The following is a 72,089-nucleotide window of genomic DNA, read 5'->3' on the forward strand; positions in this document are numbered from 1 at the left end:
TGGGTTCTGATCCCCCCCTCCCCCCACACCGCTCTCTTCCTGTCCGTTAAAGTTACGCCTAACATTATTCGTTCCATCGCTCTTTGCGCGGCCCTTAACTTGTTCTCCAACTTCTTTGTCAGTCTCCAAGTTTCTGCCCAATATATTAGCACCAGCAGAATGCTCAGGTTGCACACCTTTTTTTTTTATGATAGTGCTAAGCTTCCAGTAAGGATCTGACAATGTCTGCCGTGTGCAGTCCAACCCATTTATATTCTGTAAATTTTTTTCTCATGCCTAGGGTCCCATGTAAGTAATTGACCGAGATAAATGTACTCCTGTAGAGACGCTAGAGGTTGACAGGCTATCTTGACTTATGATTCCCTTACCAGGTTATTGAATTCCGCCTAATAACTATAAGTAAAACACTCGTTGGCACAACTATATTCATTAATATTGCTAGAACCGCACAGCATGTGATTTTCTCAGTCTTACTTGGTTATTAGAAAATGATTTAGTATAACAGCGTCGTCTCTTATAACAAACCTACCGTGTTTTCATTAACTCTCAGTGTCTTTGAGGATTTTGCCATAAAAGTATCTGGCGTCCAAAAGTGCACGACCCTTCGTATGACGTATAATCGGCCCCAGCTAACTTTTGCCAAACTATTCAGCGAAAACGAAAAGATGAAAAGACAGGATGGAAGGTACTATTTTGAGACGAGCCATACCTGAAACGACTGAAGACCGTAGGCCTCATAATTGTACAGCGAAGCTGTTAGCGGCAACCGAGGATCGTGTGCTAACACGAAACTATCGTCAGTAGGATTGGCTCCCGTGCCATCGTCTTCTTCCACAGCTGGCGCTCCTCGGCGCCACCGCCCGAACGTGCTCGTGCCATTGCTCCCGCGTTCGTCGCCAATAAATAATTAAGAAACACAAAGACGTAACCGATTTTTCAGCGACGCTGTCAAGGGCCAGTTCCACCAGGATCGGGTCCGTGTATAGACACAAAACTGCTCAGACCCAGTGGGCCCATCCCGAAGATAGGGCAATACCGGGCCGACCCGCGGCGGCGATGAAGCAGGCGTTAAGCGATGCAATACGTGCGCCGACCCCGAATATAGTGTAATACCGGGCCGACTCGAGGCGGAGGTGAAGCAGGCGTTAAGGGGCCCACATACCCAGCTTCCCTTGTCATCCTTCTTCACAGAGTGGACAGGCACTCATTTTATCTTTAACGTTGTTATTCAAACCTTTTTGTTTTCGTTGGACAGCTTGGCTAACGTTCGCTGGGAAACACGGTAGATATTGTTATACGTTTTGTCTAATGTATCATGATATAGATACAAGATGGCTTCAGAGTATCTTAAGACAGTGACAAGAGTACTTGTTTATCTTTGTCCGGTGACCGCTTTTCTTCGGCTAACGAGTGTTAAACGTTTCCGCTCGAGAACGAAGACACACCTTTCTGTAGCTGAAGTTTAATATTTAATGTTATCGCTGGTTCTATCTGCTGCCTTTGTTGTCACCGAACCTTGTGTAATGAGATTATGTGCGTGTCGCAAATCGTCGTGTTCATTCTAGGACTTATGCGAGCAGCAGTGATTACGCTTGCAGGTTTACTGAGCCGTGCATGAATCGCCGACGCCTCTAATCCACAGATCAGATTTCGACGATCGCCGACTGTACTCGCCGCTATAGTGCTTTAGGGTTAGTTGTTATGCGCGCACATGTTCGCCATATAAAGCGTTAGTTTCGTAACTCACAGTGGTGCCACCGTTTTATTCTACAACGTAACTACAACGTGACAATAGTATCTAAAATGCATATATGTTCGATAAAGCCCAGCTCTGATTAGCGTAACGCAGTGTTTTGACTGGAGATATTCTGTGACTTAAGCACGCGCTCATGCTAGAGAGCCTTGGATTAAGATGTTTTTGATTCCTCCGTGGTGGCGTTTTTAACCATCTCTCGTGTGTTTCAGTGGGCACTTTATTCAAGCAATGGCGTAGCCGTACAGCTGCCGGGTGATGAAGATAGGCAAATCCAGGTAAACCTCCTTTAGGTGCACACGGGAAAATCCCGCGTTCTTGATGACTTCGGCGGAGTCTCGGTTGGGATTGCAACCACAGAAAATGAGCCGCCAAAGTGGAGCTACAAGATTCTGCAGGAAGCGGCCTATGGTCCCCTTCGGCAACGCCACATGCTCCATGAAGAGTAGCCGGCCTCCCTGGTCAGTTAAGAAAATAAAAAAAGACAATTGTTTTGTTACGCCCAGCTATTTGCACTGCAAACATCACTATGTCTTATGGGGGGAGCGTAGATTTCGTTGTAGAATAGAGAGCAGGAACCATTGATGGTCTTTTCAGAAAAATATAGCGGTTGATTCGACTTCTGCCTCTTCATAAATTGTTGGAGAAAAATCACATACCACACACAAAGCATACACACACAAAAGAAAGTTAGTGCAAACTATAGGCTGTTTTTCTGAACATTGCATCCACAACGACACCCTGTAGGGCCTATCCACGCGTTGTCTGTCCCTAATAGTACAATACATTTTTTGCTCAGACCTGTAGAAGGTGTACTGACACATGTGCGATCACGAGTAACCGTTACAGCGTAAACTATGATCACTAACCTTTTTATATTGTTGCTGTCAGACAGTCGCTTGCAGTTGCACATAGTAAAGTGTGCACAGAGCGCAGCCTTTCATGCATACACCGCCCTGTTCGATCAACTAAGCGATAGAGAATGATAGCCAAGTATTGTAGACCAATCTATTCGACAATTCGACACTCCTAGGAGAGCGTGCTTTCGCCCTTGACCGAACTTTGAAAAGTAAGAGGGGCACTGAGGGGCCCGATTTTTTCAAGACGCAACCATATCAAGTCAAGTAAGGCATACGGAAAACTATTTATTGTTTTAATTGAAATGTTGAAATGAACAGATCAAGGGAAGGAAAGTGGACGAAAAAACAAAGCCGTCGCCGGTGGGAACTGTAGTATCTTTCGCATTACGTTTTCTTTCTCTTCTCACCACTGCCTATTTCCCGCACATTCGCCTTTCGCGACCCGCAGACCCACTTCTGACCACCTAATAACCCCGAGTAGGCTAGAATGGGCCACACGATGATCATTCAACTATCTTGGCTCCAACCGCCCTTGCGGGGATTCATTGCACTGGCGATGAACTAAACGCAAACAGAAGCCCAGACTGGGATCGCATTGTTAACAGCTTCGCAATCTCCCTGGGGTCGACTTGCTTGGGCTGTGGGGCTGACGTGCTTGCAACCCCTAGAATGGCACAACGTCCCGTTTTCACAACTGATCCGCAGGAAACGTTCGACAGAGTGTCCCATGAAGCTGTGCGCTGCGATCTGGCTCGCACGAAGTGCGGCGCCCGCGTCCGCGATTTAGTCGGTGGTTTTCTGCGGCCACAAGTTTTGCATAACAGACACCCCTTAGTCACTCATGTTTGCACATACGCAGCATTGTTGTTCTGTTCTATGTCTCCGTCGTTTTTATTTTAGCCAGATTTGTCATTTATTGGGCTCTTTCTTCCGTTTCAGATAACCAGTGCACTACACATGCCAACGAAATAACTATGCGAATGTTCATTTGATTCGAGAAACCTTACGACAGTCACGCAACCACACGTCCTCTGCTGCTAACACAATTAGCCTTATACAGTGGACTGTCTTTATACGGAACCCCAAGGGACCAGGGAAATGGGTTTCCCCTTATCAGTAGTTTCATTTACTGATTAGCTGCAGGGTGGAGAAGTGTTTTTTATAGAGAGGCAACTACTTTATTGCATAGAAGAAATAAACAGCGTAGCACAGAGACAACGCACAGTAAAAATGAAAGGGGAAGTTCGTTATCCACTGACTTCGCAGCGAGTGCTGTTTTCGCGATGCCACCACTCTCGGATTAATTTATGGCTTTCAGCTTTGTGTGTATGTAGATCGCGATGCAGTTGAAATGGCCTTTTTATTTTTTGATGCCTATGGCGATGCGGCTGAACTGGTCTATTTAGTTTCGCTTCCGTCGATGTTCACAGTTCCGCTTATCCGGAGGTCGCATAAACAATGGCACCGCTTAACGAATGTCTTTTTAGCAAGACATGAGTATACAACCAATTAACCATGATGATAGTGTTCAGTTTAAGCGGTAGTTTAAGCCGCAGCCATTTATGTTTATCGAGATTACACTATATTTGTTCACTCGAGAAATGCCGAAGGTCTTCTCACCCCAGCCACAATGTGTCAGCGTTCTTGGCCACTCCACTTGGAGCGATGGGGGTCCCAATGCAACGGGGCAGTATGTTCCCCGTCAAGACGAGCAAGTACTGCAGATCATCCGTCGATTCTCCCAATGCTCCCGCAGCTTCAATCATTCTGACATCCTTGATGGATGGCCTTCTCGATGGCCTTCTTGATGGCCTTTAAATTTCTAAATTTTGCCATCAGCTCTTCATACAAGAACTGACACTTGTCTCACATAACCACATCTTAAAGGCGTTTTTTTACGTAAGGCCACGAAGCTTGCATAATGTTTCTATGTTAGGATTAAAACTTCTGTTGTGCTCCACAAGGGCGTTCACAACACAACTCAGGAGATTCTCTCTGTTCGCAAGCCAAATCCAATTAAGATAGCGTTGCCATGGCCTCATACAATAGGGTTTCGGTATCATTTAATGCTGAGGCGATGTTTGCCCTACGTTCTGTGTTCACATTATTTCCGTACTCCCTGTTGCTACGGAACCCCCTCAAACAGTAAACACCCTTCAGGGCTACATGCACCGCTGTTCACCAGTTATTACCACCATTGCCCCCACAATCATGCCTCACTCCCGTCTTTTTTTTTAAATACTGACGGCAGGACATCTGCGCACGCGGTTCCGCTATCGTCGTTTTTTAGTCCAAAGTTTATAGAGAACTGCTTCATATGTTCTGAAGAAAAATTTCCTTGACATACAGCTCGTACTTGACAGCTTTTTGTTTATTTGTCTGTAGCCTTCCTGCACGTAGCAGCAAGACATAAGAACGACTATGTGCCTGTCGCCGCTTTTGTTCCCTCGTCTGATTTCTGCGCTGTAGTCGCTTTCGTGCATGCAGCAATCATTTCGAGGTGACAGTACTTAGGCTTTATTTACACGTAGTTGGTAAGTGCTCTTAGCAAACAACAATTTTTTTTAGGTTTACTAGTACTAAAGCAACATAGGTGCTATCAGACTATTTCCGATGGAATATATTAGTTTAATTTTAAGCACACGGGGTATTTTAACGTATTTGTAGATTTAGAGCTCGGTAAGCGTTACTGTTTCCACTTCGCCTTCCTGGGAATTGCATCGCCGTGGTTGAAAGATTAAGCAACGATATTGTGCGTGTCAGAAGAGCGCCATAGAATGCCATCGACGGTAAAAGAGAACCAGTTGTAACGATCACGTGAAAACAACTCTTCCTTAAGAAATGATAAAGAACGGATGCGGATGTATTTCTCACTCATTTAGAATGTAACAAACCTCGATGACGTCCACCCTGCCCCTTCACTATACACTTATTGTAAAGCTGTACAGTGCCATCCTAATCAGAACTTTCTCACAGCAATTTTGACGGTTGGCCACATCGAGGGCTATGAACTATTCGGTTACGCGTCGTCATTTTCATCTTGTCATTCTTTTTCTCTCGAGGGCTGCTTTCCATAGTCGACTTGGTCGGCAGGACATTGTCGTTTGTGGTGTCACAGAGAGTGCAAGTATTGTTTGTGTTGTCGGCATCCTGTTGCGCGTTAGCGCACAATTTGTAAATTGGCTTTTAGTGGCATACATTCGTGAGAGCATATTTATTAGTGCCAGCGAACAATGATAAAATGGAGACGACCCCCCCCCCCCCCCCCCCCAATGCGCAAGTTTCAGCAACTTCATTTTCAGGAAACCACCTATTTAACCCATGCACAGTGGGGACACATAATCCAAATTTTTAACCATTCAAAAAATCCCTCTCCTTATCTAACAAGTCGACCGAAGATAGCCTGAGCCTCAATAATCTTTCGTACATCTTTATCTTAGGCTTCGCAAGAACACGGCAGGACCCATACACCGGCTCGCAGACGCATTCCTGACAGTGAGTTGACAGATGACCGTAATGCTTATTTCTCACGTTTTGACTACGTTCGCGTAACTGGTCATTGAGACACCTTCCTGTCTGTCCGATGTACTTTTTCTCACAACACAGCGGAAGCTCGTAAACAAGGGCTTCTACGCAACCCACTGGCGCTTTACGATGATGGGTAGAGTATCCGACTGCTGGCTTACGCTACGGGTCCGTTGACCGACATATTTTCGCAAGTTTTTCTGGCGCTGAAAAGACCAGTTTCGTGTCCACACAGGTAGCCATTTTTTTAATCCAATGTGCCGTTCTACGCAGATAGAACGGCAGATCGCAGATCGTCCGTTGATATGCCACGTCCCGAGTTGTGCTGCCTGACACGCATCCTTTTAGCAGCCCTTCTATGACCGAAACCTGCACTGACTCCGGGAACCGTGCTGCTGAAAACGTTCCCGACTGAGATAAAGATGTGCGAGAGATTGTTGAGGCTGAGGCTATTTCTCGGAATAGTGATAGGTGTGTTGGCGCCCCTTCGGTCGACTTGTTAGATAAGGAGATGGCTTTTTTGAATGGTTAAAAATTTGGATGATGGGGCGCCACTGTGCATGGGTTAAATAGGTATTGTTTGCCGAAAATAAAGTTGTTGAAGTTAGCTCATTGTGGTGTCGTTTCCCTTCTGTCCTTGTTCGCTGACGCTAAATATGCTTTAAATTTCACTTTGCCAACGCGCCCAACAAATGGCAATACATTCTTGCTTTTTTAAATATCTGTGCAAGGTATTCTGGTTACTACATTTCTCTTTCTCTGTCAATAAGAAGCGCATCAAGCTGCTATGGAGACTATGGAGTGGATTTATACAAATGAATCTTTTTAGATAAAGTTTAACTTTATTTCGCGACTTATTGAGGACCTCAACTGCTTTGATTTTTAAACAAACACACAGTAACTATCTTAGGAAGAAACCAATAGCAAGTAAACTATAAAGAAAAACATGCTTGTTCACGCGTGCCAGCCCTCACCTTGACCAAGACCCGCCGGCACTCCTGCAGGACCTTCTCAGAGCACTGGACAGAGCAGAACACGTGCGTAGTGAGCACTACGTCGAAGTGATTGTCGGGAACCTCTTTCATGTTTTCACCGTAGCCAACTACGCATCGCTCCATCTCAACCTGCAAATAAAGAAGAGACGTGAGCAACTGTAAACCCAATACAATGGACAATCATCTTCGGTATCTTATAAGTTGCCATTGCACTGTTTGCATAAAACAGCCTCCACGCGTAAGCATAATTTCATCCTCACACTATGTCACGTGGGAACCAAGGCGAGTAAAAAAATAACTAAATACAGGAGGGCCAGGGAACTCTGGCCCTGCAGACTGAGATCGTGCTGTGTTTATGGTGTTATTGTTGGTAATATTGTATTTGAGCGTTATTTTCACGCCTATGACATCCTTAACTGATGCTCAAAAAGTAACTAAAGTCAGGACTGGCTAAGAGCATGAACAGGTGTTATCATGACTTATTGTGGTTACTCTGGTTACTCATAATTGCCGAAACCAGGCTGTTGAACCTGAACCGAACCAGAAACCGGAACCGAACCCGAATTTTTGCCGCAACAGGAACCGAACCAAACCCGTATTTTTTCAGCCATTTTGGAAGTGAATCCGAACCGGAATGAGTCGAAGAAACCGTTGCAAACTGGTTCCGGGAACGAAGATTTCGAGCAGAACAGCTTGGTCCTGGAGAAGCCGTCGTGTAACAAATACTCGCAAGGGTCTGGAAGTGAGCGGGTTCTCCGACTACGGAAGGGCAAGGAACTAAAGCCGATCCAACTCCCGCACGCATTGCAGGTGAGCGCGGGTGTGAGCGTAAACATAACCGGTGAATCCATAATGAATATTTGCGCGAATCGGTCACTACGAACGGTCGACCCTTTCGCATGATGGATGACTCCAGGTTACGAAAAATCATTGACCCTATATCAAAGGGCCTTAAGAAAGGAATGACCGTGACAGCCGAGTTTGTTCGATTTCGAGTGGCTCAAGAAGCAAAACAAAAAAAGCAAGAAAATTGATTGCATAGTGACTTCATAATCGTTTCGATTCGCTAAAAAATGGACAGCGCTACATGCCTTGATCGAGCGATCCTTGGCATCAAAGTAGAATTTATTGAAAATGGCAGGGTCCGCCTGCAGACATTGGCTACGAAATAACTTTTTGAGCGGCAAACTGCGGTAAACCTAAAGCGTGAAGTTTGCGGTGGGCTCTGAATAATGCAGTATCTCTGGACCAAGTGCAGAGTGTAATGGCGGACAATGGAGCGAATATATATAGTCGCGTGTAGTTCAGATATACAAACTACAATAGGGATACAAAAAAGTACACGAGTGGTACAAAAATCATCAGCAGCAATAGCTTATAGCGGAAAAAAATGACACAATCAGGAATGGCTCATACCCCGTAAGCCAGCTAAGATGCAATAGCTGAATATGAATGAGAAGAGAAGTGGTTTCTGTGAGCAATAGCTTATAGCGGAAAAAAAATGACACAATCAGGAATGGCTCATACCCCGTAAGCCAGCTAAGATGCAATTGCTGAATATGAATGAAGAAAAAAAAGAAGGAAACGGCGCAGGAAAGAAAGAAGGATCAAAAGAACGAAAGCGATAACTAAGAAAGAAGAAATAAAGAAAGAAACAAAGAACTAACGAAAGGTGAAATGAAAGAAACAAAGAAAAAAAGACGGAAAGAAATAAAAAACCGAAAGAAAGAAGGAAAAATAAATTCTTTAGGTAGTGCGTTATGTGTGCGCTTGTGTCGTTGAGGAATTCGACCTACAGCGCAATACGTTCACTTCACAACGGGGCAATGTCTTGCAAAAAGTCTTACCTCTCCGATCAAATAACTTAATGAATTACCCCCTGCGCTGCAGGCTTTCGCCTTCACGTATTACTGGAGTGCACCATGTTGCCGGTATTTTTTATTTACCAGTAATCGGAAGAATGCTCAGCTCTTCAATTTTAGATGTGTCGGTGGCCTAATGCAGTCTTCGGGCCCATTCAACCAGGTCTGAGGTAATATTTAAGGCGACTGTACTACATCTCTTTTAACATTTTTCCGGTGACCTTTCTTGAGCGTCTTACTGTCATAATGTTATGGTTTGGCGCAAGACGGGCCTGCATGTATAGGAAATTTCCTAAATGTTGTCGCATATTGTATAGCGAAAGAGTGTTATCTACTCAGAATGCGCGCGTGGAGCGAATACTTGCGTACATTCCCGATCAAACGCGAGCGCCAGCGATTGCGCATGAGTTTACGATGATTTATGTCTGATTAATTGAAGATCAGACATTGATTTGAAGATCAGATTCCGACGATGGGTTATCGGAATCGTTGTGGTTTGAGCTTTGTTCTTTTTCAGGGCACAAGTGCGCGATATATGGAGTTAGATTCGAGGCTCACTATTGTAGAATTTTGTTTGCTCTTCACCAGCACTTCCAAGTGACAGTAAAGATGTGCTACATATTCATTGAGTGAATACGGGTAAATTGACCACAGACTTTTGTACTGCTTGCGTTTACTTTTCTAACGCAATATTTTGTACTAGAACAACCGAATTTTTCCTCTAACAGATTGCAATATGGTGGAATTTGGATATTAACAGGATGACTTGAAGAAAAATAAAATTTTATTGCTAATTATTCAGCTTTCACCGGACGTCAGAAAACAAAAATTCAACAAAAATATCCTGAGCATATTGAAAAGTCTGTCCACTTGAAAGTCATTCATTTAAGTTTCTCCTTTGCACGATGATACCGAATAATAAAAAAAGGCAAAGATGAGTGAAAAAAAAAAAGTTAAGACGAATAGTGAAGGGACAGCCAGAGTGGAAACACTCTAAGAGAAATGAGCGGTAACCGTTGCAAAGCGTTTATATACAGTCTGCAGCCGTTTTCGAGAAGCACAGTTGGTCGTTGTGGCCTTGAGCATCTATCAGTACTCAGGACTCGTTCCCAGGTCATTTTCCTCCGAGCGCAGTCTGCCATCCAAGCGGCAAATGCTGAGCTACCGGAGCCGAGCGTCCGGTATTGAGATTCCGGCCTGCATAGGTCTAACAAGACGCGTCGGCCTAGAAATGACGGGATGGTTGCTAATGCACTTTATAGGCTTGGCTACGTTCGTCACGAGACCCAAGACAGCACCCTGCCATTTAAAGCCTTGTTATGTTGGCTAGGGTGCCTCGATGCGCGCCCGCGCTCGGGGAACCCTAGAGCGGGCGCACATCGAGGCACCCTAATGTTGGCGTTCTTGTACAGTAAGCTCAGTCCTGAAGGGACGCGCACCGTAACATGCTGCCGAGTTGCTAGCGCTTAACGCATGTAAGGCGAGAAACGCTATTCCAAACTGTCTGTCTATAATAGGGTTTCGGCGAAGCCATCTTTTTTGTATTCCCACAATGGCAAGAGTCAAAAGTAACACTTGTTCTCAAAATTGTAAGTTGTCACGACAGCGTAGTTGTAATTCACAGTGAGGGCCGCTAACAAATGCGGAACGAGGTATGGCTGAAGACGAAGTAATTGCGAAGAATGGTATTCAGGAAGTGTTTACTACCATGAACTGCGGGTGCCTATACCACTGAAAAGGACGGATGCTAGGCGGTGACCCCAATGGTTTGCTCCAACATCACACATCTACTCTGGAATTCAAGTGGTTTCACTAGCGCCTGCTTGTATTCTCTTGACCCTTAATTGCGACTTCGCCTGCCACCAATACTCTTTCTTTTTCTATTGACGTCTCCTGCCCCTTTCGCAATATGCCGGCCGAGACGTGCTTCTCTCGATGTTCGCTACTCCATTTTCTTTATAATTTCATTCATTATTTGATTCATTATTGTGGAAAATAGCGCTTCTTCATCTCCATGATCACCCTCTCTCTCCCCCGGACTCTCCACACGTTGTAGCTGTGTTGCATATGGCTGAGCGTCGCATTTACGATTTCTCAGGAACGGCCAACAGTGCGGCGTTCATTTGCATGACGAGATGGTAGAGCACTGTCTGTGCCACTTCTACACTCAGTGCTGTACTCACTGAACTATTATTAGCCGCTTCGACCGTAGACCGCTCTCGAAGGAAAATATCCTGGAAATTTCGCCTAAGTCGTAGTGTATGCGCAAGGCCACGAAAGACCAACTGTGCTTCCTGAAAGCGACTGTACTGTATGTGCGAACACTTGCGACGCGCCGCGCGCGCGCGCACTCACACACACACACACACACATGTATGTGTATATATATATATATATATATATATATATATATAGTCATATCATGAGAAGCCAACCAACACTGACACCAATGACAACATAGGGGGAATTACTTGTGCTTAATAAATGGAATGAAGAAACGATAAATTAATGGAAAATAAAGTTGATGAAAAAACAACGTGCCGCAGGTGGGAACCGAACCCACAACCTTCGGTTCGGTTCCCACCTGCGGCAAGTTGCTTGTGAGCAGTTCATCTAAGCGTTGCAGATGGTCAGTGAAAGTCGAAGAAAACACGACGATGTCGTCGAGGTAACATAGACAAGTTTTCCACTTGAGGCCGCGAAGAACAGTGTCGATCATTCTTTCAAATGTGGCAGGAGCATTGCATAGACCGAAAGGCATTACATTAAACTCGTAAAGGCCATCCGGAGTAGAAAAGGCGGTCTTTTCTTTGTCCGCTTCGTGCATTCGTACTTGCCAATATCCGGAGCGAAGATCAAGGCTGGAAAAGTATTGTGCGCCTTGCAAAGAATCAAGGGCGTCATCGATACGGGGCATCGGATATACATCCTTGCGGATGATCTTGTTTAGCGCACGGTAGTCAACAGAAAATCGTACCGATCCATCCTTCTGCACTTAAACGACCGGCGATTACCAAGAACTGGCGGAGGGACGTATGACGTTTCTTTTCAGCATATCGGCGAAGTTCTCCTCGATGATTTTGCGTTCGGCCAAAGAGACTCGGTAGGGACGACGGCGTACAATAGCCTGGCCATCGGTGTCGATACGATGGAAGGCAACGGAAGTCTGTCCGAGTGACGAAGTATCCATATCAAAGGAGGCCTGGTGCTTCGTGAGCAATTTCAGCAACGCTTCACTTTGAGCAGCAGTAAGGTCAGCACTTATCACGGAAGCAAGGGCAGATGAAGCAGATTTGTCCTGTTGAGGAAGAGCTTGCGAGGCGGCAAGAGGAAGCAGGGAGACTGGTTGGGTATCCACATAGCAGGTCACTGTGGAGCCTTGAGCTAGGAGGATTGTCTCAGTGGTCGCGTGTAAAGCGATGATTAACGCAGAGCTTTCTTTGAACCGCACCAGGCAGGAAGCGAAGACAATCCCACGGGCAGGAGAGCGACCGTAAGGTGTGATGAACACGTCGCCATTGGTGATATCCGTAGAAGAGAGACTTTCAAATGGTGGAGGCGCTTTAAGATCCCTTCGACCTCAATCCACTTCAAGATCTCTCCTGGAGCTACGTTCTGGACGCCGCTTACGCCAAGAGGCCGGCATGTCGCAAGACCAGACCGCAGCGTCCACCATCTCGGTTCAAGTGCCAGCTACCCCGCACCTCCACCACTTTAAATACCACGGTCGAGACGACGCTTTATGCCAAGAAGGAAAAATGGCGTCGATGCAAAAACGAACACGAGCCGATGATTGATGATGACTTTGTACAGATGAAGATGAAGACCGCATATAGGCTTACAATATATATATATATATATATATATATATATATATATATATATATATTTATATATATATATATATATATAAATATATATTTGTATGCCGAATGAGCTCCCGAACAACACATTGAAATATGGTGAATGTGGTTTGCATCATGGATCCGCGACCTCAACGGGGTGTGACGAAAGGCCTACGGCATTTCTATCGCGTTTACCGCTAAACTGCCATTAAATTTGTTCCTCCCCAACTGTAACGTAGCCAACCGGGCACGTCCATGGTTAACCTCCCTGCCTTTTCCTCTTCTATTGTATGTCCTTTTCTCAGTGATCTTGTACTTTCTTTTGTCGGTAGCCTGCCTCACCTCTCCCTGGGCGAATTACGAAGTGAAATAAACCTAGCTGGGCCGCTCGCGGATTTTTGGATTCCTGATGCGTCGATTGAAAACTCACATTTAGTACCTAACTCTCCATGACAGCGATACAGGCGGGGTGAGCTGCGCTAGCTCCTGCTTTTGGACTAACGACACTCTTCGCACAGCACTTTGGTCTTTTGCGTGGTTGTGAACCGGAGTGACACGCAGGAGGGTAATACGCCTTCCCGAAATATCGAACATTCGGAATAACCCTTTGTTGGACGGTCGGACATACGTGAAAGGCCAACAATACGAACCACGGTCAAGTCGGTATCAGCTTGCATTGGGGGAACTCAGATGAAACGTTTTCGAGGTATATGTATATATATAAGTAGAGAGAGAGAGAGAGAGAGAGAGAGAGAGAGAGAGAGAGAGAGAGTTAAATAAAACGGTGGAAAGCCACGGGTTAACCACAGGCATCTCCGGTTTTCTAGCACGGGAGAAAGAGGCACGGTGATGAAAAGAGAGAGAGGATATATATATATATATATATATATATATATTGTAAGCACTATTAACGTACTTCGTCGTTTTCATTTGTGCATAGCCATTATCATTTTCCTTGTTCTTCGACTTTTTCGCGCATGAGCTGGGGCGTTGCCTTTTTTCGAATAAACAGCGCTGGACAACTTGATCGGTCTTTGTATTATAAAGTGGTGGAGGTACGTCAAAACCCCGACGTCCTCTCGCGTTCCCGTCCTCCCTGGAGCTCCGTTTCGGTCGCGTCGCCTGCGCCCAGCTACCACTACAACAATGCACACTTCCAACCCCGGCCCTTCCGGCCGCTCTAACCTTGCCACACAGACTATCCCGCCTCCAGCCCCCTCTTGGACTGTGACGAGCCCTCAGCGTGATCCCGAACAACAAGGTGTTCTCTACTCCGCGGTGATGACGCCGACGATTGTTTCGACCACTACGGCCGCGTGAGTTCTTGCAATAAGTGGAACGACACCCAGAAATTGAGGCACGTCGCGTTCTACTTGACAGGTGTTGACAGGTGTTGACAGGTGTATTTCAACCACGAATCCGACATTGCAGATTGATCTACGTTTACCTGCAAGCTGCGGCAAATCTTCGCTTCCTCGTCTGGCCGTGCAGAAGTCGCCAAACAGAAGCTGGGAACGCGCCTCCAACTTCCACAAGAGTCTTACACCTCATACATAGAAGATGTCTTGGCTTTGTGCCGCCGTGCGAATCCTAGCATGGTGGAAGCCGAATGCGTTCGCCACATCTTAAAAGGCATCGGATCTGTCGCGTTCAACACCTTAATCGTGCAAAATCCGGCTTCCGTCTAAGACATCACTTCAACGTGTCAACGCCTAGACGAGCTGCAGTTTATTCGTCTTCCACATGACAGCAGCGATCCTCAGGTTCCCCATTCTCCAGATCTACGTGATCTTATCCGCACCATCATCCGCGAAGAGCTTCAACTACAAGACCTAAGGCGTTCACCTGCTGCCTGCGCCCCAACCCCCACCTTCGACTTGCGCGACGTCGTAAAGCAAGAATTGACAGCGATGACTACACCCACGACGCATCTTGCTCCGGTAGCGCACCCCACACCTACCTAGGCGGATCTTGCTTCGCTAGCCACCCCTACCGTGACCTCCGTGCCTACTGGGGTTTCCTATGACCATTTGGCTTCGATGGGAACCAAAGCACTTGCTGTGCCATCCTACCCTCAGTGGCGTCCATCTCGTCCGGTTTGTTTTTACTGTGGTATGCGTGGCCATATATCTCGCTTCTGCCGCCGTTGCTAGCAGGATGAAAGACGAGGCTATGCTGAGCACGAGAGAGACCGCACTCGCCGACCAGACGCCTACTATCCCGGATCGCACACTTTCACTGAACAGCGTTCTCCGTCTCCTCCAGCTGCTCCCAATCTGCCTCATAGTTCCCGTTCGGCCAGACCTCGTTCTCCATCGCCTTACCGGCGCTCTACATCACCACTTCGACCCACTCCCCATCTTGTCGACCAGCACTCGGAAAACTAACTTTTGCAGTTTTTGGAGGAGAAACTGCTTCTTTTCGGTCTTCAAAAATTCCTCCTGTTCGTCGGGCCAACATGCTTTCTGTGACTGTCGAAGGTGTTCCCGCGTCAGCTGTCATCGATACCGGTGCCACCGTTTCTGTTCTTCGAAGTGATCTGTGTTCCCGGCTCGGGAAAGTAAAAACGCCTTACCTTGGACCTATTTTACGTGGTGCTAATGCATTCATTCACCCCGACGGACAGTGTACCGCTCGTGTTCTCATCGACGGCATACGCCACCACATTGAGTTTATCATGCTTCCAATGTGTATCCATGAACTTATACTGGGTTGGGACTTCCTACATTCTGCTTCAGCCGTCATTTCATGTAGAGAGGAAGTTGTCCACGTCACGGATGCAGAGCTTGCACCTGTTACGGACTCTTCTCTTTCATGCGTGAACTTGGCCATCGCTGCAGACTACGTCCTGAGTCCTGGTCACGAACACGTTGTAACCGTATCATCCAGTCAGATCGCCGACGGAGGCGCCCTAGTCGCCCCTTCTTCCCGCTGTACTTCTCGCGGAATTCTCATGGCCACCTGTCTCGTCCGGTTTTCACGTGGCCGCGCCCTTCTGTCTGCTTGCAACACGACCCCAGATCCTGTGATGCTGCCCAAAGGGATGACTGTGGCAACCCTCGCCGACACTCAACCTGTCTCTATAGTCACGCTTTGCCCTTCTTCATCGCCTGCACCAACCTCAGGTTTGGATAATTCTTTCCCTCCTCCAGCCGTTCTTGGTTCTGACCTAACAGCCGCGCAGTCCGAAGCCTTAATGGTGGTCTTGGCAAAGCACAAAGCCTATTTCGATAGCTGTTCCCCTGTGTTGAGCCAAACTCCTGCGGCTACACACCGCATCGAAACCGATGGCTCCGCTATAATACGACGACGCTCCTATTGTGTATCACCTTCCGAACGAAAGGTCATTGAACAACAAGTTGCTGACATGCTTATGCGAAAGATAATACGACCTTCATCTAGCCCATGGGCTTCTCCCGTGGTCCTGGTAAAGAAAAAGGATGGCTCCGTTCGCTTTTGCGTCGATTATCAAGCGCTCAATAAGATCACACGAAAGGACGTACATCCAATACCTCGAATTGACGACGCTTTGGACACACTACAAGGGGCGGAGTATTTCTCCAGCCTTGATCTTCGATCAGGATATTAGGAAATTCCGATGAACGAGACTGACAAAGAAAAGACCGCATTCGCTACATATGAATTTAACGTGATCCCTTTGGCCTTTTGTAACTCTTCTGCCACATTTGAGCGCATGATAAACAACGTACTTCGTGGTCTAAAATGGAAGACCTGCCTCTGTTATCTGGACTACATTGTCATCTTTTCGTCTGACTTCAGCCAACATCTTCATCGATTAGACGAAGTTCTCAAGTGCCTTGCAAATGCTGGTCTCCAGATCAGTACAAGAAATGCAAATTTGCAAGCAAGACTATAAAGGTATTGGGTCACGTCGTCTCAAAAGATGGCATCGAGCCAGACCCCGAAAAGATTAGTGCTGTTCTCCAGTTTTCTCGGCCCCAGCAACAGAAAGATCTACGTAGTTTCCTCGGCGTGGCGTCATATTTTCGTCGATTTATACGCAACTTCGCAGCAATAGCAGCTCTACACAAGCTACTGGTTACCGGTGCCTCTTTCACATGGACTAGCGACTGCGAGTCGGATTTTCAAGCTCTTCAGCGACATCTTACTTCCGTACCAGTGCTTCGCCACTTCGGTAATCTAGCCCCCATCATAAACCGTACTGACGCAAGCGCACAAGGTATTGGCGCAGTACTTCTGCAACGTAATGCAGCCTCTAAACAGCAAGTCATAGCATATGCCAGCCGAACACTTTCTCCAGCTGAGCGGAACTACACCATTACAGAGCAAGAGTGCCTGGCTATCATTTGGTCGATTCAGAAATTTCGCCCATACCTTTACGGCCGCCACTTCACCATCGTCACCGACCATCACGCTCTGTGTTGGCTATCATCAATGAAAAACATGCCAGGAGGCTTAGGACGCTGGATACTCCGCTTGCAGGAATATGACTTTACTATTACGTACAAGTCTGGAAAAAGTCATCATGATGCAGACGCATTGTCTCGCTCCCCACTCTCACTCTCTCCCGGTAACGCGCCGTCGTCTTCCCCACCAAGTCGTTCCGATGCTACGGCTGCCTCACCAGCTCTCGATAACGCCCCTGGACCAAGTTACGCTTTCATCACGCTCTGATTTTGTCTCGCTTCAGCGGGCCGACTCCTACTGTCAAGCTCTCATGAATCGCCTTAGTGGGTTCGCCGAACCACCCAACAGCCGCTTGCGACGCCAACTTCGACAATTCCGCCGTCAAGGTGGCGTGCTACACCGCTACGTTTACCACCCAACAGGTCACCGGTGAGTCCCAGTTCTACCTCGCTGCCTTCGCTTGCGAGCATTAAAGGCACTTCACGACGCCATATCGGCTGGCCACTTAGGCTTCCACAATACTTACGACCGCATAAATACCCGCTGCTTCTGGCCTGGCCTATCCACAACGGTGGGCGAATACATTGCCTCTTGTGCGTCATGTCAGCACCGCAAACGCTCGACACCCCCTCCTGCCGGGTTACTACAACCTCTCCCTTGCCCGGACGCACCTTATAAATTTGTTGGCATTGATTTATATGGTCCCTTGCCGTTGACACCCTCCGGTCACCGTTGGATTGTCTTTTCGGTCGACCATTTAACAAGATATGCCGAGACTGCCCCCTCTGCGATCCGGTACCGCTTCTGAGCTCGCCAACTTTTTCTTGCGCTCCATCGTCTTGCGCCATGGGGCTCCTCGCGCTCTTCTCAGCGACCGTGGCAAGGCATTCATTTCACAAGTTCTCGAGAAAGATCTTCGGGCCGCTAATACCGTCCACAAATCTACTTCTACCTATTATCCGCAAACCAATGGCCTTACTGAGCGCTTCCACCGTACGCAGTCTGACATGATTTCCATGTACATCCGTTCTGACCACACTGACTGGGATAAAATTCTTCCTTTTGTGACATTCGCATATTGTCGCAGCCTAGTAGGAGACGGGAAAGCCGGCGTAGAGGACGTATGAAAGCACTTTATCAGAGCAGTCAATGCGACGTCGTTGTCGTCTCTGTTTTTCCACTCGCGCGCTACTTCAGCGTCGTTCTCATCGCCTGGCACATACCCGCGGCGACCATACAGGATGTGGCATTTGCCCCCCTTTGAAAAAAAAAAGGCATCGTCCCGATGCACCAACCGCCGAAGGCTGTGCACAGACGGTGCAAAGTTGAGGTCATGAGGGAATGTATGGCTTCATACGAAGCACGTGCGCAACCTCGGGCAGATGCCGCCGGCGTTTGGAGCAGTTATGGCTGTTGGGGACAACTTCATAATTCACATCGCTGATGCGGTGCAGAACTGTGTACGGGCCGAAGTACCTTCGCAGGAGCTTCTCAGACAGCCCTCGCCGACGAGTCGGAGTCCAGACCCACACCTGGTCCCCGAAGTTGTATGTGATGGGTCTGTGCCTAAGATTGTAGTGTCGGGCATCGTATTCCTGTTGTTCTTGGATTCGCAAACGCGCAAGCTGCCTGGCTTCCTCTGCGCGTTGCGTAAACTCCTCGGCACCAGTCTCGTCGTCACCGCACTCGTGTGGCAGCATTGCGTCCAACATTGTTGTCACTTTGCGTCCGTAAACGAGGTTGAAAGGCGTCACGCGTGTTGTCTCTTGGCGAGCCGTGTTATACGCAAATGTAACATAATGTAAAATCTCGTCCCAGTTCTTGTGGTCGACGTCGATGTACATAGTCATCATGTCTGTCTGAGTCTTATTCATACGTTCTGTCAGCCCATGGATTTGGGGATGATAAGCCGTGGTCTTTCGGTGAGTGGTACCACTTAGTCTCAACACGGTATCGGGAAGCGCAGCCGTTAACGCAGATCCTCTGTCTGTTATAACCACTGCGGGAGCGCCATGCCTTAGGACGACGGCTTCGAGGAAAAATCGCACTGCTTCGGCTGCTGTTCCACGTTGGATAGCACCTGTTTCGGCGTATCGAGTAAGATAATCCGTGACGACGATTATCCATCTATTTCCGGCAGTAGACAGTGCAGACGGACCTAAAAGGTCCATTCCAATTTGTTGGAACGGCGCTTGCGGTATCTGAACAGGATGCAGCAGTCCAGCTGGCTTGCCGGGTAGGGCTTTGCGGCGCTGGCAATCCAGGCATGTCTGTGTGTAACGTTTCACGATCGACGCAGGTCTTGGCCAATAGTACTCTAGCGTAATTCTTGCTAATGTGCGGGTGTATCCTAAATGACCAGCGGTGGGCTCGTTGTGACAGGCATGTAGGACTTCGTCGCGAAGAGATGCGGGAATGACGAGTAGGTAGCTGCTGCCATTAGGTGAAAAGTTCTTTTTATAGAGAACGTTGTGGCGTAAGCAAAACGAAGGCAGCCCTCTCGCGAATAACCTCGGCACGGTGCTTGTTTTTCCCTCTAAGTAATCGAAAAAAGGAACCAGTTCTGCGTCTTCGCGTTGGTGGCGTGAAATGTCGACAGTATCTAGCACGCCTAGAAAACCCGCGTCATCATCGTCGTGGACTGCAGTCTCAACAGAAGACCGATAGGGGCAGTCGGCGTCGGTGTGTTGTTTCCCCGATTTGTACACAACCGTGAAGTCGAACTCTTGGAGCCGAAGATTCCAGCGCGCAAGCCGACTAGCTGGATCTTTTAAGTTAGTCAGCCAGCAAAGTGCATGATGATCACTGACAACGGTGAAACTCCGACCATACAAATATGGCCGAAATTTCAGGACGGCCCACACCAGTGCGAGACATTCTTTTTCTGTAGTGGAGTAGTTAGCCTCCGTCCTTGATAGCGTCCTGCTGGCGTAAGTAATCACTCTTTCGGCGCCGTCCTGCCGCTGTACAAGCACTGCCCCAAGGCCGACATTACTAGCGTCTGTATGAAGAATCGTAGGAGCGTCTTCATCAAAGCGTGCGAGGACGGGAGGCGCCTGCAGCCGTTGCCGTAGGTCGTGAAATGCCCGTTGCTGGTCTTCACCCCACACGAAGGGGACATCTTCACTGGTGAGATGTGTTAATGGCCATGCGATGCGCGAAAATTCCGCAATAAACCGTCGGTAGTAGGCGCAAAGGCCCAGAAAACGTCGCACGGCCTTTTTATCTGATGGCGTTGGGAAATTAGCAACGGCAGAGATTTTATCAGGGTCAGGTCGGACATCTTCACGACTAACAACGTGACCGAGGAATTGAAGTTCTTCAAAGCCAAAATGGCACATTTCAGGTTTTAAAGTTAGACCAGCTGAGCGTATTGCTTCAAAGACCGTCTTTAGTCTCCGTAAGTGATCCTCGAACGTGATGGAGAAAACAATCATGTCTTCGAGGTAGACCAGACAGGTTTGCCATTTGAGGCCTGAGAGTACCGTGTCCATTAGTCGTTGAAACGTTGCCGGCGCAGAACACAAACCGAAGGGGAGCACCGGAAATTCATAAAGTCTGTCGGGCGTCACAAAAGCGGTCTTTTCACGGTCTCTCTCATCAACTTCTATTTGCCAGTAGCCGCTGTTCAAGTCCATCAACGAAAGGTAGTGTGCGTTTCGTAGCCTGTCCAGTGAATCGTCGATATGCGGTAGCGGGTAAACGTCTTTCTTTGTGATCAGGTTGAGTTTTCGGTATTCGACGCAGGAGCGCAGGCTACCATCCTTCTTTTTCACCAATACGACAGGCGATGCCCAAGGACTCTTAGATGGCCGAATAACGCCGTCGTCAAGCATCGTCTTCACTTGTGTTTGTATTGCCTCGCGCTCTTTCGGTGCTACACGATAAGGATTCTGCCGAATTGGTCTGGCGTCGGCTTCGGTGACAATACGGTGCTTAGTGAGCGGCGTCTGGCTAACTCGTGACGTGGATGAGAAGCAGCTCTTAAACTCATCGATGAGCTCAATAATGCTGCTGCGTTCGACGGGCGATAAGGTGGGACTGATATCAACCACAGGGGCAGGCATGGCCACGGTAAACGTGGCGTGCTCCACTGAGAGGCAGTCCTGTATTGAGGTAAATTCGTCGAAGTAAGTAACCGCCGTGCCTTTAACAATGTGTCGACGTTCCCTGGTAAACTTCGTCAGCAGGAGTTCAGCACATCCATCGGGTACGTTAATTACGGCCCTGGTGATGTAAACGCCTAGACTCAGTACCAGTGCGTCGATGTGTTCAGCGACGCCAGTCCCTGTGTTCAAGTTGTCACAGATTACAGGCACGAGGGAACAGCTTCGCGGCGGAAGCGTGACGTCGTCGTCGGCGATACGTAAGCGGGGTCGCTGTTGTTCCGCGGGGTCGACGTCGTCTGAACTCGTAGAAAATGTGACGACGAGGTCACGGACATTAATCACTGCACCATACTCTCTCAAAAAATACATCCCCAATATAAGTTCTTTACAACACTGAAAGAGAATGACGAAGGTGGCGACGAAGGTTGCACCGGCGATCACTATTCTGGCTGCGCATTTTCCAATCGGCGTCATCAACTGGCCGCCGGCAGTTCTGATGTTGGGCCCGCTCTACGGCATCTTTACTTTTCGCAGCCTTTCAGCCAGCTTTTGACTGATTATCGAAAAATGGGAACCAGTGTCGATGAGAGCGGCCACTTGGTGACCGTCAATGCAAACGACAAGGTCGGCGCTGACGTCGTCGGTTACAGGGGGTGTGGTTGGAGTCGTCGGTCGTCGATGATGGGGGCTTTCGGAAAGCTAGACGGTTTGCAACCTCACTCCCGAAGGTCGCTGCCTCTAGTTTCCCCGGCGCGGGCTAGGGGACCTGCCCCTAGAGGCGTCAGAAAAATCGCGATGGGTCGGCGGGGTTTAACGAACCGGAGAAGGGGAACGCGATCGAGGCGTCGCTGAACCTTCCGGCCGGAAGTTTGCAGAATTTTCATCGCAGGTACGTGTAGCATCAAACACACGGTAATTGCAGTTGGGAAACCTTAGATACCCAGCTGCGCGGTAGTGGCAGCACGGTAAACATATCCTGCTTCGCCGCAATGAAAGCGTAGCGGCCGGCAGTCAGCGGTGCGCCACAAACCGGTCTTTCGAAGCGGGTAACCGGCAGGAAATTCGCCGTAAGATCGAGGCGCAGTGACCGTCTGGCGGCGATACGGCGTAGCTGGCGGCGGCTGTGACTGTCGAAAATAGGGCGTCGGGGGTGGCGGTGATGGCTGCGTCGTACTGGTTGATGGTGTCAGCAGCATCGAAGTGGCGGGAGGTGGACGACAGACCGCTTCCGAGTCGGTCAATCGTCGCGGCACCGCCTGCCATTCGGGTGGCGAAAAGGCCTGTCGAACTTCCTCCCGAACGATATCAGTGACAGAAGCCACCGCTGGTGCCATAGGAGAAATCCCGAGCTGCCGGATCTCCTCTCGCACAATCTCTCGGATGACTTCACGCAGAGACGTGCCGCCGCTCTCAGGTAGAATTTAAGCATTCGCCGGCGAGCTCGTGCGATCATATTGGTGGTATCATTGCTGTAGTGCTCGTTCTATAGCGGTAGCCTCCTTGGTGAATTCGGCAACTGTCGTCGGTGGGTTCCTCACGAGTCCGGCAAACAGTTCCTCATTCATTCCGCGCAAGAGATAGCGTAACTTCTTTTCTTCGGCCATCTGAGGGTCTGCTCTGCGGAAAAGGCGGGCCATGTCTTCTGCAAACATGGCAACGCTCTCGTTTGGTTTTTGAATACGGGATTCGAGTAGGCGCTGCGCGTTGTCTCTTCTGTCGGTACTAGTGAACGTGTTTAGCAACTGGGTGCGGAAGGCATCCCATGTGGTCAAACTTCTCTCCCGGTTCACAAACCACGTCCGCGCACTGTCTTGAAGGGAAAAATAGACATTACACAGCTTTTGCTGGGCTCCCCAGTCATTATAACGGGCGACACGCTCAAGTTGGTCCAGCCAATCTTGGACATCTTCAAAAGCGTCGCCATGGAAATTTTCTGGTTTCTTAGGATTCTGCAGCCTCACCTGCGATGGAGTTGCCGTAGCCATGGTGGAAGTAGGTAGACGCGTTCCAGCAGGGTCCTGCAAAGGGTTGAACTCGGGCGTCAGGCCTAGCAGGCGGTGACTGTACCGGTGAACAGGAGTTTCGACGAACGAAGGTGATTCCGCTTTCGAGGTATGGCTCCGTGAAGGGGTGCCGAGCATGAGGCAATCCTATCCAGCACCTCCACCAGTGTCGCAGCCTAGTAGGCGACGGGAAAGCCGGCGTAGAGAACGCATGAAAGCACTTCATCAGAGCAGTCAATGCGACGTCGTTATGGTATGGTATGGTATTCCTTATGCGATGGCGCACACCCACTGTGGGGGATTGGCCAAGATTTGGGTGAAATTAGGCTATCGTTATTAAAAGACTGAAATTGGTAAAGTTAACTGGAGAAAATGAACAAAAATAAGATGTTTAAGAATTCAAGACAATCTCTTTGTAGAACTTATAAAATCCTCCACGGTTGAGCAAATATCCCTGTGGCACTTTCCAAGAGAGGAGGCTCCTAGGGAAAGGATATTTATAATTGAAAAGCTCAAACCAAGCTGTGTAAATCTTGATTCTAGATTTTTTCTTAAAGAAGTGAAACGGCGGCAGAATATGAAAAAATGATCTATTGTTTCACCTTCTCCACAGACTGGGCACAGAGGGGAGGGCACCAGACCAGCCCTGTGACGATAGAAGTTTAATTTTGGTATTCGACAACGTAATCGGGTAAAGATGACTTCAGTTTTTCTGGTGTGAAAGGAATTTTTGGGCCAAGGGAATAGGAGGTGTCGATATTCTGAAAAATTAGCTACAGCTGGGTTCAAAAAGTCTTGAGTAATTGTGTATCTCCTGAATCTTGTAGTCGTCAGGTAAGCTATTGTAGGAAGTAATGGTAATACAGGGCCACTGAGGGCCTCTCTCGCGAGACTGTCAGCCATTTCGTTCATGACTAATCCTTTATGTCCAGGCACCCAAAGCAATCTAATTAAATTTATGTGGGCAGGCACTAGAAAATGAAATGTACGTAAAAGGTTAGTGACACCATTTGCTGTGAGCGAGGAACATAAGGATAAAGAATCTGTTATTATTACTACTGCCGATATTGAAAAATTTAGTTTGCGTAAGGCTAGGATTACAGCTAGAAATTCAGCCAAAAATACGGAATAGAAGTCCGGAATCCTGATTGCAAATGACCAGTCTAGAGCGGGAGAGAAAATGCCAATTCCAGATTTTTCTTCACACTGTGAGGCGTCTGTCGCAATGACCGTACTTATAGATAAACTCAATAAATGGTCCTGTAATAAGCCGTTTAATATATTATAAGGGAGATGTTTTGCATTGTTTGGGTAGATGTCATCATATATAATCTGTAGGTTCTCTCGCACATCACAAATAGGCGGTACCTCCCAGAGACGTACATTTAAGGGATTTATCAATGTTTGTGCGAAGACCACCTGTGGTGTATGAAAACGATGCCAACGTACTCCGAAGAAAAGTGCAGGCTGGGAAATGAATATGCATTTCAATCTTGTAATAGGGGATTCATACAATTTTAATACTGTTTGCACCGTCAGTAACCGAAATCTACACAATATTGAGGGCAACCTGACTTCTTGGTGTAATATGTTATTGGCAACATATTTCGGTAACCCGCAACACAGTCGTAGGGCTTCCCGCTCAAGTAGAACAAGGGGACGTAATTTATAAGCTGGAGCACCAGAAAATAAAACACATCCAAATTCTAAAATGGGCCGTACATACATTTTGTATATCATTAAAAGTGGATCTCTCCGCATTCCGGACCGACTGTTGCACAGCTTACGTAGCATACCAACTGCTCGCACTCCTTTTTTAACTATATGGTCAATATGGCTGAGCCAGCTGAGGGAACCGTCATATACTACACCTAAGTATTTCACCGACTCCACTTGAGGTATAGTCTCGAGGCGATAGGATATCGATATATTAACGGGATTGTTAAGAGGGAAAACCAATATCGAGCATTTTCTAGCGTTAAGTGAAAGGCGAATTTTGTTTAACCAGGTTTCTATGGCGTTGAGGTAGTTTTGTAGTCGATAATATAGAGAGTGAATATCACTGTCTGATGCAAAGAAAGCAATGTCATCCGCGTATACGTATGTTTGTACTTCTTGATGTAGAGGAATGGAACACATCAGAATATTAAATAGTAACGGTGAAGTGACAGCTCCTTGTGTTATCGTCTCTGTTTTTCCACTCGCGCGCTACTTCAGCGTCGTTCTCATCGCCTGGCACATACCCGCGGCGACCATATAGGATGTGGCAATATAATACTGCTATTCAACGGACTACCGGCTACAGCCCTTTCTTCCTTGTGTATGGACGATCTCCTTCCACCACATTTGACAGAGAATTCTTTTTACCACCTTCTTCGCCTAATGCGTCGCTTCCAGAAGATTTTGCAGCCCGAGTTGCACATTGCCGTCAAATCGCCCGGCAAAGCACAGAAGCTACACAAGCTGAGCGCAAGCATCATTGCGACAACAAACGCCGTGACCTACGTTTTCACCCTGGAGACCAAGTCTTGCCTTGGACTCCAGTCCACACCCCAGGCCTTTATGAGAAGTTCATTCAACGCTACACTGGCCTATACACCGTTGTGCAGCAAACATCTGCAGTGAACTGTCTCGTCCGCCCGGTACACTCCGCCACTCACCGGCGACGCCGGAATGCCGAAATTGTTCACGTCTCGCGGATGAAGCCCTTCACTCTCCGTTTAGATAATCTCTAATCTGGAGCCAGGCTGGCCGCTTCTACAACGGGGGGAAGTTAGTGTAAGCACTATTAACGTACTTCGTCGTTTTCATTTGTACATAGCCATCACCATTTTCCCTGTTCTTCGACTTCATCGCGCATGAGCTGGAGGAAAGCCACGGGGTTAACCAGACGCCTGTCCGCTTTTTTATCCTGCACGGCAGGAAGAGGGAATGGGATGAAAAGAGTGAGAGAGAGGAGATAGAGCCCAGTTTCGCGCACATTTGAAGGATCGCATCGAGGCTACAAGCTGTCGCCAAGACCTTTCGACATGAAGTACTGCAACAACGCTTTCGTGGCTTCCTGCATATGTATGTATGTATGTATGTATGTATGTATGTATGTATGTATGTATGTATGTATGTATGTATGTATGTATGTATGTATGTATGTATGTATGTATGTATGTATGTATGTATGTATGTATGTATGTATGTAAGTATATATGTATGTATGTATGTATGTATGTATGTATGTATGTATGTATGTATGTATGTATGTATGTATGTATGTATGTATGTATGTATGTATCTATCGTAGCGTATCGTCATGTTCCAAGGTTGTTCATTTCCGAAAATGGTCTAGAGTCCAGCCGCCTCAATGCTCTCTGGGTTTACGTTCGACGTCGTACTGGGGAAATTGACATAAAATGTGTTCAATCGTTTCTATAGTTCCACAAGAGTCGCACATGGGCGTATTCCCCATCCCAATGCCGAACTAGTAGGCCTAGGCAAATGCCACCCCGAGCATAAGGATACGTTTATTCGAATTTTCTTCCCTGCCATCAGGTGAAAGCTGACTAATAAGTATTTAAGTTTTCTTTATTCTTGAGACCTCCTGGTAATGTCCGGGATTGCGTCTTTTACAGCTTCCTTGCATAAAAGATCAGTTGCGAATAGTAAATTATTTTGTTAAAAGTGTTAACGCACGCGCAACGGAAGTCCTACTCCATTTCCACTATTCATTCAGTGAAAACATAGCACGTCTACACAGTCACGTTGTAGTGATTAGAAGAACAAGGCAGTTGCAAAAGGGCGAGTCTTGAATCTAACTCATTATTACGGGAGCTTGCATTGAAAAAGAACGAAACGCTCAAAACACAACGATTGCTGCGCGCAAAGTCATCCTTCTGTGGTATCTTATCTACTGATCAAGGCATCAGTTCATCAGGCTTGAACGCTTGTGCATTGCAGCACAACCACTGTCGCTCGAATGTGATCGAGAATGTAGGCCAGCATACAGTTCACGCGCGCAATCTGATTAGATGACGCGTTTTTGCGATTGAATCGGTAGCAACATTCAGGGTACTTGTAATACATGCAGGCACGTCTTCAGCCAAATGATAACTTTGGAACAGTGGTTAGACACTAAAGAAAGCTCACGTGAAAAGAAAACTATGCAGAGTTTCTTTAAATATTAGCTGACAGATATTGCACGTGGTAGAAAGGGCCCCCAAAACTGCACAGATGTGCTAACACACCAATACTTCAAGATCTAAACACTTCACAATTACTGGTATTTACTAAGCCAGCATTTTATGTGTTAATGTAACCCTGTAGTTGAGGGGCCAGTTTCATCACGGCCACTGTGTCGCAGTCCATATTTCGCGTTACTGTACGTATTTCCGCATTAATTGTCACAACATCGCGGAGTTTTCTTCTTCAGGTCTTAATATTAGAGAGCCAATATGTTTGGCAGAAAGCATTCATCCTGAAACTTCAGTACATTTCGTTCTAACGCACACGTCCGCGCTGCTCCATCTATTACAAAGTACCAAAAAATGTGTCCAATGCTTTCTGCCAGGCAGCTGTTTTTATTGTTAATGACGCCAGGAAACCGAGCCCGATGCTACCGACGCTCAGAAATCTAATCGGGAGCGCACACAATGTTCTCGCACACATTGTGCGATGTGTCGTAGCGCTGAGGTGCTTCCTGTAGGATGGAGGAAAATCCATTGTTAGAGCAGGAGCGCACGGTTGGGCACATTCGTTTAACCTCATGAACTTGATTTGCGCAAAAAGAAAAAAAGAACAACTCTCCAAGATTTCACACTTGATTTACAAGGAGCCTACTGCACCATCAAAATGCCGGTTGTAGTTACCTGCACCAACTAAATATATAAAATCGTTATACATCTTGGTGACATTATTTTGTTATTCAAGTGCTCAGATTGGTAATCTCTAGATACGAAGTAAGTTGAGCAGTTGTGGGAGTAATTAACGAAGCAACGTTAATTTTCACTAATTGATATTAAGTGCCAAAACGAAATGAGTCGCTTGGAGCCTATCCTCGAGATTATCTAGCCAAGTGAAGAAATTTTTGTTAAACATGCTTCTGTAAGAGCACAAATATTACCCAATTAAATGGTCTCTAAACCATAACTGACGAAGAAAAATAACGTCTGTAAGGTAGATCTGACCGCACCTAGCCATTTGTGATATTGTCATGAATGGTGTTGCTTCTTAAGCATGTTCCTTGCGGCCAGTCCATTTGTGATATTTGTTCACGTTTTTTTCGAAGGCAAACAGCTTTAGAAAGCTTGCTCGGTCGCAGAAACAATGTACGACGAAATGACGGTGCATATTTAGCGCGTCATTCCCTTCAAGTCATCCTGCTGCGGCCGAGGCAAGGGAGATAAAGAAAGTGAACAGCTAGGCGAGCCGTGCCGATGGTGATGGTGGCACCGTGGCGTAATTTGCGACGGTGATCTTGACGTCTCAGGCGCATATTAGACAGTTTTAGTTACACGTACGTAGAGGCTTTGCGTACGTAGAGCTTCTACGTGTCAGCAGTGCGCATGCGTACAACGTAGCGGGCGCGCGCGCGTCTCACGGACGTACGTGAGATTCAATTCTTTGCGTGCGTTTCTTGCGCACGTAGACAGCTTCGCGCGGGAGTTCCGCGAGATCACGAACAAGCGATAGCGGGCCACGCGCGCGCAGACGGCTTGCATCGAAACACGGCGACAGGATTGAATTGGCTACCGCCGTGTTCACAATTCCCGATAGATGTAGCTACGGGGTCCCTCTTGGCGTGCGTAGCGTACGTGTAGCTAAAAGCGTGTCAGATGGCGTGCACGTAAGGCACGTAGGCTTTTCACGTTTGCGTACGTGAAGCCTCTACGTACGTGTAACTAAAACTGTCTATTGTTTTGTGCGTGGGCTTCACTTTCGGAAAAAGACAATGCTATAAGTGCAGTGTCAAGGCCTCGCTGCCAAGGCCTCTAATGGACCTGGTTATATCTATCTCCTCCCTGCTTTTTTTTCCACCAATACTCAAACGACTCTTGATTATCTCGAAGGCTGACCGATTGAGGTTTCCTTTCACTATAAATCGAAGCACTTCTGGAAAGTGGACATTGCCTACGGGTCTCACTGGGCCAATCCGTTCGCATTCCATGAGGATGTGCTAAGTGGTCTCGGGATTTAGGTTGCAGCATACACGCGCCTCAGCTTGTTGCGAATATTTGCTCCGGTATGATGCTGTCCTTAGGAAATCAGCTTGAGCCTCAAATAACGAGGCATTGCCCTTTGTGTTATCCTACAGATTTTTCCTTCTAATTTCTTTCTTCCCATTCTTGTTTTGATTTATCCATTCTTCTTGATTTATCGTCCCCCTACGTCCATGCCACTGCGAAGGCATCGCTCATCCCCGAAAAGCTTGCAGAGGCCGGTTTCCACACCTCGCAGTTCCAGCCACCCTAACGCCGTGACTTCGGGGTTGCGCTGCTAAGGCCGTGGGCGCGGGATCGAATGCCGACCGCGACGGCCGCATTTTGATGGGGGCGAAATGCAAGCACGCTCGTGTACCATGCATTGTGTGAAAGTTGAAAGAACCTCCAGGTTGTTAAAATTAACGGGGAGCCCCCACTGTGACGTGTCTCACAATCATAGTGTGATTCTTGTTCATAAAACAGAAAATTTGTAGTAATTAATTAACCTTCAATCAATCTAGCAGCTCTTATTAAAGCGAATAGCATTATTTGCCTTCACTTCAGCCATTAGATCTGTCTGTCTGTCTGTCTGTCTGTCTGCCTGTCTGTCTGTCTGTCTGTCTGTCTGTCTGTCTGTCTGTCTGTCTGTCTGTCTGTCTGTCTGTCTGTCTGTCTGTCTGTCTGTCTGTCTGTCCGTCCGTCCGTCCGTCCGTCCGTCCGTCCGTCTGTCTGTCTGTCTGTCTGTCTGTCTGTCTGTCTGTCTGTCTGTCTGTCTGTCTGTCTGTCTGTCTGTCTGTCTGTCTGTCTGTCTGTCTGTCTGTCTGTCTGTCTGTCTGTCTGTCCGTCTGTCTGTTTGAGTGAGGCTAGCTTAGCAGGAATCTTTGAGGAACTATCAGACGTTGTTTGGGGTATTATCGGCCTTAGTGAAATTAGAAGAACTGGTGAGGCCTATACATTGCTAAAAACGGCCAAGTCCTCTGCTATAGAGGTCTCCTTGATAAGAAGCAATACGGTGTAGGATTCTTAATCCGCAAGGACATAGCGGGTAACATAGACGAATTCTACAGCTATAATGAGAAGGTCGCAGTAGTCGTAATCAAACATAATAAAAGGTATAGATCAATGGTAGTGCAAGCCTACGCTCCCACATCCAGTCAAGACGATGAGGAAGTAGATCAGTTTTGTGAAGATGCTGAATTAGTGATGAGAAAAGTGCAAACTCGGCATATAGTAGTAATGGGTGACTTCCATGCAAAAGTCGGGGGAAATCAGGCTGGTGAACAAGCAATTGGCAACTACGGCGTTGATTCTAGGAACGCTGGAGGAGAGATGATGGTAGAAGTTGCAAAAAGGAATAAGCTTCGAATACTGATCACTTTTTCAGGAAGCGTAGCAACAGAAAGTGGACATGGAAAAGCCCTAATGGTCGAAAGAAGAAATGAAATTGACTTCATACTTTCTGCTGATCCCAGCCTAGTGCATGATGTAGAAGTGATAGGTACGGTAAAGTGCAGTGATCATAGGTTGGTGAGGGCGAGGGTTCACCTCAATTTGAATAGAGAAAGAGCAAAATTGGTCATGAAGAAACATGTCAACCTAGAGGCAGTAAGGGTACAAGCAGACAAATTCAGGCTGGTACATGCAAACAAATATGCAGTGTTAGAACAGAGAAATGACGATGACAGAGCTAATGAATGATACCGTAACTAGGCTGGCTTCAAAGGCAGAAATTGAAGTGGGAGACAAGGCACCAAGGCAATCAGTAGGGAGGCTCTCCCAAGTAACAAAGGGCCCTATAGAGAAACGACAAAAAATGAAAGTATTCAACTCAAGAGATAACAGATAATTTTCGAAATTGTCAAAACTGAGCAACAAGGCGAAAATAAGTGATACTCGAAACAAATACGTGAGAAAGACTGAAGAAGCCGTAAAAAATGGACGCAGCCTGAAATCAGAAGAAAACTTAACATAGGACAAACCAAGATGTATGCACTGAAAGATAAGCAGGGTAATATCATCAGCAATCTATAATGTATAATAAAAGCAGCGGAAGAAATCTGTAGTGATCTGTAAAGTACATGAACGACTCAGGAGTACTTCATTCGAAACAATATTGAACAGGATGCAGAAACTCCCCTTATAACTAGAGATGAGGTTACAAGGGTCTTGCAAGACATGAAACTGAGAAAAACGGGAGGGGAATACGGAATAACAGTTGATCTAATCAAAGATGGAGGAGACATAATGCTAGAAAAACTGGTGGCACTCTATACAAAGTGTCTATCCAGTGCAAGGGTCCCAGAAAACTGGAAGAATGCAAACATTGTACTAATCCACAAAAAAGGAGACGTTAAGGTAATGAAAAATTGTAGGCCCATTAGCTTACTCCCAGTATTATATAAAATATTTACCAAAATAATCTTCAAAAGAGTAAAGCAACACAGGACTTTAATCGATCAAGAGAACAGGCTGGCTTCAGGAAGGGATACTCTACAATGGATCACATCTATCTCATTAATCAGGTTATCGAGAAATCCCCAGAGTACAATAAGCCTCTCTATATGGCTTTCATAGATTACAAAAAGGCTTTGATTCACTAGAGATACCAGCAGTCATGGAGGCATTGCGTAATCCAGGAGTACAGACCGCTTAAATAAATACCCTGGAAAATATCTACAGAGGTTCCACAGCTAATTTAATTCGACACAAGAAAAGTAGTAAGATACCTATAAAGAAAGGGGTCAGAAAAGGAGACACAATCTCTCCAATGCTATTCACTGTGTGCTTGAAAGAAGTATTCAAGCTATTAAATTGGGAAGGTCTAGGAGTATGGATGTATGGCGAATACCACAGCAACCATCGGTTTGCTGATGCCTTTTTTCTATTCAGCAACACTGCAGAGGAGTTACAAGAAATGATTGAGGACCTTAACAGGGAGAGTGTAATAGTGCGGTTGAAGAATGATAAGCAGAAGACAAAGATAATGATGAATAACCAGGCAAGGGAAGAAGAGTTCAGGATCACAAGTCAGCCTCTAGAGTCTGTGAAGGAGTACGTTTACCTAGGTCAACTAATCACAGGGAACCCTGACCATGAGAAGGAACTTCACAGAAGAATAAAAATGGGTTGCATTGCATACGGCATACATTGTGAGCTTCTGACTGGAAGCTTACCGTTGTCATTGGAAAGGAAGGTATACAATCAGTGCATTTTACCGGTGCTGACATATGGGGCGGAGACTTGGAAACTGACAAAGAGGCTTGAGAACAATTTAACGACCGCACAAAGCGCGATGGAATGAAGAATGCTAGGCATGCCTTTAAGAGACCGAAAGAGAGCGGATTGCATCAGAGAACAAACGGGTATCGATGATATTCTAATTGACATTACGAGAAAAAAATGGCGCTGGGCAGGTCATGTAATGCACAGATTAGATAACCGCTGGACCATTAGGGTGACAGAATTGGTAGCAAGAGAAGGGAAGCACAGTCCAGCACGGCAGAATTCTAGGCGATGTGACGAAATGAGGAAATTTGCGGGCGCTTTTTGGAATGGGTTGGCGCAGGACAGGGGTGGACACAAAATAGGATGATGATGATGATGATGATGACGATGATCTATCTATCTATCTATCTATCTATCTATCTATCTATCTATCTATCTATCTATCTATCTATCTATCTATCTATCTATCTATCTATCTATCTATCTATCTATCTATCTATCTATCTATCTGTCTGGCTGTCTGTCTGTCTGTCTGTCTGTCTGTCTGTCTGTCTGTCTGTCTGTCTGTCTGTCTGTCTGTCTATCTGTCTGTCTATCTATCTATCTATCTATCTATCTATCTATCTATCTATCTATCTATCTATCTATCTATCTATCTATCTATCTATCTATCTATCTATCTATCTATCTATCTATCTATCTATCTATCTATCTATCTATCTATCTATCTATCTATCTATCTATCTATCTATCTATCTATCTATCTATCTATCTATCTATCTATCTATCTATCTATCTATCTATCTATCTATCTATCTATTTTCTTACGCCGACCGAGTGGCCGAAGCAGTGTACTTGCTTGGGCCACCAGGTAAGCGCTCCTTTTATTCCTAATGGCGCTAGTAAACCAAGCCTGATGTCAACAAGGCTGAGAAAATAACCGCGAGGGCAGACAATCTCCTCGCACACCTTGTGTAGTGTATCGTGGCGCTGAGGTCTTTCTTGTGTAATGTAGGAAATTCCATTGCAAAGGCATAGGTGCATGTTTGGGCACATGCATTCCCTGTTAATGAATTTGAATTGCTTCAAGAAAACCTGTCCAAGCATTCCCACCTGCTTTATCAGAGGCGTACTGCATCATGAATATACCGGCGGTATTTTTTAACGGCACCAATTTTGAAGAAATAGACCAATGTAAATCTTCCTCACATTGTTGTTGTCATTCAAATGTTCTGATGGTAACATCCGGATACGGAGCAACTTGAACAGTTGCGTGTGTAATCCACGAAATTAAGTTAACTTTTAAATATTTGATCTTGAGTGGCTAAAGCAAATGAGTCGTTTGGAGCCCATCTTCGACAATGTGTATCTGAGCGAATATATGTTTATTGACCCTGCTCCTGTAAAACTCCAGAACAAATATTTTGCAATTAAGCGCTCCCTGAAAGCGTAATTGACGCGGAAAAAGATAGTCGCCCTGACCACTTCCAGGCTTTTCTGATGTTGCCATCAATGGCACGGCTCGCTGAGCATGTTCATTGCGGCCACACGACTTTCGATTTTTATAGACATTGTTTTTAGGAGGGCAAACCGTTTAAAGTTAAAATGTCAATGCAGAAGCTAACGTGCGCTGTCGAAAGCGTGCTTGGTCACAGAAAAGGTACACGATTCCATGAATGAGGACATTTAGCGCATCATTGCCCTCAAGGCATTGCGCTGTCGTCAACAGAAGCAAGATAACGAAGGTGAACGGCTTAGTAGCTTGTTACGTGGCCGTGCCGTTCAAGGGCGGCAGTACTGACGTCACAGGCGCTTTCATTTTTTTTTTTTTGCTTTCACTTTCAGAACGAAAAAAAAAATTAAATTATGGGGTTTTACGTGCCAAAACCACTTTCTGATTATGAGGCACGCCGTAGAGGAGGACTCCGGAAATTTCGAACACCTGGGGTTCTTTAACGTGCACCTAAATCTAAGCACACGGGTGTTTTCGCATTTCGCCCCCATCGGAATGAGGCCGCCGCGGCCGACTTTCAGAACGAGATGATGCTATAAATGCAGTGTCGTTGGTTCTTATCTCGTGGATTTAAATGTGGGTTTAAATGACCTCCACATTGGGTTTGTTTCCAAAAGTAGGTGTAAGCAGGCAAATCTTCGCTCACATCCACGCACCCTCACACGCACACATGCACAAACACAATACGCACGCACATACATTCAAGCGCACACAAACACGCACACATTTGGTCGCACGCGTGCATGCTGAAACATGAACACACACGTTGTGCAAAACGAGAACAAGGTGAAAGCAGGAGTCAACGTTTCGATAAGTGGATTTGCCTTCCTGAAGGCTACATAGGATTTCCTCACCACAGTATATATATGCTGGGTTTCTCTAATGGGGAGAGGGCGAAAGGAGGGTGGGTGCGTTGGCACACGCGTTGGTACGCACACGCTGGCACATGTGCACGCAAACATTCACACGCACGTGTGCATGCAGCGCAAGCAGGCAAGCGCATGCACACATACGCTAATGCGCGCGTACAGGTGCACACACACGCAAATGCACGCATACACACAGGCCGCGACCGCTCACACACGCATACACGCACTAGCGCGAATGCAAATTCAAATACGGAGGCAGTCGCACGCACACTCTCTGTCCCTCGCACACACACGCGCACACATTTGTTCGCTCGCGTTCATACTGAAACACGAACTCACGTTGGCACACATACCCTATCACACGCGCCCATGCATGCACCGCAAGCACGCAAGCGAACTTACACGTAGACTAATGCATGCGTACAGGTGCACGCACACGCAAATGCACGCATACACAAAAGCCGCGACCGCTCACACACGCATACACGCACTAGCGCGAATGCAAATTCAAATACGGAGGCATTCGCACGCACACTCTGTGTCCCTCGCACACACACACGCACACATTTGTTCGCTCGCGTTCATACTCAAACACGAACTCACGTTGGCACACATACCCTATCACACGCGCCCATGCATGCACCGCAAGCACGCAAGCGAACTTACACGTAGACTAATGCATGCGTAGAGGTGCACGCACACGCAAATGCACGCATACACAAAAGCCGCGACCGCTCACACACGCATACACGCACTAGCGCGAATGCAAATTCAAATACGGAGGCATTCGCACGCACACTCTGTGTCCCTCGCACACACACACGCACACATTTGTTCGCTCGCGTTCATACTCAAACACGAACTCACGTTGGCACACATACCCTATCACACGCGCCCATGCATGCACCGCAAGCACGCAAGCGAACTTACACGTAGACTAATGCATGCGTACAGGTGCACGCACACGCAAATGCACGCATACACAAAAGCCGCGACCGCTCACACACGCATACACGCACTAGCGCGAATGCAAATTCAAATACGGAGGCATTCGCACGCACACTCTGTGTCCCTCGCACACACACACGCACACATTTGTTCGCTCGCGTTCATACTCAAACACGAACTCACGTTGGCACACATACCCTATCACACGCGCCCATGCATGCACCGCAAGCACGCAAGCGAACTTACACGTAGACTAATGCATGCGTACAGGTGCACGCACACGCAAATGCACGCATACACAAAAGCCGCGACCGCTCACACACGCATACACGCACTAGCGCGAATGCAAATTCAAATACGGAGGCATTCGCACGCACACTCTGTGTCCCTCGCACACACACACGCACACATTTGTTCGCTCGCGTTCATACTCAAACACGAACTCACGTTGGCACACATACCCTATCACACGCGCCCATGCATGCACCGCAAGCACGCAAGCGAACTTACACGTAGACTAATGCATGCGTAGAGGTGCACGCACACGCAAATGCACGCATACACAAACGCCGCGACCGCTCACACACGCATACACGCACTCGCGCGCATGCAAATTCAAATACGGAGGCATTCGCACGCACACTCTGTGTCCCTCGCACGCACACACGCGCACATTTGTTCGCTCGCGTTCATACTCAAACACGAACTCACGTTGGCACACATACCCTATCACACGCGCCCATGCATGCACCGCAAGCACGCAAGCGCACTCACAAATACCGTAATATGCGCGTATTGGTGCACGCACAAGCAAATTCAGGCATAGACACACGCCACGATCGCTCACACACGCACACACGTACTCGCGCGCATGTAAATGCAAATACAGAGGCACGCGCACGTGCGCACTAACATGCGCGTGCACGTGCATACAATCATAAACAGGCACACTCAAGAGGTGCACACTGATAATCACTCTCCACCGCCTCGGCTGCTTCTCTGGCTGCGTGCAAACAGACTACACAGCACTCCCTCTACCATTACCGTCCCAGTGCCTTCTGTAATAAATCGCCTTACGGTTGAAATTTAGCGCTTTTTCAAGGCTAGGTGCTCTCTGCCGGGAGGAAGCAAAACAATTTGCTGCTGTCGTGTGTCTTCACCGCCCATCCCTGACCAAGACACTGCTTCAACGCAGCACAAGAATTCTGACTATAAGTATCATAAATGCATATGTGAGGAGGGACTACTCTTTCGTTGTAGTCAGCTGAATCGTTTTGATCCTCGGCCGATGTTGTAAAAGATAATTTTAAAAAATTTGCCACAATCAGGTACACTTGTTCATTGGTGTGAAGTTCCGAAGGTGAATGTCCAGAATTCCTTGACATGCTTACAAACACTTTGCTTTGTTCTCAATATAACAGTGGCTAGCTGGTAAAAAAAAATAAATCTACCGGATATCATAACTTGCTAGAAAATTGCGCATCTCAGTAAACTGCTTGTATATTTCCTAGGACCTGCTTCAATGAGGCTTAACGCCAATTTAATAAGTTAATAGGGAGGAAGAAAACAAGAATTCATCAAGATCAGTGAGTTGGGTATCAATGAAACGGCCACTACAAACCTGCGGGTTTTTCCTGAGCGCCTCCAAGAAGCCACTCTGTAAATCTTCGTTAGGGTCGATGTTCCAATACTTCATCTTGCGTCGAATGAAGTTGAAATTCGCTCCAATGCCCGCACCAATCTCCAAAACTCTAATAGCTCCTTCGCTTCGCAGTTCGGGGTCATGCGACTCGATGCCGTTGAGCGCTGTCAGCACATCGCGCCGTGTGTCTGCGAAAGCTGCTTGACGAACCGCGATCGTAAATTCTAGTATGCGTGCGAACACCCACTGGCGCAGGCGAACGCTGAGCCACAGCGGTAAGGAAAAGAGTAGAGAAATCACAAGCAAAGTTGCAAGTGCGATGTTCACAGCTATGCGATGAAGAAGCGCGTGAACACCCATATTGCGATGTTCTATCGGCGGCAAACAGAATTCGAAGCGGCCGATCGGACCTTTATATAATGTACGGGACCCTGCGGAGTTCTGGGAAAATGTGCCCGCCGAACGAGGGATGGTATCGGCTGATGTGCTCGGGATATCTAAGTTGATCCAAGTGCGCTGATGCGCTACAGAATACTAAGCCCGAGAATGCGCTGCTTTAATTTGAAGGTATGCAGATCGAACCTTCCTTAAAAAAAAGCAAACGGTATCTTAAATATAAGCCACCGAGCACAACTAAGAAAATAGAAAGATTGAGATGGCTTTGGTGAAAGAAAAGCAGCTAGGTAGGAGGAGAGCCCAGGCTTTTTACTTGATTGTTTGCTTTTGTTTTGCTTCTACGATGTGTACGCACTTCGCATAACACACCTGAACTGCAATGCTATGCACACTTGTTCTCATCCCAGAGTAGAATGTTGCCCTCGAAAATTATACGCTTGCGACATCCCGTTTGACTGAAGCGTATATAGGGTTATAAACCTATCGAGATTCTGATACACTCCGAAGGTGCCTCAGGCAAGGACGCGACGGAACGCCATGACAAGGAAAAACTCTGAGTAGTGTCCATGAAGCAATGAAGCAGCTGCAGCCGCATTACGTAACTTAGGGGCACATGCCCACGCTCGGAGACAGCTGACTGGGGATTGCTTGGAACCTGCTAGCACAAACATGAGAAATTCCAGCGTATTTCAATGCTCAACAAATGAGAGACATATTGAGCGTAGCTAGGTTAGTATAAACAAAAAGTGAATTAGAAAGTATTTAGCTTAACGAAAATCAAGACAAATCAGACTAAATGTAGCTAGGTTACCGAGACGCCATGTCTGATGTTAGTCTCCACTTATTTTGAACTTACTTCATTATTTGATAGACATATTTTTGTACAGAACTATTACTTTATATTACTTTGTATATTTGCCTTACTATTTACTGCGCTCAGATTGCTATGTAATGTATTTTGTGCCCCCGTGAAACTACTGTCGTAGCTTTTAGCCCAAAGTGACTGTCTAGCTTCGCTGACCGCAAAACAAAAGTGGATTTTATTTGATTTCACTGTTCAATAGAGGCGGGCAGAATAGTGTGTCCTACCAGTATTTTGCCTTATTATTCGGAATTCTCACTCCTATGCCTCCTTTTTGTCACATGGATATAAACATTTTTTCATGCCCAGTTTAAGTAGAATTGGTAACCGGTTTCGAAAAAAATTGCTTAGCATTAAAAAGCTTTAATTGCGATTACGCGGGACTACTATTTTCGTTGTTTCATGTCATTTCATTTATTATGCCCTTCAAGGCCAAAGGCATTACAAAGGGAGAGTGGTAAATGCAAAAGAATGAAGAAGGCAAATACAGTTGTTTACTTGACTGTTTAAATGGCACCTGCATATAAAATATTAGTTAAGGCTTCAGGGAACTGTTCATAATTAGTAAGGCCTACGACTTCAGCGGGAAGGTGATTCCAGTCACGTGAGGTTCGCGGCAGGAATGATTGTGAGATACTTTTAATGCTGCATGACAAAATGCCGGCTTTGTACTGACCAATGCGAGGGGTTACATAAACTGGATGGGGGATGAGGTGATCCCGTAGAGTATGATGATGGTACAACTTGTGGAAGAGCGCCGAGACACTTTTCTGCGAGATGCCAGCTATGGGAGGCAAAGATTAGATTTCACGTTAGTTATACTCGCTGTGCGGTTGTAGTTGGCAAGAATAAAACGTACAGAGTCATTTTGAACCATCTTGAGGTCAGTGATCAGGTTTTCATTAGCAGGGTCTCATACCGGAGTCGCGTATACGAGTTTGGGTCGTATTGAAGTTTTATATACCAAATGTTTCAAATTAGTACGTACGTCGAAAAAGTTGCAACGTATGTAGCCAAGCATGTGATTAGCGTTTTTAATTATGTTCTTAGTATGAAGAGACCAGCTGAAGTTAGAAGTGATGTAAACACGAAGATATTTATATGGAGAAACCCACTCCAACGACATGTTGTCAATGTAGTACGACGGTATGGTAGATGTTTTCCTAGGCACCCGCATGACTTTGATTTGTTAATATTTAGCTCTATTAACTATTCATTGCCCCAGTTCCCTATAGTGGTAAGGTCCGACTGAAGTAATTCAGTATAGTTAGCATTGGCAATTTCTCTGAAAATGACGCAATCATCAGCGAACAGATGGATATGGATGTTGATAAGCGAGGGAAGATCATTAATGTAAATTAGGAACAATAGGGGTCCAAGGACGGAACCCTGTGGAACACCTGAACTGACCTCTGTAAAACCGGAGTTGATGCCGTTAGCACAAACAAATTGCGAGCTGTTGAGAAGAAAACACTCAATCTATTTCAAAAGGTTACAGTCAATGTTAAATTGGCTAGTTTGTGGAGCAATAGATTGTGACGCACCTTGTCGAATGTTTTTGAAAAAGCTAAGAATATACAAACAGCTAGAGATGATTGGTCAAGAATATGGTGCAGTGCATGTGTAAACGATATTAATTGGGTTTCACAGGAGTAAGGTTTCCGAAAACCATGTTGTGCTGACGTAAAAAATGAGTTGAATTCATGGAAATTAAGAAGGTTGGTAAAAATAATATGTTCGAGAATTTTACAGCATGTACTGGTGAGAGAGATTAGACGATAACTATTAGGGTATGCTTTGCTGTCGGATTTATACGCTAGAATCACCTTGCCTATTTACCACTCATTAGGTAGCGTAAAGTGCTAAAGGAATTACTGGAAAAGTTTGGATAGTGTGACAGAAGAATAATCTGAAGTCTTTTTTAAGAATTTTCTGTTCATACAATCGTATCTGGGAGCAAGTGGTCGCTAATACCTGGCAGGTACGTAACAGGCGATACTATGTCGGGTCGATAAGTGAGGACTAAATCTAGAGTATTCGCCGTGTTAGCTGTTATTCTAGTTGTCTGAGCACACATATGCACGAGTGAGAATACGGAACACACATCTAAAAGGTTGCAAGCTTGAGATGAGAGTGGGGATATTAAAGGGAGGTCGGTATTCTATGTTATGTTTGGTAAATTAATATCGCCAAGTAGGAACAGCGGTGATGAAGGAAAGCGTGTTGCAAAGATGTTAACCACGTCATAAAATTCGTTACTGAAGTTAAGTGACGGCGAAGGTGGACGATAGTATACCCCTATTACAACTTTCTGATGAAGTGTTATTGCTGACCATATTAATTCTAGACCAGTCTGCACGTGCATACAAGATAATGGTATATGTCATTGGAAATTGCGAGAACACGCCGCCTCCTCTCTCCGTGCTACGATCACAACGATAGAACAAGAAGCGAGGAGCATTGAAGAAGATATCAGCGCTGCAGACATGCGCAGTGAGCTATGTTTCAGTTAGCGCGATTATTTTTGTGGAACATGTATCGACTGCTGATGTGAGTGAGTTGTTAAAGACGCTTCTTATATTCGTAAAAAGAAGCGATACTGAAGCCGAGGATGCCTGGCCACTATCCCTCACTCGTCCCTAGGAAACGTTGGCAGAGATAGCGGCAGAGGACAAGCTGGCATGCGCGAAAATGACAGTGGTAGTCATATGGTCATACATGTAAGATTTCTTTTTCATAAGCAACTTGTTGTGACACAATTTGGGGGTTGGGGATATAGGTTGGGTTTTCGCAAGGTCGAGCAACTTTTTTCGTGCCAGACATGTTGCGACCGAGTAATCTTCACTAATTGTGACTTTACTTTCCTTCAGGCTGTTGCGTTTGCAGAGTATTAGGTATTTCGTTTTGAAGTTCAAAGATCTTGCAATGATAGGACGGCATTTGTTAAATTTCCTAAGCGGTTCTCGCGTTCGATTTTGTGAGGGAAAAGGGGGGTCGTTAGGCAATCACTAAGAATAGATATCAATGTTTTCTCAGTCGCCTGCCAGGTTTCATCGGAATCAGGGATGCCATACAAAATTAAATTGTTACGCCGTGACCTGTTGTCAAGATCATCCCGCCGTGATTGAAAAGTGGTGACCAGTGCGGAAAGTTCGTCTGTTTCAGTGTGAATGGTGGCAATATTCTGGCTGAGTTCGTCTAACCTTTTACAGTTTTGCTGTAGCTCATCTAATCGGTTTTGAATCGCAGTGATTTTGGTTTCAATTGATTTCTGTCCAGGTTTAATAGTTTTAACGCCAGCTGCAAATGCTGTTTGTGTTTTAGAGCTATGCAGCGAACGGGTGTGTATGTTCTTTAGCAAATGAAAAATAACTTTAATCTGTTCAGTGGGATCGGAAGGTAAATTTTCAATGTCTAAAAAGGTTTCCGAGCGGGTGCATGTGGGCCCAGGGTTGCTCACAGCATTACCCGCACGCAATAACAAAAGGTTCATAAAGAAACATACACAAAAAACTTCGCGCAATACTTGTGGACACGGGAAGAGGAATAAGCAGACGGTATTGCTCTTCTTAGCATACAAAGGAAGGTTTGTACGCACCTCCATAGCAAACGGAAAGCACTTCAGTGCTCTGTCAAAGATACTCTCCCCGCGTCCACTGAACGAGCTGTTGCATGGCCGGCTTCTTAAGTACTGGGCCGAGGATGATGTTGCTGCCGATCCGAGGGGTGTTTTAAGGCCGAGTTGTACCGGGCAGCGTGAGTCGACGAAGGGTGCGAAAGCAAGATGCGATGAAGGCACCTCATCAATCGTGCAGGCGTAGCGATGGTACATGGTTAAGGGTGACGGAAGCTGGCATATCAGGCCGCACGATGGGACCGATAGCCAGGGCATCAAGAATGCAAGCAGGGCCTGCATAGCAAACGGAAAGCAATTCAGTGCTCTGTCAAGGATACTGTCCCCGTGTCCACTCTGGGAGAAATAATTAGGTAGCATATATAATAAATACGTAGTTTCATTGGTGGCACAGTCTAGTCGCAAGGCACTCTGGTGATGTGGCTTAGAGTCTAAAGTATTTCTCCTCGTAACCACCAAAGCGTGTTCGAATCATGTGGATGTCGTGAGAGCGTTTTTATTATTAACACCAAGATACGATATGTAACGATTCTAGCTAAGCTAAGCCAACGCCACCGATTGCAGAAACGCCGTTATTGCTAAAGCAAGAACTGGATTGGTAACACTACCCTTCATTGACAATTATGGATTATTTTGGCCTGGTATACTTGTGTGGGCACATCAACAAAACTTATGGTCGACCTGAAAAGGCACAAAATGAGCTCGCTGAGCCTGTTACAGTATCTGAACCTCTGTAATTTGCAGCTTAGATGAAGCTTGACGTGGTCTTTGCGAATGGTCTTGTATTGCACTGAGATTGAATTCAAACAACTTATACATGGAATTTGGAATCAGTCTGGTGTTAGGAATGTGGAAGTAAAAGCAAGCAGTGTGGTTATACATACCTTGTACAAAATTACCGATGCGTCCTCGGCGGACCCAAGTTAACAATGTCCGCCAGCTCTTCTTTTCCTGTAAGACGCGGTGCGTCATCTGTGTATATATATTTATTTATTTACATAACACTGTAGGCCTTGATATACCCAAGCAGGAGGGGCAAATTAACAATCACATACTTATATGCAACTGGGATATATTGAAAAAAGGAAATGGTTCATTATGAACGCATTAGGCAGAAAGCAACCATAGGTATACAATAAACATGAACAATGGTCCGTAATACAGTATTAACACCGTTAACACACGCCGACATCGTGTTTTTACAGGCAAGGAACTGCACAGGTGTACTATAAATGAAGATGCTGAATAGTTTAATTTCTCTGAGTTAAAACTAGTTCTAGTTTGTTCCAGTCACTTATTCTTCGGGGGAAAACGAGAAAATTTAGGTGTGCTAGCTCTGGGGGTTGCGTGGAGTTAAAAGAGTGGTCGTGATTCACGGCTCGTATCGTTGTATAGGGCTTAAGTATACTTTGGGGTTTCGCATGTTTGTATTTGTACCACACAAAAAATTGGGAGTGTGCTATGTTCATCATCATCATCATCATCATCATCATCATCATCGTCGTCGTCGTCGTCGTCTCCATCACCATCATCAGCCTGTTTTATGACCACTGCAGGACGAAGGCCTCTCCCTGCGATCTGCAATTACCCCTGTCCTGCGCGAACCGATTACAACTAGCGCCTGCGGATTTCCTAATTTCTTCTGGTCTTCTACCGTCCTCGACTGGGTTTTCCTTCTCTTGGTAGCCATTCTGTAATCCTAGTGGTCCAACGGTTATCTAACTGGCGCATTACATGACCTGCCCAGCTCCATTTTTTTTTCGTCTTGATGCCAATTAGAATATCGTCTATACCCGGTTGCTCTCGGATCGAAACCACTCTCTTTCTGTCTCTTAACGTTATGCCTAGCAATATTGGTTCCATCGCTCCTTGCGCGGTCCTCAACTTGTTCTCAAGCCTCTGCCCCATATGTCAGCACTGGTAAAACGCACTGATAGTACACGTTCCTTTTCAATGATAATAGGAAGCTTCCAGTCAGGAGCTGACAATGTCGGCCGTATGCGATCCAACCCATTTTTATTCTTTTATAAATTTCCTTCTCATGATCAGGCTTCTCTGTGATTAGTTCACCTAGGTAAACGTACTGTTTCACAGACTCTAGAGGCTGACTTGCGATCCTGAACTCTTGTTCCCTTGCCGGGCTATTCATAATTGTATTTGTCTTCTGCATGTAAATCTTCAAACCCACTCTTACACTCCCTCTGTTAAGGTCCCATGTGTTCACGCAGCTTGAATTGCAACTGCGAGTGAAAAGACCAAAGGTAACATAGTGAACCCACGTAGCAGATAAACTGCAGCACGTGGACAGCCTTGAGTCCAGTCTAAAGGTTCAGCTATATTTGTCTCATCTAACATTCCATATAAACGACGGCCTGACTTGGAGTTGAATATTACTAACTGTGAATCTGTGTTTGTTGACTTTGATTCCCCCGTTTTCAGTATAGGCAACAAGAACTTAGTGTTTGGCTGCATTTATCGCTCACTTACTTCTTTAGTTACTGACTTCTGTAGTAGAATTCGGTAGTGTGCTTGATCAAACCATGGAAAAAATATAATGCGCTAATTGTAACGCAATAATCATGAGCGATATCGACATTAACTTCATAGATATCTATTCATCTAATTCTTCTAGTTATTCAAGCAGCTTCCATAGTTTTTAATATGAATGTTTAATTTCTCTCCCTACTCGTTGTCCTAACATTGTCAATGGCACCTTATTTGTTCACACATTATCGAACTTAACAGATCCACCTGATGCTGGCATTGTTAACACCGATATTACCAATCACTATCCTATCGTTCTCGCCTGCGCAATCAGTCAGCCTTATCTAACACGTTGTTATACAGAGTTTTACTTGACAAAGAGATGTTCCTAGCTAGCGAAACTAAAACTGACTGGTCGGAATTTGTATCATTTAATAAACCTCAAAAAACTTTTTCACAGTTTTTAACGACACTTTCATCGCATTTTAACTCCCACTCTCGTAAAATAAAATGCAGAAAAAAGGTATCATCGCCACAATATCCATGGCTTACAGATAGCCTTCTGAAAGCATTGCGGTCTCGTGAAAATTTATATAAAAACAAAGAAGCAACCTTTCAATACTAATACACTAGCCCATTACAAAACATGTTCTAACTCACTTTCTGCACAGCTGAGAAGTTCGAAGAGGAAATATAACGGACAAAAAAATTTATAATGTGGTAATAACACTAGAAAAAAGTGGGAAATAACACCTTTTTAAACCGTAACTCTCAGAACGTCATTTCGAGAATCATTTCCAATGAAATGGTATTTATTAATCCGCTTGATATTGCAAATGCCTTTAGTGATGCTTTCTTCAATCACACTTTTGATTCCGCTTCATGCTGTACCATGTCCTTTAAACGCTTACCTCATTCGTTTTTCGTTTTCCCAACAATACCTGATGAAGTAGTTTTAGTAATCAGAACCCTTAAAGCCACCTAGTGCTGGCCTAGATAATATTGCCACCTGGTGTTTTGAGGAAGCCAACGGTCAGCATTGCGTGCCCAGCAAAAACAGCGAAGAAGATGACGAAGTAAAAGATCCTGCGCTAGCTGGAGAACCGTCCCTTCATCTCTGGAATTTTTCGTGTCTGGCTGCTGGTACTGTTCCTTACTCTTGCCTTAGCGCCTGACAAACTGGTGGAGGTGCGGGGTGATCTAATCTGTGCACCGAACGCCTCTGAGCAGCAGGAGCTCCAGCCCCATACCGGTGGTTACGCCTGTACACCGCGCCAGCAGAAAGATCCGTGGACAAGGCACTGATTGGGGACTCCTCCCAGAGAAAATGGCAGCTCCTTCCGTATCGAAGGAGCAACGCCGATTCATTGTGCGCTAATCAATCCGTGAATGCCGAATCCCTTCCACGGTGCCATACATGAGGATGTTGAATACTGGCTGGTGCCCTATGAACGTGTTGCTCCGTTCAATCAGTGGGATGAGGCAGACAAACTGAAAAACGCATATTTCAGCCTTAACGATAGCCCACGTGTTTGGTATGAGAACCGCGTAGATGCCCTAAGTTCATGGGCAGAATTCAAACGCTGGATTCTTGAGACGCATGGGAGCCCTGATCGCCGAGAGCAAGCTGAGCGTGATTTCCAGTCCCGTATACAAATGCCGAACGAAGGTGTCGCAATGTATGTCGAGGACATGACGCGTCTCTTTCGACGAACCGGCCAGAGCACGTCGGAGGAAAAGAAGGTGCGGTACCTGATGCGGTGGCGAAAGCAGCTGTTCGGCGGTCTTGTGCGCAGTGACCAAGACTGTGTCAGAATTTCTTTCCGAGGCCGTCACCATGGAACAGACTTCTGCAGCGGGTACCATCATACGAACGCCAAGTGAACGCTGCCTCACCTACGGACTTCTTCGGAGCTCTCGGGGGACACGTCCATCACTTTCGAGAGCTCATTTGTTCCGTAATCCGCGAATAACTTCAGAAACAGTCGGTACCCTCACAGCCGACGCTCAGCTCCTTGTCCAGCGTTCTCCGTGACGAAGTCCAGCATGCGCTAAGAGAACCACCCTTCAACACAGAAGCTCGACGGCTAAGAAATGACTGCCCCCGTATGTCGTATTCGCAAGCTCTGAGGCAACCTACCCGACCTCCCTCCCCGCTTCGCACCGCGTGCCCGGCCATGCTACAGCCAGTCCAAGCGGCCTCGTACTACCAGGTCCTCCGACAGGCCCCAAGGAAATCAGACGTGTGGCGGACACCTGATCGCCGTCCCCTTTGCTTTCACTGTGGCGAAGCTGGGCATGTCTACCGACAGTGCTCCTATCGAAAGCTCGGACTACGCGGATTGTCAGCATACTCGCCGCGACCTAGGTTAGGGCAGCGTCCTCCTGAAATTGAAGAATACGTTGCCCAGCAGCGCCAATCCACATCAGCTCGACACCTGTGACGCTCCCCTTCGCCACGGCGGTTTTCTCCGACTCACCGCACGTATTCGAATGAGGTGCAGGGTCGGTCGCCCAGACCGTGCCGGGAAAACTAACCGCAGCGGCCTTCGGGGGTGAGGCCGCTCAGTCTGGACGTGCTCAAGGACCCCTAGTGACGCGTACGCGGACCGAGGATACATCGACGACGACAGTAGCTGCTGATTACGGAAGAAGAATTTCCTTGGACATTCCTGTACTGCTCGACGGTCGTGAATTGACTGCTTTAGTGGACACTGGAGCGAATTATGGTATAATCAGCGAAAAACTGGCCACCCTTCGGAAGAAAGTGACGACGCTTTGGAATCAAACGCCAGTTCGTAGGGCTGCCGGGCACATCGTCACACAACTCGGCATGTGCACGGCATGAACACAGATTCGCGGCTCCACGTTTGCTGCCAGCTTGAGCATTCTCCATCAGTGTTCTCGAGACCTAATCATCGGCATGGATTTTCTCAGGAAGCACGGAGCTATCATCGACATTCGACGACGCAGCGTCACTTTCTCGACAAATAGCGCCGCAGTGACGACCAACACCAACCAACCCTCGAGCATCTCTTCGTGTCATCGACGACGATCTCACTTTACCACCACGTGCAAGTGTTGTGGTTCAAGCGGTATGTGACAGACTTACACGGTGAAGCGGTCGCAGAAAGCAGTCGCTCTGTCCTGCGTTCTCAAGGTATTTACGTAGCAAGAAGCCTTATTGATCTCCGTGATGGCCACTGTGATGTTCTTGTCACGAACTTCAGCTACGAACACCGGCACTTTTTCCCCAGTACTGTCATCGCCTACGCCGACTCGATCGCCGATGTCACTGAGTGTTTTGTTTCCTAGGCAATCGGCACTACTGAAGCACCTCTACGCAACGTCGATAGTAGTCCAACGCTTCCTGAAGAGAACAAACAACCCCTGCGCGAGCTGTTGCTCAAGTTCCACTCTTGCTTTGCACGGTCGTCGAAGATACGTCAAACATCGAATACGAAACACCGTATCATCACCTATGACGAGGTGCCTCCCCCCATACGGCTACAGCCTTATCGTGTTTCCCCGACCGAACGACATCGATTCAAACGCAGGTGAAGGAAATGCTTCAAGATGGCGTAATACACCCTTCATGCAGTCCCTGGTCATCGCCAGTCGTTCTTGTCAAAAAGAAAGATGGCACGCTTCGGTTTTGTGTTGACTACCGATAGCTAAACAACGTCACAAAGAAAGACGTATACCCGTTGCCTCGTGTCGACGATTCTCTGGACAGGCTGAGGCGCACGAAGTATTTCTGCTCTATCGATCTGAAAACTGACTACAGGCAAATTGAAGTAGATGAGTGGGACCGCGAGAAAAGGGAGTACACGAATTTAGTGTACTCCCTTTCGGCCTCTGTTCCGCTCCAGCCACATTCCAGCGAATGATGGATACCGTGCTCGCTGACCTGAAATGGAAAAGCTGCCTCGTCTATCATGATGATGTCGTTGTCTTTTCGCAAACTGTTGACCAGCACCTTCAACGCCTTCGGAATGTACTCGAAGTCATTCGATCGGCTGACCTTACACTCAAGCCACAGAAATGCCATTTCGGTTACGAGGAACTGAAGTTCCTTGTTCACGTCGTGAGCGCTGCAGGTGTTCGGCCCGATCCCGAGAAGACTGCTGCCGTAGCTGCTTTTCCCGCTACAACCAACAAGAAAGTGTCCGACGATCTTTTGGATTGTGTGCATGTTATCGACGCTTCATTGAAAAATTTTCCAAGATTGCAGAGCCGCTATTTCGCCTTACGCGTGACGACGCGCCATTCCTCTGGACTGATAAAGAACAGACTGCCTTTGCGGAACTACAAAGTCGATTGTTTTCTCCTCCCGTGCTCGGTCATTTTGATAAGGATGCTGACACAGAAGTACGCACCGACGCCAGTAATATCGGTCTCGGAGCTATCCTGGTGCAACAGCAAGACGGGACTGAACGAGTTAACGCCTACGCGAGCCGTACTCTGTCACCTGCCTACTCCAATTATTCCACCACAGAAAAGGAGTGCCTCGCGGTTATTTGGGCTACTACAAAGTTTAGGCCCCATCTCTACGGGCGGCCATCTAAAGTTGTGACCGATCATCACTCCTTGTGCTGGTTGATCAACCTCCGAGACCCTTTTAGATGATTGGCACGTTGGGGTCTGCGACTCCAGGAATTTAACATCACTATCGTATACAAGCCAGGCAGAAAACATGAAGATGCTGACACCCTATCACGAGCACCTGTTGAATCTCAGAATCTTGACGAAGAAGACGACAGCGCCTTCATGGGAGCCCTCAGCGGGCCGGGTCTGCTCGATAAACAGTGATCGGACGCTGAGTTAAGGCCTATAATCGATCACTTAGAAGGTGGCTTCGCGTCCATTCCTCGCGCTGTTTTGCGACGGTTGTCGTCATTTTGCCTACGAGGGGGCATCTTAAACAAAAGAAACACAGGTGCCGGCGACAAACCACATCTAGTAGTGCCTCAAGCCCTTCGCGACGACATCCTATTAGCCTGCCACGACGAGCCGACATCTGGTCACTTGGGCTACTAAAGGACTGTACTACTGGCCTAGACTGACTGCTTGCGTCAAACGCTACGTGAAAGGATGCCGTGAATGCCAGCGCCACAAGTCACCACCCTTCAAGCCTGCAGGCTTTCTACAAACCATCGACCCTCCGCGTACGCCGTTTGATCAAGTTGGAATGGACCTGCTTGGACCATTTTTCTTGGCTTCCTCCGGCAATAAGTGGATAATTGTCGCAACTTATTACTTGACGCGTTACGCTGAGCCGAAGGCACCACCACGTGGGACAGCTTCTGAAGTTGCCCAGGTTTTTATGCGTCACATTGTGCTTCTGCATGGCGCACAGTCATTCAGCATCACTGACCGAGGGATGGCATTTACGGCGAAGCTTCTGGACAACATCTTCAAGTTGAGTTACACGAGTCATCGAAAGGCCCCTGCATACCACCCTCAGACTAATGGCTTGACAGAAAGACTAAACAAAACACTGGCAGACATGATCTCTATGTACGTGGATGTGCAGAGCAAAACGTGGGACGAAATCCTGCCATACGTAACGTTTGCGTACAACACTGCCACTTAGGAAACTATACGATTCACGCCGTTTCGCCTCGTTTATGGCCGAGATGTTCAAACTGTGCTAGACGCCATGATTCCGTATGAAGACATCGATCAGCTCGACCAGTTAGCTCTTGACGTCGAGGAGTACAATCAGGGCGCCGAGGAATCACGTCAACAGGCCCGTATGCACATATGACATCAACAGTGTACAAATGCAATAAGGTACAGTCTCCACCATCGACAAGTTACCTACGAGCTTGGTGACCAAGTTTGGGTTTGGACCTCCATTAGACGGCGAGGCCTCAGCGAGACACTCCTGAGCAAGTATTTCGGACCATACACAGTACTAAGGCGTGTAAGTGACGTGAACTAAAGTGATTCCAGACGGAAACCTACCATCGCCCAAGCGCCGTTCACCACGCGCAGAGACTGCACATGTCGTCCGCCTCAAGCCGTATTTTACACAGTGATGTTAAATGTACTGGTGAAACAAACATTTTTTTTTGCTGTCGTCGCGTCGTCCTCTAAAGAACTGCGAAACGTCTTTTTTGGTTCCCGACCAAAGAACACATTTTTTGCCTCGTGTGCATGTTCATAGGTGTGTTAGCGCGTTTCCTTTTTATTTCTTACCTAATTTGTGTACTTTCTTTGTACGTCTTATGTTTGAGCATCGAGTCGATGCTTCATTGGGAGGCGGAATAATGCCGCCTAGTGTTTTGAGCGAGCAAACGGTCAGCACTGCGTGCCCAGCAAAAACGGCGAAAGATGACGACGAAGTCAAAGATCCCGCACCAGCGGGAGAACCGTCCCTTCGTGTCTGGCATTATTCGTGTCTGGCTGCTGGTACTGTTCCTTACTCTTAGCGCGTGACAATATTAACGCTTACCACATTAAAATGATCGCGCAACATATCGCTAACGTCCACTCAGCTATCATTAACCTGATCTTTAAGATCAGTGTTTTCCCACGTGAACTCAAACGCGGTTGATTGATTCCCGTTTTCTGAAAAGGTCATCGCACGCTTACACAGAATTATAGATACTTTTGCGTTTTTCCATTTTCTTCATAAAGCCATTGAAAAACTTATCGAAAAGCGTCTAACAAGATATTTAGATAAATTTAGTATTTTTTCACCTTATCAGTTTGGATTTCGTTCTGGCTTTTCAACTAATCTAGCACTTCTATCTCTTAGCGATTATCTCAAAAAAAGCGATTGATGAAGCTAAATCTGCAGCCTTGATATTCGTTGACCTATCCAAGGCTTTCGACACAATTCACACAATTCACACAATTCTTTGTGCTAAACTTGAAGCCATAGGAATAACTGGTCCGCCTCTACTTCTCATGCGCAGTTACTTACAAGATAGAAAACAAGTTAACACTTCTGTGTACTACTCTAAAGAAGCTACTACAAACGTGGGTGTGCCACAGGGGTCCATATTAGGTCCTCTACTTCTCCTAATTTATATTAATGATGTGCCTAGTTGCCTCTCCTCATAGAAGTGTATTCTGTATGCTGATGATACTGCTATATTTAGTTCTAACAATTGTATATCAACGCTAACACGTAAGCTAAACGAAGTTCTCGTGAAAATTTCCACATGGTGTGAAGTTAACAAGCTGCAGATTAAGCATAATAAGACCAATTTTGTCGTCTTTTCCTCACATCAGCGGTCGCCCGAGCTCCGTCATTCTATTTCCATCAACAGTCACCTAATCATTGCAGTTGATCATTGGAATTTGATCGCCATCTTAAATTTCACCTTCACATAGCTAATGTGAAAAAGAAAATCGCATACAATATACGCGTTTTAATCAAAGCACGACAATACTTCTAATTTTCTACTCTCACATCGCTTTATTATGATTTTGTTCATTCTCATATTATCCGTAACATTGAATCATGGGGAAACACTTATAACAGTCACGTAACTTCGTTGCAAGTCATTCAGAATCGAGCTATTCGACTAATAACATTTTCACCACGTAGCATTAGTGCAAATCAGCTATTACATGCACATATTCTGAATATGACTGATCTTGTTAAATATGACCTGGTCATATTTATTTTTAGGGCACCAAACAATCATATTCCAGTGACCATCATACCAAGGACATCTCTTACCAACATAAATACTAGATTTGCAGGAAATCTGAACTTCATGTTACCTTTAGTTCGCACCAACTATGGTAAGCAGTCATTGCACTTTTCAACATTCTCTCTGTGGAGCCCATTACCATTCCAGTCAAAATTGTTAAAGCTCCCAGATTTCATACAGAACTTAAGCATTTTCTTTCAGCTTCCTCCGACTTTCCCATTTGAGTGTAGTATGTGTTCTATTTTTAATTTTCACTTTGTTTTTGTATTTGTCTCCCGCATTTCTTAAACTTCTTTTTCTTCTTACGCTATTTTTGTAGTTTGACGTTTTGTTGACTAATCCGAAGCCTTGTTATTGTTTAATACATACATCTGCTGCTTTTCCGTTCATTCATGCCTTGTCTCCTAAAAACCTTATTATCGCAAATTTTACATGTTGCCATTGTTGTTTGTATTATCATTTCTAGTCATCATGCACAGGAGGTCCCATTTCAGTTTGTAACTACGGGACCTCCTTCTGTATATGCCTATAATGTCATTATCCCGATTTTCGTCAAGAATAAAACTGATTCTGATTTGCTGAATGCAACTTTGTGCACCAATGATGTCACTGCAAGCACACACACTATACATCGTTTTGAAAGTAAAGTTAATGGTGAATTTAATAAAACGATATGCTAGCTACGCAAGATCTGCTTGTACAAAGAGATTACGAGCTTTGGTGCACGCAATTTCTTTTTACAAATTGGAGCGACAAAACGCATAATTACCAAAAACTGCAGATATTAATTTTCACGTTAAAGCGTCTTTCGCTCATTGAACGAAAAAGCCGGCGTCAGTAGCAGAGAAACGGCACCTAAATTCCCTCTGGCTGCGACGCCACGTCACAAGTGGGCTTCGACGGAGTTCCCATTGGTTGTGAAGCCAAGCACAAGCGTGCCCTGACGGAGTAGAGCAGGAAAGGGAACACCTACTGCAGCAGCAGCGCACCAGGAGTTGTGTGACGGCAGAGGGTATCACCGCGACGCCCCGTCGTCTTCGCTCTCCCTCTCAGAAGGCTGTGTTATCCACTCGTTCCTGAGTCGTGCTTCCTAAAGGGCTGCAGAAAATAGCGCCTCTTCCTCTCACAATACCACACACACACTCTCTCTCTCTTGTCTGCGCATGCTCTCGCGTGCGTTCTAAATGCGCCTATTTAAGGCCAAGTCGAAACGTACCAAGCGTCTCAACGAGCTCGCTTGCCCGCGAGAAGTTCATCATTTGAAGGACCGCTCAGCGGTGTTCCATTGGACATCCATGCTTTCGCATTCCCAACTCATAAGAAGCGCTTAGGTGCCTTCTGATTTTTTGATACGACGGTTATGGTATTTGCTCATATTTGAAACGTTAAGGCCATTGCATAATAAGGCAACCTGACTTCGAGACGTTCATAATCAAAATTCTTATTCAGTTGGCTAATTTTGCCATTCAGGTCACACGAGGTCAAGCCCCATTGTGGCGGTGTTTACTGCGTGTGGCACATCCTTTGCAAGGTGAGCAAAGCTGATAACAGCAGCGCTCGCTGCCAGCGAAAACAAGTACGACGGCCTTTTTTTTCCTCACGCGTGATGCAGCACTATGCACAGGCTATGAAGTAAAAATAAGATTACATGGGACATATTTTTATGAAAGTATTAACTATGGCGCTGCAGTGTATAATCTATAGTTCTTGTTGACCTATTTTTATGAGCGTTCTCTAATCACGTGCATTACGAGTCTTTGAGATCTTTTTAACTCTAAGCTCGCTAATCTTGTTAGTTGTCTTGTTGGAAGATTACTACAGGGGAGCATAAGGCTCATGCGCCCTCGATTACAGGCAACCTTAGCAATATATTTGAAAAGAGAGCCACCTTTTCGGGCGCTTTTGATTAACAACGGGTGCTGATGTTCACGATAAACATGGTGAACTACGCAGAGTGCTGGCAAATGATTAAGATAACTTAAAAATAATGTTCTTGTTTCCTTAGAGAATAAACTTATTGCTAATCCCGAGGATATATGGAACAATGTAAAATAAAATTAGGTGGAGTCAAGTGCTATCCCGGATATTATCGATGGCCGAATAAAATTCTCGAAAGACACAGACAAGGCAACCTCCATTACCAGATATTTTCAATCAGTGTTTTGTGGGCTACTTCAAGTGGAAATGCCGTCTGTGAGGTGGCACATCTTATACCTTATGCCTGGCATTGGTGCCTCCACAAATAGTGTGTGCACTCTGCTTGAAGGGCTTGATTGAAACCGAGATACATTGTCTAACTGCAATAATAATCACGTATTGAAGATAATGAGGTGATGCGGAAGACGACTAGCGAACTGAAACGAGAAGGACGATGGTCAGTATCATCAGCTGGTGACTGCTGGTGTCACTTTCTCAAAATGAGTTGAACCTTCCGTATGGGTCGTGTTGCTGTTTCCTACCTAAAAGTCTAGTGCGTGCTTCTGCTTCGTACCATCTTTATGTTGTAGGTTTTGTATAACCAAACACGGAGCTCCGCAGCAGATGCCGCGTATGCCTGACCATTGCATTCACAGATTGTCCGTCCATGGTGCCCCAGACTCGGACCTCTGTCATCTTGACCAATCCGCGAAAACCGGGAGCCTTTTTTGGTAATGACAACATGGTCGTTTAAGGCTGAGTTTCCTGGTAAGAGTGCATAAGCGATCGCAACCAGCCAGACGTAACGCTAATGTTAGACAACGTTGTATGTTACCTCCCAGGTACAGCTCGAGTTTGGTTCGAGACGCACGAAGTCTACATAACGAGCTGAGTCGTCTTTAAGGAAAAACTGCGTTACCTTCTTGGGTAGCCCTTTAGTCTCTAGCACACAGCTAAGGAGAAACGCACATGCCTTGCTCACCTGTCAACTGAGTCTGATGTTGCGTACATTCAGAATGTGCTCGCGCCTGTCGTAAGGCCGACACCAACTTGACCAAGCCGGATGAGGTCGACCATATAATGAAAGGCGTCATCTTCCTCATATGTACGAACTGCGTCTCGGTAGGCAGCATTATCAGACTGTAGGCGTTTTGAGCAGATTAAGAGCCGTTGTACTGCCTAGTAGTTCAGCAGGCTGCCTTATACGGCAGCGACACTACGTTGGGGATAGTAGAAGATTGCTGTTGATGAGATTGGCAGCGAGAATACTGCCTTTATTACAGTCGACGGTCTTCGCCAACTCCGAGTTGTGCCGTTCGGCGTCTGCAGCGCTCCTGCAATGATCGAGAGAATGATGGACACTCTCCTGCGAGGTTTGAAATGCTTAAAGGGCCCCTGAAACGGTTCGGACAAATTTTGTAGACGCGTAGGGTACAACTTAAGTAGAAGATTCGCACCACAATTTAGGTGAAGCGTTACGTATTAATGGAGCTACAAGCGATTAGAAGTTACCCTCCTCCCTAGTCATGCTTTTCCTCCTCAACTCGTTCGCCGAGCCATCGGGGCTAAGCTCCGCCTTCACTGGTTTCGCGTCACGATGCGACGTCACATCGTCGCTTCCGGTTGTTTTGGAGCCCACCCCGCCCGCGTGAAACCTCTCCGCTAGCCGCTTGGCCGTCGACCCCAAGCGAGAGCTATCGAAGCAGCGTGCGTTGCGAGCATTCTGTCGTAGCGCCGAACGTGTCTGGTATTCCGGTAACCACAGGCAAGCTGGTCATTTCGGCAAATGAATGGAGGCATAAACTCAAGCTGATGAAGGAACTTTAGCGTAGACGTACGTGCGGCCTGATCGGTCTGCACGGTCCAGCCACTTGTTGGCGCAGCGCTTACCCAGCCAAACAAAGCGCTAATATTGCTCTAACCAAGTGTAAAACATTTTAAACATTTATAAAAACAAAGTGTTCATGATTACACTCCTGCGAAAAATGCACACCAGCAGCAAAGAAGAATACACTTCGTTACTGCTACTGTGTATGGTTGAGCTCTGTGCCACCAGGTGGCTGCACCGTGCAGACCATTCGCATTTGCGATTCTGCTCATCCCATGGCTCATCCCGTTACGGCACAGTCAAGCGGCCAGACCCTGTCCCGTTGCGCTTGCATTTGCCCTAATACCGGACTCGCGAAACGCTATTGCGTTAGTAATTTTCCGGTGTAAAGTGACGACCACAAACGCGCAAACCCTGGCGCCGATCGGATAGCGGCAGTCCGATGCGCAGCAGCCAGTTCGCTCGTATGCTGCCTTGCAGAGGGACACGATGTCGCAGCTTGACATATTGCCAGTCGCTACGTTTGCAGTCCACAAAGCAACAAAGTCGAATGATAGTGCTCGTGAAAAGACTGAGACCGACTCTGACGGCGGAGCTCTCGTCAAAATGGAGTACGTTGTAACACAAGCAGACGACACTTGCTGTGTGCCGGAAGTGCTTAATTGTATTGAAAAATTGTTCCTTGTGCATTCTCTTTATGTTACTTTCCGTTTATAAAAACAAATGAACTAACATTCCAACTATTACGAAGATCATTTGTTTACCATAATGTTGGAAAAATTATTGATCACGCGCCCTGGTCAGCCAATCGGATAGCTCGCCCCACAGACGTCATATAGGTGATTTTCGTCATATGGGTAGGGGCGGCTTAAAATTCCGCCGAGCAGCGTGCTCCGATCGGCAGCGATGTGCATTTTTAAAACCTTATAATAAATTACACGCTTTACGCGGAGCACTTAGATGTGTCAATTAATGATCAGAAGGACCTACTCTAACGACTCAGTACGTTTGTAGAAAATCGTCAAAATCGTTTCAGGGTCCCTTTAATATACCTTTGTTTTCTGGACGATGTACTTGTTTTGGCCCTTACATTTGAAAGCCACCTTCAGCGCCTCGCGACTGTTCTTGCGGTGTTTCGTGTGGCCTACTTTCCACTAAACTAGTCGAAATGCCGCGTCGGACGTGTTGAATTTACTGTTCTTGGGCACCTTCTCAACGCTCTTGGGATTCAACCTGATACAGACAACGTTCGCGCAGTACAAATATGTCACTACCATGTTCTGCTCGGGAGGTGTGAAGCTTCATTAGTATATTCTGGTGCTTCCGATGCGCTGTTAAAAGTTTTGCTAATATTGCTCGGCGTTTCACGAAGCTTCTGACGTAGAACGTCTCTTTCTTAAGGGGACAGCAGCAAATAGGCGCCTTCGCCACAATCATTGGATTCTTTACAACTTCCCAATTTCAGCCCATTTCTGCCCTTCTGCACCTACCAAGGTGCCTACAGATGCTAGTGGATAAGGCAAGTGTGTTGTTCGCACCCAGATCCAGAATGGACATGAGTGTGTACTCGCTTATTCTAGCATCCGTCTTGTGCCACCCAGACGCAATTACTCTAGCACCGAACGAGAGTGCCGTGCACTAGATTAGGAAGTGGCAAAATTTCACCCTTACCTGTTTGGTTGCCAATTCCGTGGAATTACTGCTCACCGTGAACTATGCTGGCTGTCCTTGTGTGATATGAAGATGTGGGCCCAGGCCTCAAGCACACAGGGATGGCACAATGAACACAGAGAAGCTTTAATAACACGGGGATGGGACTAGGATGACGTACACGATAACAAACACACAGTTCCCTTCATGAGTGTCTGTCGCTTAGGTATGGTCAAGGTAAGCGTCAATATAGGAAGGCGTCCGATAGCGCGTCGGTATCACACACTCACGGCACGAAGAGGCGCAAAGATGAGTCTGGAGCAGCGAGTGGCGTAGGGGCTGGAGGCCGGAGCGGATGCCCGGCACACGACGAGCCACTCGCGCGACAGCTGGGTCGGGACGTCTGCCCGCCACAGGATAGACCGTTCGGAAGGCTTAGCTGCACCGGAACATGCCGGCGTCGGATGCTCGCCCTGCAGTGGAGCAGGCCGGTTGAAGCCCAAGGACAGCCCGGCCTGTTCTGCCAGCACACCCAGGAACACCGGCCTTGGGTAGACGAACTGCTCGGCTCGTTCGGAAGGCCAGCCCAGGCAGCTCAGGCAGATCGCATGGCTGCCGTCTCCGCCCAGACACCGGCTCTTCTCTTCCTCTTCGTCCGTCGCCGCCGCACAGCAGTCACGCGCATTCGGCAGCGACATTCAAATAGTCCAAACTCCTATCACACCTTGCTAAAGAACCTTACCGAGAAACTTGGCAGTTGGCTGTTACGATTGCAAGAGCAAACATCCACGGTCGAGTGCAAATCCAGGCGGTTACACCAGGACGCTTCTGTTGTCTCGCCATCCAGCGGATTCCACAGGTGCTGATTCTGACATCTTGGTTATGTTCATTACTTATTTCTTCCATATTGGAGACGAACAGAACCACGATCCCAGTCTACACTCTATCATGGATTGTTGACGCCGTGCAACCCTGATCTTTCACTTCACTTCACCTGTTCACTTTGCTCGATGGCACCCTACACAGACGGCATTTGCATTTCAAAGAAGCAGACATCCTCTTGGTGGTTCCTGTGCACCTATGGTCCACTGTTCTCCAGCAACTCCATGACACGCATACCTCTGGGCATCTCGGCAAAACGCGCACATACGACGGAGTTCAGCGCCATTTCTTCTAGTCCAGCCTTTACCGTTCTTTACTCCGATACGCCATTGCTTGTGAACTGTGCCAGCGCTTCAAGCACTCTCAATGTAGCCCTCGGGACTTCTGCATCCGATTGAGATTCCTACATACAAATGGGTTGGTGATACGACCAATAATGCCACCCGCTACGCCGTTGCACGAGCTTAGCCCATCTGCTGCGCCACGGGCGTCGAGCAATTACTTCTACACAATGTTTTACTGCATCACGGCACTCCTTTACAGCTCCTCACTGATTGCGGACGCTACTTCTTGGCGAAAGGTAATTGATCACATCCTTCGTTTATGCCCTACTGTACATCAAGTAGCCACTCCTTGCCGAAACTAGACATACGGCCTTACCGAACGCCTCCTCAGAACACTCATCGACATGCTTGTTATTTGTGTCTCCGCAGATAACCGCGACTGTGGCATCGTTCTGCCGTATATCCCGCCATGACACCCTAGTCACCCCCTGTTTTACTCACTATATGGCAGTGACCCTGTTTCGCCTCTGAACACCGTACTTCCCATTGCATTGTAGTGTCGGAGCGCTCATGCTCGTGATGCAATTTCGCTGGCTACCAAAGCTTGACAGGTTGCGCACGTCCATCTCGAGGATTCAAAGCCTCACCGAAAGTGCCGCTACGATAAGCAACAGACAGGTTGAATTTTACGTGGTTCACTCGTGCTGTTCTTGCCATTGTCTGGTCCTGTTGGCCATAGCGAAAATTTTTGTCGCGTTATTGAGGTCTCTACAGGATCCCACGAATACTCACCTATGTCACGTGTGAAATTACTATCGCCGACCCAGGTGCATCTTCAGTTGAAGCAAAACGGACGCTGTTGAGGTTACTCGATTAAAGACCTGCATGCTCGCTTTCAGTGCCCCACCGTAGCTTGCTCCGGGACGGCGCTCTATTGCCGGTGAGGTAGCGTCGTGGTGAGGAGGATGATTAGCGAACTGCAACCAGGAGAACGAAGTTCCTTATCACCAGCTGGAGGCTGTCGGTGCCATGTCTTGTGGAGAATTTCAGCCTTGCATGTTGGTCGCGTTGATTTCGCCTTTGCAAGACTTGCGCGTGCTTCTGCCTTGTAACAATATTTCGCAGGAGCCTTGGCGCCCTTTCTTGCCGTTTTCTTTTCTCTATCCTAAATGAGCAAGAGCTCCCGTCTGAGTATATATTTGCTAATGTTGTGCTTATACTAAAGTCTGGTATTAAAAATAGCGTCGCTAACTACAAGCCAATCCATTTGACAACGGTCTACTGTAAAACCCTGAAACACGTTATCTATAACAGTCTTATAAAACATTTGGAATGTAATAACTTTGCTTCTTCAGTTCAACGGGGTTTCGGGTACTGTTTTTTTGCGTTTTTGTATCGAATTGGTTCGTGTCTTATTTAACAGGCCGAGATATTGCCTCGGTGCCAGGAAGAAACAAAGCCAGCTGCAAGTTAACAAATAGAACACACAATTTGTATTTTACAAAAGTCGAATTCTATTGAGTAGAGGGATGGTAGTAGCTAACAGAACTTTAACACGAACTGGTCCCCGCCAACCGCCGGCAGCAGGCTGATGCCTGTACCTCCCTAATCCATTCCAGCCGAGCGTCCTAGACACAAGGCCATGGGTCAGGTAGAACTTCAACGTCAGTAGATTAAAGTTATGAGAAAAAACTTGAAGTACAATATTGTGCACCCACCAGACAGCGTGTGGTTAAACAAGCGGCTCTTAAGCTCAACACATTGGAAAAGAATGCTAAATATACAGTCGGAGTTGGGCTCAACAATGTCACAAAAAATGTTCACTGGTTTATGTTTCTCTTGCAGAAGGTCTGGACGACGAAGGTAGAGCACAGACGCTCGCAGACGCCCTAGGACGGCCGAGTGCGGCGACAGCTGTCTCGTCGTCGAAACGCTGCCACGTCTCCTCACAACCGGGAGAGACGTCACCGGTCGTCCAGAAACCGCATTGCGTCAGGATGGAGACCTCGGCGAGCCCGGGTTTAGGGGCCCGTCACGCAGGTACCTCCACACCCCGGCAGCCTTCCTCTAATGGTCCTTGCTTACCTCGTTCTCGGTAGATACCAGGTCATCGGGGAAGCTTCGACGCGGCTGGGTGAAGGCCTTGTAAGCTGGGGTCCTTCTGGCCAAGCGAGCGTACACCTCCTCACCGCAAGCCGTCATCCTCCATTCTCTCCCGCTGACGTGACGACGATGACAATGATGAAGCCCTAATTAATGGCACAAGCCCACTGTGGGGGTTGGCCACGAATCGGGTGGTAATATGGTTGAAAAATGAAATAAATTAGTTAATGGATAAATAACAAATAAATTTAAATAAATGAATAACCCAAGATGAAAAAGAAACTGTTATTACATGAGTTAAAGTAGTGATGAATACGTAAGTCAGCCTTGCCTCGATAGGAATACTAACAAAAACTTGTTACTGTAATACATAAAGTAAAGGACATACTTAAACATGAGCAAGTTAATTATTGATTAACAATATTATTATAATTTTAACTGTGAATTTGTGCTTTTACTTTTTTAATTTTCAAAGTCGAAGTAGATGTAATTAAACTGTGGAAACTACGAAATATTAATAAGGCAATCTTTTTGTGTTACATACGAAATTAAAGATGGCTAGGCAAACGTTGCTGTGGCTGTATCCCAATGGTGCCGCTCTAAGGGAGCGTATAAGAGTATAAGTGGAATTTCTAGACATCGCTTTCGATGAGTAGAAAACCGCCGACACGATAATAAAAAATGATCGATGGATTCCGCTTCATTGCAGAGGTCGCATAAAGGGGATACCGCCAGACCACATCTGTGCATGTAAAAATTAGGTGCCGGAATACGGCAACGCAGCCTTGCAAACGAAACCTCGAATTGCCGGTTAGTACACCATTGCCGGTTCCAAGAATAATTTAGGTGCAAAAAACCTGTAGATTTTGTTAATACCAATGCTTTTTTGTCTTCGGTCAAAGAAAACTCCCTATACCTGGCTGCACTCATGTGCGCAGTTGCCGGCAGCGTAGATATCACCGGACCTGTTAAAGAAGCGCGTGCTAAGGAATCGGCTATTTCATTAATATGAATGTCTCGGTGGCCTGGGACTCATACTGAATGAACTAAACTTAAGTGAGGCGGAGCTGCTGTGTAAAACGTGTTCAATGCTGTCGACTTTGTAGACGCATTAAGTGTGCTGCATACACATAGAGAATCTGTGATGATGATAACTTTTGTAGTGTGAAGGGGTAATTTTCACAAGGCAAGAACTATTGCCAGAAATTTGGCATGAAAAATGTATGTGTAATCTGGTAGGTGAAGCGAAAAGACCAATCGAGGGATGGTGAGTAGACTCCCACGCCTGCCTTCTTTTCAGACGAAGAAGCATCAATCACTACTACATTTATTGGAAAACAGGCCAAATATTCGTGTAAATGGTGGTTAAAATATGCGGGGGCAGATATTTGGCACTGTTTGGAAAAATGTCGGCAAATTCAATTTTGAGCGACTCTGGAGACCTATCAAGCGGAATGATTTCCCGGAGGCGAACATTTAAAGGTGCTTTTTGTGCATGCACAAATACAACCTGTGGGGAATGCAGCCATGACCACGTGTTCTCAAAAAGTGAATTTGGTTCACTAATAAATGCATATTATCTACGTAGTAGAGAAAATTCATATGTTCTTAAATAGGTTTAAACTGTGAGCACGCGGAATCGCGCGTGAAGAGTCGGTAGGCGCGCTTCCTGGTATAATACATTACTAGCAACTAACCTAGAAAGACCTAAACATGGTGGAAGAGCTTATCTTTCTAAAAGAACAAGTGGTTTTATTTTATATTTTGCTCTTCTGGAGAACAAAACACAGCCATATTCTAGAATCGGTCGTACATACATACGATAAATCATAATTAGTGCGTCACTTCGCATACCAGAACGCCGGTTACTGATTTTACGTAGTAAACCTACGGCTCGTGTCTTCGTTGCAATATTTTCTATGTGAGAAGCCCAGCTAGGTTTTCTGTCATATGTGATACCCAAGTACTTAAGCGACTCTACCTGTGGAATGGTTCTCTGATCTTATACTAGTGATAGCTGTATCAACCCGGAAAGCGGAAAAACAAGGACTGCGTTTTGTTTGCGTTTAGAGACAGATGCAGATTGTGAAGCCATGTCTCTAGAGTAGAGAAATACGTTTGCAAAGACAGGCGAAGGAAATTGATGTCTCTTGCTGTCGCGAAAAATGCGATGTCGTCTGCATAGACATACAGATTCCCATCCTGGTGCACTGGTACTGAATTCATCAATAGGTTATATAGTACAGGAGACAGAACAGCCCCCTGGGGCACCTATCTTGTTTGATGGAATTTTCTTGAAGAAAAGCTGTTTTGAAACAATTAAATTTTCTGTTTCTTAGAAATTCAAAAATCCATGCCGTTATATATCTCGGAAAATCGTAGGACTATAATCTGTCCAGCAGTAGAGAGTACTCAACGCTGTCATAAGCTTTCGCTATGTCAAGAGTCACTAAAGCACTAACTTCTTTTCTATGCTGAGTAAGTTAGATGCGGCTTTCCAAATCTACATGCGAGCACCAAAAGTTTTACCATATTTGACGTAAGAGATCTGGATCTGATGTTGTTAGTATTGTAGCCTGCTCCTTGTTTTTTAAGCAGCGGATTAATTTTGGTTGTCCTACATTCTGATGGAATCCAAGCATTTTTTAGAGAATAATTCATTGTGTTGAGAAGGTCGTCAGAAGACACTGCAAACAACATTTTTAGCATGACATTGGAAATACCGTCAGGTCCAGGAGCTGAGGCAGGCAGAGATATAAGGAGATTAGAGAGCTCTGACCCTGTGACTTCCAGAAAGTCATCTGCGATGGGAGGCCTTAATAGCCCATTCGGCAAACGTGATGTTAAGCGTTGTGCTAAGCCCTGTCCTATGAATTCTAAGGTGTCAGATATTTCGCGTGGTGCAAGAATTATCGACTCAATATTCGTTGGTGTCGGTATGAATTTTTTATATCGAAGGAATCTGAACAGAACTTTTTTGTTGCTGAGCTTAGAGAGGAAGTCATGATGTTTTTCGTCATACTCGTATTTGGCATTCGATACTGTTCTCTTGAACGCAGCAGCTGCGAATTTATAATCACTCCAGTTACTCGGTGTGATGTGTGGTGCGCGACGTGGTGCGGTGCTCGGGACGGTCGAGAGCAGACGACGCTGAGTGCACGCGCGCCGAGGTGGAAGAAGGAAAACAACGATGACGAAGAGCGTCCGGCACGAGAACGCGCGGCGCCGGAAAGACAACAAAAAGAAAAAAGCAACTAATCAAGAAAGACCACGGAGCGTCGGGCAGCCAATCCGAGAATGCCAAATCGGCCAGACCACAAGAAAAAGCGTGGTGCGCTGGCAGAACGGGGGGCGACACGCAAGAGGACACGCAGGGAGACGCCGGGGAGACGCCAGGAGAGTCCCAGGAAACGACGGCAGGGGGAGGTCAACCACCGGAGCGGGCGTTGAAGACGGGCCGTCGGGTTCCGGACCCGAGCCCACCAGGACTTCACCCGCCCGGGGCCTCCTGCCAACCTGTTCCTGTGCGTCGCCCGTCTACCTGAGCGTGCCGTCCGCTCCTCAAAGCCGGTGAGCTTTTGCGCCAGTGGGCAGGACGAGAACAGTCGGGCTTCGGGCCCGAGTTCTACGCCAGCTGCCCGGCCAGAACGCCACCCCCGTCTGCCGTGCCGCCTGCTGCCCGAGGCCGGCGTTCGAGCTTCCGCGCCGTGGGCGAGAGGGGAGCAGTCGGGCTACGGGCCCGAGCTCTCTGCCCGGCCAGAACGCCGCCGCCGTCCACTCCTGCCACCCAGCCGCCAGCGTTACCTCGCCTCGCCAGAGCTGGCGCGCTCCCGGCGCCCGGTCGGTCAGCTTACGCCGCGACCTTTGGTGAGACCGGTGCCACTCCTTCTGCCAGCTTCTCACCGCGTTGCCGCGTCGAGACTGCGACGCGTCCCCGCCCTCGCAGCAAGCCCGGACTCGCGCCCTCGTTAGAGCCCTAAGTGTGTTCCTTACCGCTATGTCTTCTTGAATGTTTATTTTATGCATGCCTTCTGTTTCTTTCTATTTGCTTTATGCCTTTTTAGTTTGATTAAAAGTCTTTGTGTGTGTGTTCAAACCAACGGCTTTGTCCTCAATTGGGTTCTCGGAGGCTCCGCCTAAGAGAACCGTTAAAACATTGAGAACACGAACCTTTGCCCCCATATTAGGGGTCGTCACAAATTGGCGTCCGCGACAGGACAAAGCCGTTCGTTGGGATCTTTTTTCTAAAGGCTAGGAACTATGGCTGCTAGCACACGAGATCTGTTAGCCCTAGCCGAACGCATGGGCCTAGAAGGTGTGGAGTTGAGGGCATGGTTGAACGAACAGGAGGCGCGTGCGCGAGAAGGGCGGGCAGCGGAGCGCAATGCTAGGAGGGAGCAACTTGCATTGGAGGAGAATAATTTACAACTGCGGCTAAAAGTCGCAGAGGCGGAAGGCGCATATCTGGGCAAGAAACAGCCAGAAATTAGTCTGTTTGACTTAGCCACCGTGGCCCAACGATTGGGTTTGCATGGGGCAGACTTGCACAGGTGGGTGCAAGAGAGATGGCTGTTAATATGCGAGAAAGCTCAGAGGGAGTGCAACAGGCGAGTGGCAGAACAGGCAGCTGAGAGGGAACGCCTGGAGGAAGAGCTTCGCAGGGTGCGTGTTCGCATCGAGGCACTCACGGATGCTTGCCCCGAAGGGATAAGATCCGCGGTTGAGGATGCAGCACAGCAGTGCAGCGGCGACCCAAGGGTTCCGTCCGACATGGCCTCAGGCCTCGGTGACCAAAAAGTGTCTCAAGGAGAGACACCTTGTAATGATGCCATTGTAGGCAATGATATTGAGGTATGGTCACAAGACAAGGAGCATATTGCTTCCATATCTCAATTAGTGCCGCGTGAGCACAGCGCAAGGGATGACTGGTTCGTGCAGGGTTCAGAGCTGCCTTGCATGGGCCTGGTTGAAAAAGTTGGAACCGAGCACCTCCTTCAGGTGACAGATAGCACGTCTGAGGGTTCCCACCATTTTCAAGATGAACCTGAAGCTATCAGGGCTCCTGTGGAACCGTATTTGGCTTCCACAAAAGGTATTGAGGTGTCTTCACTGCGTTCCTCAAATCAGACGAAAGCAACTGCTTGTGACTCTATGCGCACTGGGGAGGGCTCAGGCATGTATACCCCACCAACTTATGTCTTTAAGGATTCAGTACATCTTTTGTCTTCTTATGCACTCGTGTGTGGTTCGACCATTGACATTGATGCTGCAATCACTCATTACACCGTTGACTACCTTAGAACGCAGGCAGTGTCTTGGTCGACACCAAGCAGAGACAGTATTGCCTGGAGCAATATTATCGCGGACTGGCCGGGGTTCTCTGACCGAGAAGTTAGATGTCTGGTCCGCCTCATGTGGGAAAGGGTCACCTGAAGGAGCCGATGCTTCGCTTATGGCTTTTCACGGATTTTTGACCCCGGACATGGTGACCTTGGACATTATTGGTTTTTTTTTCTTCAATAGGGTATTATGATAGCCTTTGACGCTACGATTTATTTTTCACTGGTTGTGCATTCTTTGAATTGTGTTTTCATGTAATGTCTTTTATCTGTGCGCTCAGTGAACTGTGCGTTTGAACCATACAGCGCAATCTCGAGGACAGATCATGACTGTAGTGTTGTGAACTATGTCGCGCACTGAGCGGCAGTTTTTCCTCAGAAAAACTTGTTAAAGAAGGGGCTTATGTGATGTGTGGTGCGCGACATGGTGCGGTGCTCGGGACGGTCGAGAGCAGACGACGCTGAGTGCACGCGCGCCGAGGTGGAAGAAGGAAAACAACGACGACGAAGAGCGTCCGGCACGAGAACGCGCGGCGCAGGAAAGACAACAAAAAGAAAAAAACAACCAATCAAGAAAGACCACGGAGCGTCGGGCAGCCAATCCGAGAACGCCAAATCGGCCAGACCACAAGAAAAAGCGTGGTGCGCTGGCAGAACGGGGGGCTACACGCAAGAGGACCCGCATGGAGATGCCGGGGAGACGCCAGGAGAGTCCCAGGAAACGACGGCAGGAGGAGGTCAACCACCGGAGCGGGCGTTGAAGACGGGCTGTCGGGTTCCGGACCCGAGCCCACCAGGACTTCACCCGCCCGGGGCCTCCTGCCAACCTGTTCCTGTGCGTCGCCCGTCTACCTGAGCGTGCCGTCCGCTCCTCAAGGCCGGTGAGCTTTTGCGCCAGTGGGCAGGACGAGCACAGTCGGGCTTCGGGCCCGAGTTCTACGCCAGCTGCCCGGCCAGAACGCCACCCCCGTCTGCCGTGCCGCCTGCTGCCCGAGGCCGGCGTTCGAGCTTCCGCGCCGTGGGCGAGAGGGGAGCAGTCGGGCTACGGGCCCGAGCTCTCTGCCCGGCCAGAACGCCGCCGCCGTCCACTCCTGCCACCCAGCCGCCAGCGTTACCTCGCCTCGCCAGAGCTGGCGCGCTCCCGGCGCCCGGTCGGTCAGCTTACGCCGCGACCTTTGGCGAGAACGGCGCCACTCCTTCTGCCAGCTTCTGACCACGTTGCCGCGTCGAGACTGCGACGCGTCCCCGCCCTCGCAGCAAGCCCGGACTCGCGCCCTCGTTAGAGCCCTAAGTGTGTTCCTTACCGCTATGTCTTCTTGAATGTTTATTTTATGCATGCCTTCTATTTCTTTCTATTTGCTTTATGCATTTTTAGTTTGATTAAAAGTCTTTGTGTGTGTGTTCAAACCAACGGCTTTGTCCTCAATTGGGTTCTCGGAGGCTCCGCCTAAGAGAACCATTAAACCATTGAGAACACGAACCTTTGCCCCCATATTAGGGGTTGCCACACTCGGACACCAATTGTAAAGTAACTTCTTCCACGCGGCTTTTCGTCGTCTATAATCCCGCGCGTACACCGAATTCCGCCAAACAGAGGTAGTACTTGTAAGTATGTTAACATTAAATTGAGACTTTTTAAAGGAACTTTTTTAATACAGAGCAAAGCCTCATGGCTTTGATGCCATCGGGTACCATTATCTGGGAATTGAGGACCCTTTCGAGACACTCTAAAATCTCTGGTAATCAACAAAGTTCGTGCCGGAGGGCATACAGGGCATACAATATCAAACCTAATAGGTAGAAAGTCATTCTTTGAGGCTGAGTCGACAGTAGAACAGGAAATTACGGAAATCCCTGAAATGGCAAATGTTACATTTAATGCTGATTTAGAACGACCCTGAAAAAACGTAGCTACTTTCGTGTTTAAGCAACAAAAATTTTGATTATTGGCCAGTTCGACAATCGCTTTCCACATGAGTCTGTTTTGAAAGCCCAAGATAAATGATGCGAATTAAAGTCTCCGGCTATCACAATTTCTTTCCTACAAGACTTGACAACGGTATCAAGGCAACGAATATCTTGAACACTTGTGGGAAAATATGTATTAACTAAAGAAAATCGGAACAACAGGAATAGCTGCATCTATTGCTAGTATCTCACACTCCGTAATCATAGACTGGTAGGATATTTGTATTTTGTGGCATACTTTATTTTTTAACAAGAAAGCAAGTCCTCCGCCTTTTGATGGACGGTCCAATCGAATTAAACGATAATTTTTTATACGAAAATCTTGGCCATTGAAGTGCCAAGTCTCTTGCAAAAGAATAATGTTGGGAGAACGTTGTGAAAAAAATTATATTACATCAGTAGCTCCACTGCAAAAATAGTGAAACGGCTGTTTTACTGTAGTACCTTTAAATGACCTATGATAAATTACTGCCTACTTTAGGAACCGCTTGCTCTAAAATACTGTCTTTTAAAAAATATTTAGTTGAATGATGATGCAACATTTACTAGGCCCGAAATAAATCGGTGGTGCACGCAGGCACCAGACGGGGTGGTTCCCTAGTTACGGGACCCATATGTTTCCAGCAGCTCCTGGCCCCTGTCCGTCAGTGCGAACTGAATCGGTAGGGAGGGTCTGGATAACAAGGTCTCCCATCACTCGAGGGGTTGGGGATTGGGGGTGTTGGTGGGAAGGGGAGGAGGGGGGTCTTGAGTTCTGTGCACTCTGCCAAGACGTACGGCAGGCTGCCCTTTTGTCTTCTGCAAAAAGGACAGAGCATATCGTATTCCGCAGATACATGCGTTTCATCAGTACGGGATGCGCAAGCGATCCCGCCTGCGTTCGACGCAGGATCGTCTGTTGTTGCTTGGTGAGTTTGGGGTGCGGTTCTGGCAGTCTGCACCTTTCCTCTCGGTACATCCGGGTAATGTCCCGAAAGCTGGTAGCCGTGTGCGGTAGCTCTTGCGGCTCGTGCTCGGCCCGGATTGACATTTATCGGGGATGGTAGTCAGCGATGGTGTTGCCTGCTACCTGCGAGTGAGCCGTAACCCACACGAGCTCTATGGCTCTTCGCGGAGGCTTGTGCTTAGCTAGAATGGCTCAGGTCGCGGAGGAGATTACCCCCTTGCGGAAGCTTCTGTAGACTGTCTTTGAGTCGGTGACTACGGTGTCCACGTTCGGCTGTGCGACTGCGAGAACCACGGACGCTTCTTCGGCAACTGCGGGGTCTGTTGTCTTCAGGGAAGAGCTGACGATTAGCCTGTTTTTTGATGTAACCACCACCGCTGCACGGTCACTGTGTTTTCGGAGCGGGTTCTCTTCCAGCTTCCGGGCTAGGGCTTTCGCTCGCGCGGTGCGCCTCTCGTCGTCCTTGCCCGGCGTCATGTTCCGGGGAAGGGGTTTTGTCTGAATGATCGTTTTCCAGTCTTCCGGAAGGGCCGCCTTGATGGGTATTGGCTCGATCTGCCATCCTATCTTGCGTAGGACGTCTCGTTCGTGTTCCGTGTGACTGAGCCGGATTCTCTGATTAGAGAGGTGGGCTTCGATGAGCTCCTCCACCGTGTTGTGGGCGCCCATGTCTAGCAGTTTTTGCGTGGACGAGTATGTGGGCATGCCCAGGGCTTGTTTTGTTGCCTTACGAAGCATCGTGTTTAGGGTGTCCCTATTCGCCTTCGCCAGCTGCAGATACGGGGCTGAGTAGGTAACCCGCGGCATGACGAACGCGCGTACCAGGCGCATGGTATCGTCCTCTTTAAGGCCTCGGTTTCTGTTGGATACCCTCCGAATCATACCTAGTATCTGTTCGGTTGTAGTTTTGATCTTTGTGATGGCGGCCTGCGCCTTTCCGTCGTTCTGAAGTAGTAGGCCACGAATCCTAATCTGCTTGTCGGCTTGGGGGTCGTTACGGCAATCGTGATAATCACGTTCGGCGGCAGCTCCTTCTTGAATTTTCCCGGTTGGATCATGAGCAGCTCTGATTTCTGGGGAGCGCAGCTCAGTCCGCACGACTTTGCGTACTCGTGCACGGTCGTTACCGCCCGCTGCAAGACTTCCTCCCGGCAGGCATCGGATCCGGCTCGGGCCGTCCACACCGTAATATCGTCGGCGTCGAACGCGTGGTCCACGCCTTCGATTTGCTTGAGTAGATCGGGCAGGGCCAGCAGGGCCAGATTGAAGAGCAGGGGCGACAAGACCGATCCCTGAGGGGTGCCCCAATCGCCGAGCTCGAAAGGGTCTGACTTCGCCTCCCCTATCCTGATGGTCGCCGTTCGGTTCGACAGAAAATCTTTCATGTAGCCGAGTGTATTTCGGCCACACCGGTTTTTGTTTAGATTCTGCAACACGCTCGCGTGGGACACGTTGTGAAACGCTCGCTTCAGGTCGAGGGCGAGTATCCCGCGCGGTGTGTGCCTCGTTGCCGGCTTGACGACCAGTTCATAGAGCTGGATCATCACGTCTTGGGTGCTGAGATGTTGCCTGAAGCCATACATCGTCTCTGGCATCTGATCCGCTTCTTCGAGGTGCTTCTGCAGCCGGCGAAGGACCATGCGCTCCATCACCTTCCCCACGCAGGATGTGAAGAAGATGGGCCGCATGTTTTCTATCGTGAGGGCCTTGCGGGGCTTTGAAATGAAGAGGACCTCGGCTTCCTTCCATTCCTTCGGCTACTGCGAGCTCTCCCAGGCTTCGTTAATGTGCTCTAGGAGGCCGCGGGCCGCTGGACCCCTCATGTTACCGAGTAATTTGTAAGTTATGGCGTCTCTGCCGGGTGCACTTCTCTTGTTATTTTCATCTATCGCTGTCCACAGTTGCGTCATGGTAAACGGCCGGTCCAGTTCTTCGTTGTCGGGTCCTTCGTACCTCTCGGGCACCGGGTACTGCCCTTCTCTGTCTTTAGGTACTTGGCCTTCATGCCTTCCAGAAGCCTGCGGCCGTCTCCCTTGTACATGTTCAATACTTTGGTGAGATTGCGATTGGTCGCAGTTTTGCTACTCAGCGGGTCGATCAGATGCCTCAAGAGACACCACGTCTTCCACGCCGAGAGCTTGCCTGTAGGCTGTCGCACGTCTTCAGCCAATTTTCCTTACATAGTTTGGCCGCGTACTCGGCGATCTGTTTGTTCAAGACTGCTATGCGCTTGGCCAGCTTTCTGTTGTGTCTCTGACGTTTCCACCGCCGCGTCGACGAGTGTCAGGCCGCCCACATGTGGGTCAGTCTGGCGTCCACGTATGGTGCCTGTGACGTCGTTGCGATTTCTTGGGTAAATTTATGAGGGCCTTCATCTGGTCGCTCGCCCATTCG

At 47.3% G+C, this 72,089-nt stretch overlaps 1 protein-coding gene across 1 annotated transcript; it reads right to left on the reverse strand.

Moving 5' to 3' along the window:
• Positions 1–1,421: 1,421 nt before the first annotated feature.
• On the reverse strand, positions 1,422–38,103 carry LOC126522216 (thiol S-methyltransferase TMT1A-like). Its single transcript, XM_050170950.3, has 3 exons — positions 37,709–38,103; positions 7,113–7,262; positions 1,422–2,211 (listed from the first exon to the last, which is right to left on the reverse strand). The coding sequence occupies exons 1-3, from the start codon at positions 38,087–38,089 to the stop codon at positions 1,978–1,980; spliced, it is 765 nt and encodes a 254-aa protein (XP_050026907.2). The 5' UTR covers positions 38,090–38,103; the 3' UTR covers positions 1,422–1,977.
• Between the last annotated feature and the right edge of the window lie 33,986 nt (positions 38,104–72,089).

This window comes from Dermacentor andersoni, chromosome 6, assembly GCF_023375885.2.
Source record: "Dermacentor andersoni chromosome 6, qqDerAnde1_hic_scaffold, whole genome shotgun sequence".
Classification (NCBI taxonomy): domain Eukaryota; kingdom Metazoa; phylum Arthropoda; class Arachnida; order Ixodida; family Ixodidae; genus Dermacentor; species Dermacentor andersoni.

Excerpts from the sequence above, each read along its gene's own strand:
- LOC126522216 (XM_050170950.3), bottom strand. The coding sequence starts at position 38,089 with ATGGGTGTTCACGCGCTTCTTCATCGCATAGCTGTGAACATCGCACTT. Across the intron at positions 7,263-37,708 it reads CGCTCAGGAAAAACCCGCAG|GTTGAGATGGAGCGATGCGT; the intron begins GTTTGTAGTGGC and ends CTTTATTTGCAG. Across the intron at positions 2,212-7,112 it reads GCCGGCGGGTCTTGGTCAAG|GGAGGCCGGCTACTCTTCAT; the intron begins GTGAGGGCTGGC and ends TTAACTGACCAG.